The sequence below is a fragment of the Pleuronectes platessa genome, chromosome 1, assembly GCF_947347685.1.
Source record: "Pleuronectes platessa chromosome 1, fPlePla1.1, whole genome shotgun sequence".
In the NCBI taxonomy this organism is placed as follows: domain Eukaryota; kingdom Metazoa; phylum Chordata; class Actinopteri; order Pleuronectiformes; family Pleuronectidae; genus Pleuronectes; species Pleuronectes platessa.
The window spans coordinates 18,535,384-18,606,022 of record NC_070626.1 but is presented as its reverse complement, the minus strand read 5'-3'; the positions used below and the strand labels follow the sequence as shown (position 1 = coordinate 18,606,022).

The following is a 70,639-nucleotide window of genomic DNA, read 5'->3' as shown; positions in this document are numbered from 1 at the left end:
TTTAGGCACATATTACATTGATAAAAGTCACTCTAATCCTGTTTATTTTATCTTAATATGATGATACTGGTCTTACTGGTAGGTGCATAAAGATTCAGTGAGAAGTTTGTTTGGCTTAAAAGGAAAGGGACGTGTTCCGTGCTCATTAAGTTAATCCAAAGTATATATGAGATTTCATCAGTTTGAGTTTACCCAATAAATCGATCAATTCCTCCTTCAATGCACTGCTAGCTTGTGAGTATTGTATTTAAAAGACAAAATACACAGAAGAATATGAACCTGAGCTTTAGGTTAGTATCGAGGCACTTGGATTGTGTTTCTGTGTCATATCACATTGTGGGTGTTTTCACAAAATCTATATAGTGACCTTTAAATACACAGTAAGTAGGTGTTGGGTAATCTACACCTCAGTTAGAACATGTGGAAGCTGGCCTGTATGCTTCCTGTGGGACTATCTCTTTATTAATTGTAATTATCGAGACAGTTTCAGTCTTCCAGGGCTGTCATGGAATGCAGTATCGTTATCTGACTAATTGATATTAATAAAGGTGCCACGTGAATGTTACTTGTGGCCTCTACAGTGCAGTATCCCCCATGAATATAATTAACCTGACCGGAACATTGTAGGACAGAATATCATGTGTAGCCTCTTTACGTTTTATTTATAATGGCTACTTTACAATGTTTCCAAAAGAAGGTCGAAAAGCCAATGCAAACACCACATGCTACTGTATTCTATTCACAACCGCCCACTCCATTGAACAAGTTTACAGGCTATACCCCACCTTGGCAGGAGTCACCGCCAGCAATAACAACGAGTCAGTCAACAATTCATCACTACCAAGAGGGTCCCACTGAAGAAGTACGCCCTGTCAGTCCAACATACTGCAGCCAATCACGCTCCAATTTCCACAATCTCACACCATCAGTGTCAGGCTTTTCCTGCGCCTCCTGTTTTGGTGACAAGCTTAAGTGTTTCTGTCTGCACGACTGAGCGATAGCTGCCACCCCCCCCCCCCCCCCCCCAACCCACACACACTCCCATTCTCTGAAAAGTACATGGCACAAGTTGAAAGAAAATGGCAGGGAAGATTGTCACTGACCTTTTCTAGTCAGGTAAGCATCTGTTTCAGAGGTATTCTTCTGTGTGACAGTCAGCCCATTAAAGAGCACAAACAAACACACTCCTCCCGGGGACAGTCACCCACCTAATGCATCCACAGGGACACTAATACCACCTATGATTCGTTGTATTCCGAGCAGAGAATCAGAGTGTCCTACACATTGCATTTATTACATGAGAAGGAAAATTTGACCCCTGGATGTTACTGTAAAGTCAACCTACGACCTTGAGAAATTGTTTTTGTTCAAGATTCAAGAGTTTGTTGTCAATTGCACTAAGCATATGTTGTGGAGATGAATCAGACATAATTATGTATGTAAATCACCAGAATGAAAACACATGGATTTTAAATTGTGCGGAAATGGGTCATTGAATTTTACAAACACAAAATGTGGGTAATGCAAGACATCTGCAACTCAATTATTACCTTTCCCAACACTTTGGCCTCAAAGTTAGCAATCTTATTTCTATCTTAGGAATCCACTGCTTATAATATTATTAACGTTTTAATAGCAGTGCAGCAGCTGTCACTATTTTTAATGGGAGAAACTTTTCCTATAGATAGGTGAGCAACATGAAGATAGGAGAAACTGTAAATATACACGTATATACAGTATGGCCCGAAGATACGCAGGTTGTCTGTTCTGCTACCACAGCCGGATCCCCCAGAGGAGAACTGACAGCTATCTGTGTTTGATATATGTGTTTCTCGCTGTCCTAATGAGCAGATTTCTCTCGGTGATGTCTAACACGATGCCTGGAGGAAGGGATGGACTCAGACTCTTGGGTTAATATTCTCAGTCCCCCTCCCCCAGTTGCACTCCTTCATGTTCATTGCACAGTCAATTGCATGCTCCTTATCCGATTCTTTTTCATATTGAAAGGATCGGGAGGCACCAGACAGTCACGCACAAATGGTATATGGTAGCTTACTTCGTCTCCTAACAAGAGGCAAATACCCAGTGGCGGTACACATCCTCGGTCTCATATCTTACACCCTTCCTGTGTTTCATTTGAAGTTTTGATATCCATAAGAAGATAGATTTGGGGTTTTAAGTACCAAAAACCAGCTCAGTGTAGTTTTACATCTGCTTTCTCACACCTCTCTCTGAAGGTCGAACAAGAATAGCTCTATAAGCAAATCAGAACTGAAGCAGACTGTTTTCTGAGTGATGCATGGCCAACCACAGGTAAACAATTGTAGCCTCTAGCTTGATAAAACTCACCAGTACATGCTAATGGTGATTGGTCAGTGATAAAACGAGTCAACCAGACTTCAGCTGTATCTGGTGTGGAAAATCAAGGATTTTGCCAAATCAGGGGCCATAAAGTGGCCAACATTTACACAGACAATTACACGTCCAACATCTATGCACAATTCCTGATTCAGGAAGATGCAGATTAAAGTCATTTTGTGTTTACTCTTAGCACTATAGACTTGAGCAAAGATGCACATCATTGAAAATATTTAGAAAATTTTCATATTTTTGTATTGTTAGTAAATTAATTTTTTTTACCCCTGACGGGACAGGAGTAATTCAGGGGCCAGTCAGATTTCAACTGTGCCCCCCTTGCCCAGCCCCTGGTTGGGCAGGCACAAGGTCTGGTGAAAACCATTCCACCATCTTTACAGTGTATAGACCTGTGATGTTGCACCAACCAGGTCCATTACAGGAGCGGTGGAGCTCGCTCCCCCTTCTTTCAGCTAACTGTCCTGTACAGTGCCAGTTTGTGTCGAGGTCAGACAGGGGAGCTTGCTTAGCCACTAAATCCGAGACCATTGGGGGACATCAGGGAGGTGGGTGATCGGACAGATGGGACAGCAAGAGAGCGGAATATGGCGAGTGTGGGAAGTTTGGAGTAGCGTTGACTTGGACTGCAGAAAAGAGACAATCACTGACGTCAGGGCAGGAGCATGAAGAGAATGTCCATCAGCAGAAGCTTGCTTTTAAAAATAAAAGTAGTCATAATGTGAAATGGACCATTTCAAATAAATATATTATTGGATTATAATTGATGATGAATGAATATGTACATCACTTTCATTTTTAAGCTTGTAAAGACGAATGTGTACACTAATGTATATATTAATACATTATCATTTCTTTGATTATTTAGTTCTAATAATCTAATCCTGCAAAGTAACTTGCAACTACAGCCATCATATAAATGTAGAAGAGTAAAAAATACAATATTTGCCTCTGAAATTATGTGGAATTGAATTATTAAGTAATATAAAATGGTACAATGTTTCGCTGCTTGTCCTGTACACTACAAAGCTAACTCGCAACCAATAGCACGGTTTGTCCGCAGATTTGAATCAAACTTAGCTCACAGGTTTGATGTATTGTATTCATAAAGAGTAACTGATTGATATTTTGAGAAATGGGGAACAAATTGCACTGATTTTCGTATTTTTTTAGTTCATTCATAAATCCAGCTGGTTTTGTAGAATTTCTTTGTGTCTCAAACCAATCGATGTTTCTATGTGACAGAGAGGGTGTTTTTGTGTGTCTGTTTGGTATTCATGTGTGGGTGTGCACGAACAAGCTGTGCTTGAAGGTGTGTGTGTGTGTGTGTAAATGTAGTGGATGAGTGAGATACAGAGAGGATGAATTTGAACATGCTTGCAACTGAATATCCTGTGAGTGGGTGGACTCCTCCATTGGCCACCTACTGTACAACAATTTCCTGATGTGGGGGAAGGCAAACCATTGATTTGATCTGTCTGTGCATGTGTGCTTGTGTGTGTGTGGGTGCGTGTCTGAGTGTGTGTGTCAGTATTTGTGTAGGAAGCAACACTATCTAATTCTACCAGTGAGGGCTGATCCATGATGTTTAGGAGAGATAGTATAGCAGGGAGGTTTAATGGGCGATTGTGTGAAAGCTTGATGTCTGTCTTGACAGTCTGTCAAACAGATAACACGGCTCTGCCTGCACAGACAAAACCAACCTGCCAGGTTGGATGTTATTAAAGTGGAGTCTGAGACGTATGCTCTTTGTGCCTACACACCAATGTGTACTCCTTGTGGACTTAAATAAGAGAAGGCATCGCATGCTGTGTGTGGCGATAAGTGCAGGAATAGAGAAATACATTATATATTGACGTACAAACATGCATATCAAAGACAAAATAAATATTGATGAATCATATTCACATTTACCTGAACAGTTCCATGCATAACATTCGACTCTGCTGCTGCATAATCCTCCCATTGTTGGAATAGATATAAATTTAAAAAGTGAAAAGGGGATAACATGTGTGAGGAATATACTGTGTGGCCTAAATGATAGCAATCTGGTGTTCCATAATTCCTCAAAAAATCCATGGGTAATTTAAGCACCACATACTGACCCTGTTACACAACGTTTATATGTCATAGTGCCTGTGTTTCTCTCCCTAGTACAAAAATACGACTGAGGCGAAAATTTCAGCATTGCATAAGAGCTATTCCCTTTTCATTTGAAAGGCCTGTGTATTGGATTTCATCTAAGATCTTTGCACTTTTAGTCCTGCTCCGCGAATCGAAATTGAATTTAGCTAATGTCTGTAGTCAATGTTATTGTAACATGCCAAATTCTCCAACATGTCTCTAAAATGATGGTTGTTATAAATTGGATAAGTGAAAAGCTGTTTTGTCAGTGCAGTGCATCCAGCATTACAGTATTATACTATATTCAATTAATAAAAGTGTGTGAGTCAGTCTGATTTATCCCTGTTAAATACTCCATCTATAAATGGTGTTCAAAGAATTTCACTGTGATTTTGTGCTCGACAATGTGTTTACATTCATTAAACCTTCTACAATGCAACAACTTTAAACTGTGTAACTGCCAGAAAAGCTGGACCCATCGGCTTGACCTTTAATTTCTTGCCAGTGTTTGAAAGGTACACACAACCACAGAATCCACTGGTAACCTGGTTGGTCGAGAGCACATGCAGGTTTATTTTGAAGCCAGATTCTGCTCACTAAACTGAAATGAATGCAATCTGTCATGTCCAGATTTCAAGGTATTTCAAGTTTATTTCCATTCTGCAGTTTTTAATGGCATTGCTTCACACTGTAACTTTCCATTAGAGTCTCCTTGACAATTTCAGCAGTTTAATACTGGGTAGGAGACTCATTGCAAAACATTTGTCATTTCAACATTTTAATCGTATATGACAAATTAACTAATACTAAAACATCTCCCAAACCAAACTTGGCCTGTTTCACTCCACGTCAGAGAATATTATACATGAAATGTACTGTGTAGCTGCAATAACAACCCCCTGTGTCTAAATGAAAGCTCAAGTTGCTGAAAGTTGGCCAAATCTTAAGTAAAAAGAATATGCTTCAAATTTGATTTGGTAAAGATTGTCATACAGATGATACATTTCCTTGTGAGAGGCTGAAGAGGCCAAAACATTATAAGTTATGCAAGTGGAGGTTGTAGTAGTCTTGTTGAAACTCAGGAGGAATTTTTAACTTTGTTTAAAATTGTTTTATTTTCCAAAATAATAAAAGCACAAGTCAACAACCAGACCAGTGACATGTCAGGGTGCAGTTGAGAGGTCAGAGAGGAGAGGATTTTTTTTTTCCACATTTCTCCAGTAATGATAGGTGAGGAACACTCCACAATTCCCTGATATATTATGACCTGTAAAAGTCTCTTTTGTGACATCCCCCTCTCTCTGCATACCCGGCTTCTCGCTTTTCTCTTTTCATCAGTTAGTTCCTGTTGATTGTGCAGAGCAATGTGAAATTATGTGACGTCATTCATGTGTGCGTCAAACCTTGATGCTGAGAAGACATGCAGTGAATGTCAATGACCCACTGAGTGAAATTTGTACCTGAAAGGGTTGTTTTATAGCAATATTTCCCTCCAGTGCAGCTCTGCTAACTTCAGAGTTTTTTTTTATTAGCGGCTCAATGAGCTGTTCTTCCCTGAAACTACAACAGTAACAACCCTTCTTTAAGAAAACTGTTATAATTATAATGTATGTGGAACATCATTTTGATGTGGTTAGTTGTTAGTCTTAGGCTGAAAATGGGATCATAAACTCAGGCGGGTTTTCAAGTGCAGTCAATTTAATTTGTACATTCATTTTTATTCAGGATCCAAATGTACACCCTAAATGTTTTGATGGTTGACCCATGCATCCCTAGATTGGATACTGTTTGGAGAAGGGACCATTATAAAATCCAGCTCACTTTAAAAGCCAGCCACAGTCTGGGTTATCAACATTCTCCATCCCTCATTTGAAACATTTGCTGCTTCCTCTGTTCTCTTCCTCATCATTATCGTCTTCCCCTGGTCTCTCCCTTGACCTCTTCCTCAATGGTCCTGGTTGTGGTATTTCCTTCTCCATCTGCTGGTCGACTGCTTTACTTGTGTCATCCACAGTACCTGCATTTTGAGCCCGATTAGCACTACCAGTACTATAGTGAGGCCAGTTCTGACAGTATCAATGACAGAGTTGCAAAGTCATACCACAGCCCAATTATTTATCTGTGTCAAGTTCTCTTCGTTAGATCTTTGACGTTGTTATTGTCATGGTTGCCATTGTTGTTATCATTTTCATTGTCAACTCCCTCATTATTCTCCTCATTCTCCTCCTCATCGTTGACCTCATTGATGCCCTCATTGTCACCCTCAACATTGAGCTCATTGTTGGCCTCATTGTTGGCCTCATTGTCATCATCATCATTGACCTCATTGTTGGCCTCAATATTGACCTCATTGTTGACCCCAATGTTGAACTCATTGTTGACCCCAATGTTGAACTCATTTTCGTCTTCATTGTCTAGAATCCAAATGATCGCATTTAACTCATTGTCTTCTAGATTATGTTCATCTAGCATCTGCAACAACTCAGCCTGAGCATGTTCTGGACCATCTGTTAATTCCACTATAAATTGTGGACCTGCAGGATGAGAAAGAGAATCATGTTACCATTTCTTTATGGCCCTCATTGTTGGCCTCATTGTTGGCCTCATTGTCAGCCTCACCGTTGACCTCATTGTTTTCCTCATCGTCATCATCATGATTGACCTTATTGTTGGCCTCATCATTGACCACATTGTCATTCTGATCATTGACCACATTGTGTTCCCTATCGTTGACCTCATCATTGAAATCATTGTTGACCCCAATGTTGAACTCATTTTCGTCGTCACTGTCCAGGATCCAAATGATCGCATTTAACTCATTTTCTTCTAGATTATGTTTGTGTAGCATCTGCAACAACTCATCATGAGCATGTTCTGGACCATCTGTTAATTCCACTATGAATTGTGGACCTGCAGGATGAGAAAGAGAATCATGTTACCATTACATCATGGACGTCATTGTTGGCCTTATTGTCAGCCTCACCGTTGACCTCATTGTTGCCCTCATTGTCATCATCATGATTGACCTCAACGTTGTCCTCATCATTGACCACATTGTCATCCTCATCATTGTCATTCTCATCGTTGTCCTCATCATTGACAACATTGTCATCCTCATCATTGTCATCCTCATCATTGACCTCATCATTGACCTCATTGTTGATCTCAACATTGACCTCAATGTTGAACTCATCATCGCCTTCGTTGCCCCAGATCCACATGATCTCATTTAACTCATTTCCTTCTAGATCATTTTCGTGTAGCAACTGCATCAACTCAGCCTGGGCAACGCGTTCTGGACCCTCTGGTAATTCCACTATAAATTGTGGACCTGCAGGATGAGAAAGAGAATCATGTTACCATTATGATTCATTGAGCTGAGCTGTGAATCAGTTATCCTTTAATAGTTATTGAAATACTGTTCATGAGAGGTCTGTGAAAAATATTGAACCAAGTACATACGATTTCCATCATTGTGAAGTCCGTCTCCTTGCCACGCCATTTGAATAATATGAATAAAATAATCAAATGACAGGAGTTGTTTTTTTAAGCTTTCAATGGCAAGCTGATTTTCACAATTTATATGGTTTGTTGGTTTGGTTACACTGCATATCCCTCCTTCCTTGCAACCAAATCAAAGATCTTGCCAATGACAAGATCAAGATCAAGTGAGGTGATCTCACAGGCAAGATCGAAGTATGTCATGATGTCCTATGGACCAGATCAAAGGCATTGAAGATATCAGATGACTACAATGGTTTACCACTTTAAAGGCTTCCTAAAGCCAATTATTAAAAAAAAGAAATTGAGAAGAGAAAAAGTAGGTTGTGAGAGAAAATGAGAGAACCCATGTCAGCTAGCAGAAAGTTTTGATGGTTGAATATGAGCATTTGAAGTATGCAGGAGTTCTTGGCGACCGATAGCAAAAGGTTTCAGGAAAAGTAGGAAAGCTATAGTGTGACAGCATTAACAATAATTTGTAAAAATTTGAAGAAAAAACCTGTTCAAGAACAAATATAGAAGCAACCTCAAATTCTTAATTCACACACACACACACACACACACACACACACACACACATCCAAAATAAAGATACAAAAAAACAAATCAATGCAATCAACTTATTATCTCTTGCTCCAGAACTGCTGTCAAACTTAATAATGAACACTTGTTTAGTACCTCTGTAACAGAAAATAATGTGATTGTATTTGCCACAGACGAAGTCTTGCTGGAAAAATTGTCTACAGCACCAGACTGTGGTATGTGAAATCTTCAGGCTTCATCTGCAGGCTCAGATGGAGAAATGTTGTTTACTGTAATACTTGATGTTATGGTTCATTGTAAAGTCTCTGTCTTGTCACTCAATATAGATTTTATTGAACATAAAAAAGTGTCTCAAAGATTTCCCACCTTTTTTTATCAGAGATGTTGACGGGAAGACTGGCGAAAGGGGTCATCTCTTGCCAGATGACACCTAGAGAATAGTAAACGTTTTTTATATATTTAAATCAAATATTGAAATGTATTTCATTTAAGTTCAATGGTAAAAGATGGTAAACATAAAAAAAAACGGAATTCATGGATCTTGATGAAAAGAAAGAATGCAATTTCGTGCAGATCCAAATAAATGTTTTGGTTCCACTGAGTTTACATGTGGTTTCGTAAGGGGACTGTTGGGCCTTGGCAGAGCTCTTAATTTGTAGCCAATACAGATGTTTTTATGATAAACGTGCATGTATATATAAAAATATTGATTTGCTTTTCACACCTGATCCTTTTTATTGCCTCATTGATACATTGCAAATATTGGACAGAGGTGTCACCGTGTTGATTAAACGCTCCAAACATAAATTGAAGTACTGGACAATTGAAATTTGGACTTGATTAATTGCACTGGATGAATTGTATTTAAAATGACCCGGGATGCCATGGTTACCAAATTCCATTGCAGTCCTTCAAAAGATTGGAAGATTAAGAAATGTTTGCCACATTTAGACATATGCTGCTGTTTCCTTTCAGTGGTTAGCAGCCCTGGTGAAGTTCCCTGCTGTGCTTGTTGATTGTTCATTGGCTCCACAATGCAACTAATCAGGTCACATTAAAGATATTAATATTCTATTTTACTTTAGACATTTTAAAAACTCTCATTGCTGAATGATATGAGCCCTACCCATCTGTCATCTCCTCCTCCTCAGTCAACATCCCCTCCTGTTCTGGATTCACTATGTTTTATCTGAGTGCATGCAGGTGCTTGGTGGGATTTCATCTTCACATGCAGCTTGTTTACCATTCACATATTGACGTCCTGTATCAGCATGTAGCTGCTGTCTAGGTGTGTGAAGAAGAAAAATAATATATGAATCACAGCATACTCTATCACTGAAAACTGAATAGGAGACTTAACCAGGCTCATTATCATGTGGTTGACAGTTGCATTTATATTATGGAGTCGTCAGTCCATGATTGAGCGGTTGTTTGTCAGTGTAATAAATTGTGTGCTTAAGCTACTTTTCTGCTTGATAAATTACCTGATTTACTGTTTTTTTTTTACAAACACTATCTTCTACTTTCAGGCTGTCTGACCTGTGGAGAGAACTGTCCTGTGTTTGTTTGGTGAGTCACAAAACATGGGAGGTCTTTTTGTTCCCTCCAGAGGATACACCGGTAAAGAAATGAATTTCACTGTTTAGAGAGATTGAATACATTTGTGTTTCTCAGTCTCTGACTATATAGGATGTTGAACATTTGGATTTATGGAATATTTTTATCCACGGCTGTTTGAAATTTTCTTGTATGCACAACTCTCTTCTGAGGTTAGAAGAGAGACAAAATAGTGGTGCAGCCTCAAGAGAGCCGTTCAGAATAAATATGACTTTATTTTGGAAAATTAAGCAGTATGGGAATGTTTGGGCCTCAAACCCATTAAGCACAGTCAGATACAGGGAAGTGTGATTGTAGACGTTTAAAATTATTATTTTCATTTTCTCAAAGACATTCAGGCATAAAGCAATAAAACTCAAGGATTGGCAGACTCTTTATCTGCCGTCACTTGAATGTCTGCAATGCTGTGCCTATACAGCTCTGCTGCATGGACAGCTTCTTATGATTAATCTTTTATTCTACTGTAAAATCACCTTTCCACACATATTTTGCTGCGACACACAGCGTACATTGCTACACCTTTTGTTCTAATGTGGTTCTGCTGTCTGTCATATTGAGACACTGCATGTATCTCTGCAACGTACATATCTCATATAAAAATCTAATAGGGTCCATTAATGAATCATAAGCAATACTGTGGCAGCCATGGTGTTATTGAATATGGCTGTTGGCAGCGTCATATCTGTCAAATGGAGGCATCAGTATGGGCACACTGGCACTGGGCGAGATTGTTTTTTTAATTTTTGGCGGATGCTGCGTCCCATGTGTCACAGACTTGACAACTCTCTTTCATCCCATCCATTTAATGTCATTTCCACTTCCTCGCCACCTGTGATTCATCAGAGCTTCGGTATGGCCAAAAAGAATATAAGATTAAATAGAAAAAAATGAATACGATAATTGGCATTCATGGCCAGATTAGTTTGAGAGGTGTGAAGAGGATTGGAGCTACGACAAAAAAACATACAGAAAGTAGAGTTGAAAACATTTTATTTATTTCCTGCATGGTATTTTGAACACAGCACATTTCTTTCAAAACATTATTGCGCAGTAATTGCATGGATTGATGTTGTAGGTGTCTTCATAGATTTCTTTAGCTCCTGTACCAGACTGACTGTAGTTGGCTGGCAGGTTGGCTGCTGCGTCAGTGAGCTTCATGCTCTGTCCGCAGCCAGGTACTGTTTACGTTGGAACTCTAATGGATCTGGGAATACCCTGAGGCCCAACCCTTCATTTCTTCCTAAAAGCCTTTTCAGTGTTTCATACAATCAATCTATGAGTTGGGATATCTTCCCCTCGAAGCCAGGGGCAGAGCAACTGGATCCTAATGTACTCTGTTCCGTTTATGCTGGGACAGTACAGACGTGTCAACTGGCCTCCTTAAGTCGCCTGTACTGTAAAATAGTGCTTATAGTGTGTTTAGAAACAGAATGGGCTGTTTCCTTGGCTTGCTATTTGAAGGTTCTGTGAAAAGTTTAATGTCACTTCTTTCTTTCACAGTATGAATGCAAATATGCTTCTGTCAATTACCATGCAACAACTTCACAACCGCAAAAGAATGTTATACCAACTTACCACAGTAATCATTGCATTTACTTTACTCACACTGCAAATTGTTGATGTGTTTTAAGGATTATCTGACAAGCACAAATAGAGATATTCTGAAGGAGACATATTATACTGTTTCCGCGTTTGCCGATCTTCTGGTATATTGTAAAGGTTTTATTCTGTATGTAAAAGTTCTAATGAGGACAAAGTGAAGAGCGAAGTCCTGAAAAGCCTCATCAATAGTCTGGCCGATACTTCTGCATCATGGGGACGTCATGTGACATCAAAACGCCACACATTTACATAATGGACAGCTAGAGCTAGAGTGTGAACAAAGCGGTCAGTGGGCAGCCTCAGGTAGCGCTGGAAATGACACAGCTCCTGATGGAGCCGGTGAAAGTCCCCGAGCTGTGAGCTCTTCAGGGTCTTCACACCACCCGAGTGTGAACACAGAGGCTGAAAAGTGGCAGCGATGGACAGAATAAGGAAAGTGATGGGTTTTCTGAACATTTATCTTAACCTTTTTAAACAAAAGCCCAAATACAATTCATGAATCTGAATATGAGCATAATATTCCTCCATTCAGCATAATGACATGAAACATTTTCAAATATAGATATATAAATATAATATAATATATACAAATATAATAATTTTAAGAAAGTATTGAGCAGCAAGAATTTGTCACCTTTCTAAATTAGTAAATCATATATTGGAAAACAGGTTCTAGTCAAATATATCAACACATAAAATGCAGAAAATAATCCATTGAAACAATGGCCGAAATAAATTAAAGAGAGGAAAAAAATTCAAATAATGAATTACTTTGACAGGACACGTGGAATGAGAGAGGAATCAAACAGGAATGTGAGAAATTGAGCTGTCTGCCACTGACCAATGAGTGCCTGATGATGCAGTAACCCTAATTATCAGATAACTCATTTATCCTGACAGAATGATTCACAGCCACTGGAAATACATCCGCCGTATCCAAGGTGAAACACACACACACACACACACACACACAGAGCACTTTGTCAGAAACTGCCACTTTAGTGATCGATATGTTTGGTTGTGTGTATAAGAGCAGAACTACCAAGAAGTTGAGCTCACAAATTTCCTTCTACTTTATTCGTTCTTTCCTACACTGGAGCCTGGTGGAGACCGGTTAGCTTTGTTTTATGTGCAACTAATTAACTAAACAAAATACAATAATAATCCAAATATGTTTCCCCGCTGAAACATTTTATGGTACGTTCTCACTGTAGAAATCATTCAGTCCAAGTACAAAACTAGAAAGCTCAAAAGTTTACATTAACCCTATAGATAATAAACTTTAATATTAAAAACCAAGTATAAGATCTTTAAAAAAAAACTAGTCGGCACTTACTGCTTGATGAGTGGCACTGGGTTTATTAATTTATGGTTGAATTTTATATTTGCATGTGGGTAGATCTCAGTTTGTTGAGGGAAACAGAAACAATGGGATCCAGGAAGTAACTTTCTTAAGCTGGAGAGGGATATAAAGTATTTCAAGGCCTTTGGGATATGTGTCAACTGTAAAGATCCTCATCCAGAAATGTAAAAGGACGTTCTAGAACTCAAGGAGTGAGAGACTGATAAATAACCCAAAGAGCTGCTGAGAAATTTGCATGCGCGCCACGGATGAATCCAAAACAAACAGCAGGGGGCCTGAAAAAGTCCTTGGAGAAAAATATAATTAACGTCCACATCTCTGTAGTCAAGCATAGTCTGCACACATATGGAAATGGGAATAAAGAAGAGAGGCAGCTGCTTCTTACTTCTACACACAAGGCAGCACATATGTATAGTATGCTGAAGAGCATGTGAACAAACCATGGTCTGATGACAGCCAAGTTAGAATAATTATCTGGTCATGGTTGCACAGGTCTGCCTTCAAGTAAGGGGACAACATTTCCACAGTAAAAACAGGGAGGATGCTCACTAATGTTTTGAGGGTGTATGTCTGGATCAGGTGTTTTGCATAAAGTGTTCTATGTCTGGGTTCACCTTAACAAGGCAACACATACAAAGACACAAGCTGCTATGTTTCCTGCCAACATGGTGGCGTTTTGATTTGAACTATTGAGTGACTGTTGAAAACAACAACTCCCGGAGCTCAATATTAACAGACTTTAAATCAAAGCCTCTTATCATTAGTCAAAAAGCAAAAAAATTAAGAGTAGACCCCTGCAGTCGTAATGGACCAAAGCACAAAGCAAAGGTAATTCATGAATGGTTTTAAAGAAGAATAAGGTGAACGTTTTGCCAAGGCCAACCCATTCTCCAGACTTGACAACAACAGAAAACCGTTGGATAGATTTGAAGAAGGCTGTACATGGCAGACATCCAAGCCGTGTGGTAGACTTGGAACAGATATGCCACAAGAGTGAGCTAAAATTAGGATACGGAAGCTGCTCAGAGGGCACTCAAGAAGGTTGGAGGTGGTTCTGAAGGCAAACGGGGAGGTACGAAGGATGTGAGAAAGAATGGATGACGTCTGATAGAACATTTTATGTAACTGTTTTGTTGTGGAAAATATGTAAAGGGAACTGTCTGGAAATGTTCAGTTGGTTCACTATTATCAAAACACAAACAAATGATATTTTTTTAAGTAGGAAAGAAAAATATTCAGCTCACTGCTGCTCCATTATACTAATTTCCGAAGCATAGTTGTAGCACCAGCAGTGCTGAATGCAAATACCTTTAATCTATCAAAGACTTTAGGTCTTTACAAGATTTGACTTTGGCTCTGTTGTTATGACCTATGGCATTCATCAAATGTGTCTGCTACTGTCTAAATTACAATACATTCTAAAACACCATTACTTTTTATATACCTGAGGGACCTACTGCGGCTACTAAATCAAATAGTCTTTAGAACTACAAAAAAAAAAAAATTATAGCTCAGGATAGAAGGCCAAAAAATGGCTTGTCCTGAAGGCTTAGTTAGGTTACAACTGATGAGTTCACAAGTTGGGCAAAAGTTTTAAATTCTTGTTGCTCATACAACATTACATTATTAAAAGCTTTTATTCTACAAATCACTATTTAATTAGTGTGTGTATGAAAGAAAGACTGAGGTGTTTCTGAGCAAACATTTTGAAAAATATTAACATCTGTAAATAAAATAGTTTAAAACAGTTGTAACCTTGTCTTTCTCTAGTAAATAAACAATACTTTCTAGGGTCCAAATACAACATATTCTCAGTGTCCTGACGCAAGATGGGGAATTGGCATAATCTTGACTTGAAATCTGTAGCAGTGATAATACATCAGGTAAAGATTTCAGAATGTCAGGCACATCAATATGAGGCAAGTCTGCTTTTGCCAGAGAGCGAGAGAGTAGAGAGAATTTCAGGGATGGATTTTTCAACTGCCGGAGACACATCCCACCTTGGCCTGAATATCTGAAGAATACAAAAGCAGAAGAAAGAAAAGGTTTATAACGTAATTTAAAGATTAGAGTTATTTCCATTCCTCACCTTTTCTATGGTCATTGCTTCAACTTTCCTTTATGTTTTTTAATTAATAAATGACAGTTGAGACACGTTTCAGTACAGAATTAAACAGTTTATCTTTCATTGTTGGCAGAAAACTAGGTCTATTGTGTGACTGTCAAATTATTGCTTGTGAAAATAAAAGCTTTTGTCTTGTTTTGACACACACTTGAACACATAATCGCAACTACAATAAGTCAATCAGTGTCAATACAGCAAGGACTGCAGGTTCTCGGTCCTCTGGGGCTTCTGTCCTGTTCCTCTGATTTCTAAAGGATGTCTTGTATTTTTTACTACCTTCTAAAACAAATTAATATTAAAAGTCACGGTGGTGAAGAACACATTTGATCAAAATATTTAAAGACAGAGGAGGAGGTAGAAAACATTGTTAGCATCCACTATTTTAGGCAAATGATTGATGCTGTCATTTTTAATGATGAGTCACAACTCTTTTTAGTACATTTACCTTCCTCCCTCACCTGTCACCCAAAGCACAGCCTCTATTTAACCGTCATGTTGATAAAATCATCAGATCATAGTCCAAGCTATAGCTAGCAAACTACCAAGGTAGCTAGTGCAAATACGTACGATCAGGAATAGAGAGGCCTTCTAATGATGATCTCCAGCTTTAGCCCTCTTCTTTAAAGCAATGCAGCGTATGTGTTTTAACGTGTCTTCATCTGTCTCTTTCTAATGAATTGGGGATTTCAGAAAATGAATATATTCAGGAGCTATTGTGATTTCAAACTTACCACACAGAACAGAGCTCTGAATACTGGAACTCATAAATGCTTCATAATAAGCAATGCACCCCACCTCAGAATACAAATTGGTCTTAGGGAAACTTTCCACTGAAGTTTTATTATTCACGGCTGGTTGCAGAGTGTTTACGATGGGGATCTTTCTGACCAGGGGTCAGCCTTGTCCCAGCTGCATTCTGCTTTATTGGTGTGACTCCTCCCTGACTAAAAATAACCTGCCTGTCAAACAATAAGAAAAGATATTATGCAGCATAATATCCTCTTCTGCACCGAGTCAAAGAGAAAGATATGATCCTTTACCGATCATATACCAAGGCTTTAATTCAGATGTAGTCTTTTTTACTGCTGACCAAATTCTGAGTATACACCACCACATATTACCAAGTTTTTAGGCTATCATTGATTTCATATTTTCCACAGAGCTATTATCCATTTCAGAACACCATTGTGCTAAACCAATTTGCCGAGACATGAACCTTGCCGGAGATTCAGTATGTAATCCATCTCACCAATTTTTCGCTTTTAGTCTTTTGTTACACTACCATTGTGCAGTAATGCAGTTGTGAGCTTTGAAAGCAATGTTTTCAATTGCATTGCCCACATGCCTTGCAGAAAGACATCGTTAAAGTTTAAAGAGCATTATTTTAAACTCAAATCCTGAATATTATACTATATTTGTACAATAAAGCCTAAGGGAGAACAGTGCAAAAATGATGCTCAGAACATCTTTCTTTTGATTTTGTATTGGTTTTAATATGTATCTCAGTGTGAGCATTTTATTACATAAACTAGATCAGCAGACATTTGACACATATATATGCCGAAGTGAAAAATGGATGATCATTCTTTTTCACTTATTAATCTCTACATTTAGAGGGGAATCAATATTAAATGGGTTAAGAATGAGGATACAACAGTGTGTGTTACAATAAAACACTGAACAAATGTTCAAGAAATATTTTAATATGAATCACTTCTGCAGTTTTGGGCAAACAACACAAGAGTTTTGCTGTCAAGGTGTATGGTGTGTAAACATCTTTGAACTTTGTAACTTCTGCAGCTCAGAAAATGGAACAATAAAAAACCAAATCTTTCTAGGCAATTAAAAATGTCTCACATTGTTGACTAATTATTCTATACCTGGTAGCTACTTGATTAGAGGATTCTTTTTGAGGGAGTGAACTGTGGAGGTCATTGATACTCCTGGTGGACGACAGAGCCTGAGGCCAACCACAGCACTCCAGCACTTGTCACCTGCTTACAGACATCATGAAGCTGATCGAACAGGAGGCTGACACTGCGATGCACTTCTACTGTGTTTAATACTTCCTCAGTGTGGCTGTTGTACATGCAAGAGCATTTTCAGTCCATTCTCATCCCAGTTTTTGGATTGGACCTCTTGTGTCCTGGCAAACAGCTCCATAGTAACCACTCAAACAAATATGAGTAGGTTTATCAGATATAACAGTTGGATGATACAGTAAGAATGTGGCTTTTACACCTTCCCACTTTCAGAGAATTATCTTTCTGTCCACTACACCTGACACCAAATATGCCAAACAGAATGTAAAGCTGGGGAATAGTGATAAAAGAGACTGACAGGACAAGGCCTATTGAGCCCACTCCACATCTTTTCTTCGGTCAATGGCATCGATCACTGCATTGTTGTGAAGTATGGGGACAAATCAACAACGAGACAAATACAGTGCTTCACTGCCAAGAAACACAGTTTTAGCTCTAAAATTATGCTTTTAAAAAGACATAGTGCCTGGGTGTGAAGTGGGGATCAGCACCTCGTTGCTGTAAATCAACAGCTCTATAAAGAAGTGAAGCACTCGTAATTCTATTGTTCTGTTTCATCATGGGAAGAGACCAATCATGGTTTGTTCCAATTTTACTTTCCCCTCTAAATATTTTTAGTAGCTGGCCTTACCGTAAAGGTTACACATATGTTGTTCTCGACCGCTATCACCAGCACCTGTATCCGTGGCAACTACTTTGTAGTAAATAATTAATCAATCCTTCAATTATTAATATGATAATAAATGATGTGTCGGAGGGTATGCAAATGCATGATCCCACTAAACAGCTATACTTCAATTAGCATATAATCATTAAGCAATCAATTATTCAGTAAGCAACCATTGGTCAACTATTTGGAAGTTGTAAACAAAAGGTTTGGGAGGGAGAACGGCCTTGAGGCATTTTAAAAGATAATCTGTTGAATGATTGCTTTGCAGCACAACGCTGTTAATGACAATAATACACCATCTCGTGGCATTATTGTTCTTTGGGTCTCTCTTTGTGCGGGATCGTCTATATTCATGCATCGATTTTCATTTGTATGACGTCATGACGTAGACGTCTCACAGAAAGTAAAGTAGTAAAGTAAAACAAATTTTGATACAAATTATGAATAGATTTTCATCAAACCTATCAGATACAAATTTAAAAATACTATTTCGTAGTTATCATGGATAGTACTATAAGCGCCTAGCCTGGATGCCAGACGAACTTAGCCCCGCCCACAACATTTTTGGTCGGGCAGTTCGGTCTGGAGTCGCTCCGTTGAGGAAAAATTATGCCCGACCGGGCCAATCAGATTGTCAGGGCGGGCTTTATACAATGATTGACAGATGATCAACGGTAACGTAATCAACCACGTCATCACAGTGCCCTTGGGTTGAATTCGTTTTCAACAAACATGCCTGCCGCTGACCTGCTGAGATGTGTAGATGCTGCCATTGAGTCTGTTTTAGAAGACATCGACAGCGCATTCATTTTGAAAGAGGAACACAGAAAGTGGAGGCGACGCCAAAGCACCGCGCTAATCCCTATCGCCCCGGCGCTTGGCTGTTCACAACGGATACTGAAGCGACGCTGAACCGCCGGGCAGCGCTAATAATATCACCCGTTGATCCAGTAGATCGCTGCACGGCTTTGTGCGAGTCACACCGGAGGCTGAAGCACCGCGCTGCGCCAAGGCTGCCTCGCGGTGCTTCAGCCTCCGGTGTGACCGGCACAAAGTTTTAACATGGGAGTGGATGGGAGCCAGCTGTTATTTAAGGCTTGGCGCTGCGCTGAAGCGTCCGGTGTGAACCCGGCGTTAGTAAATAACTCACATAAGTTGCTTAGCATACGTCACATACTACGTTGCTCTGATTGGTTGTAGGTCTATCCAATTGAGCGAAGAAGAATTTTACTTCCTGGTCAGTTGAAACACGCCCCATAATCACAGCCAAATGGAGCGGTCTCAGACTCACATTCTGACTAGAATTGTGAGTCTGACAACGTAGCTGGTCAGGGCTGGCCCTGACCAGCTACCAAAATAAAGGTAGCAGTGAAGCTCAAATCCCAACACAGTCATTATCTTCCCAATACATAACTCTGCTCTATCTTTGCAGGGAATAGTAGTTGGTTGATAAATGTCTCAACTCTCAGATATATAACATTGCACATAACTTTTCTTTGGGATGGTGCTTTAATAATTAAATAAAAGTGGGAATACGGTGGGAAGTCAAAGGCTTGTAAAGCTAGTTGTCATCCATGCAGCCGATCAGGGAGAAAAAGCACACACACTTAATAAAGGACATAGACCTGCAGGAATCACAAACCTACTGCATCAGCAGTTCAGTGCTCTGACTGGTTTGTGTGTTTCTTCTTCAGGCTCAATGAGATAAGAAGGAATCCCTCACATCTGATTCTGATTGATAGTCCAGAGCAAGCGGATCATTTGATCTGTTGTCCCAAGTGAAACACAGTCAAGTAGCAGTGACAGGAGGCATGAGAGTGCTAGTTGAACTGTTTCAGGCAGCTGAAAAAGACACACACAAAGCAAACCTCATTCAATGTACAGCTGGATCCTTGTTACTGCGGGACCTGGAGGTTTCAGGGCTTGTTAACTTTCTTGTTGCCCTCTCGCTGGACTTGTTATCCTGAGTCATACATTTCTTAAGAATACTGTGTTAAAAACTTGGTGCTGCCTGCTGCCAATAGCAACACAAGTCTAGAGCTATGCTAGCAGCTAATTGAGGGTCTATTTGGGCCTTTCACAAAAATGCTAGCATCGGCATGCTATACTGTGCTGACAATAACATGCTAATATGTTGATGTTTAGTATGTTCTCCATCCTAGTTTGGCATGGTAACACTTACTAGTCAACTCCAATCAGTAAAACTGATTGGAATGTCATTGGAGGTATGCATATTTTTAACACAAACAGAAATTTAAACTTGAGTAAACTGGTGGATCTAGAAAAAGCCAGTAAAAGTTTTATAATTCATCAACCATGGATATTTTTACAAACTTTAAAAGCATCAAAGTTACATTACAGATTCTTCAGCCTTGACTAATCTGTTGGAACAACCACTGTTCAGCCTTCAGCTGTGGCGATGGCTAAAAAGTTCATTTAAAAAAAGTTTAGTCTTATCACGTTCTCTGGCACCACCCTAGACGAAGAAGGTCAGCTGAGAATACAATGTGCTGATGATCTCTGAGTTGTAATCTATCGTTGGTGCTGACTGACACACACCGCAGAGCAAGGGCCAATATCTGCCACTGCCAGCTGTTCAAAAACAGATTTTCAGGGGTTTAACTCACCTGCCAACACCTCTACTCAGCCAACTACACTTAACCATTTATCTCTGTTCCTCAACTCTGTGTATTTCTTGGCCATTGCAATATTGTGCATTATCGTACCGCTGTGTTTGTACAGTCAAAGTTATATCTGCACATTGGCATTTACAGCATACAAACCAGCGTGGGTTGAGTGAAATGAGTTGTATTTGTTGACACAAAGGATGCTCTCTTTTCCATCTGTTCTCCAGATTAATCTATAATTAAAAGGTGACTCAGACCCCTTCATTCAAATCAGGACATTTTGATTTCGTAAAACAATGATGTCGTATCAATAAGTGCCGATGCGGGATATGGGACAAGGAACAATGGAATTAAATCACAAAAGACAGTCCCAGATGGATCTTTCTCTCTTTTTCAGCACAGACACATGGGTAAACATTTAATGTGCCAACTGAGCCATTATCAAACTCTTAATGGACTGTGAACTGTTTATGTGCATCACCCACTCGTCCCCTGACAGTTTATGGCTGTTAGCGTTATAAATCCATACGAGTGTTCGTGATGAAAACATAGGGATAACCTTAAGTTGAAGAGGTGGCCCACTTTAATGAAAGACATGCTGTAGGAATTAATTAAACAAACACCTTAATAGCTGGAATCTCATCTCTATACAGCGGTGGAGTTTTACAAAACAGTTTACATTTTCACAGTGAGATTAACAGAGAGACATAAAAGTAAAACATAGTTCCATTATCTAACCCCCTTTTATTTCTTATATAAAACAGCATGGGTTTATATTGGGTTTATGTATTATAGGGTCACATGAGTAAACTATAGGGGGAAATTTATTGAGCTATTTCCTGCCCTTCTAAAAAAAATCGAAAGGACACGAGCCCCACAGCACATGCTGCACGACGGAAGATATTGCCTCTGTAGTTTCAGTCAATCACACCACATGATACCGTCGGCAGATGTACATATCAGATCCCTCCACCCCTGAAACACAAACCCTATTCACACATATATGCAAATGTGGCATGGGTCTGAGCCAAAGACATTAAATATTTAGATGATAAAATGCATAATTAGAACCATAAAATGCATAGATGTTACAGTTGTCATTAATTTATTCAAGATTAGTCGTGATACTATATTAATACTCAGTTTAAGTTAATCGTCACCAACACAAATACACATTGAGGACTGAAGAGTAGGAGAGTTGAGAAATTAGATGTAAAAAGTCCACACATCCAGCGTTAATATTTTGCAGATGAAAAAATAACTCAGGTTGACTAAAGAAGAAACATTTAAAATTCCATTCAAAAAGATTAAACAAAAATTCCACCTCATTTGCTAAAAGTGAATTCACTTGTGTCCCTAAGTTTGTTCTGGACCTTAGAAACAGCCACTGACCAAACAATCGGTTGCGATAGATCAGTTGTCATTAATCCAAAGATCCACAACAGCAATTAAATGAACCTAAGATGATGACATTGAGTCTTTCATAAATGCTCAGGAAACACAAAACATGTTCCACAAATGTTTTGATGTTTTGATTATAATCCATCCGCTGATGAAGATTATGTGATTTGATAGATGGCTCCAGCAACTGAATAAACGTGAAGATGAGATTTAAAAAATAAATACAGAATTGACCTTTTATCCAATGATGAGTCTAAGTATGTTAAATTACGGCTAATCATTGACATATTTTATCCAAGGAATGTTAATAAAGTTGATAAAATTGCTACCTCAATGCTCTGGAGGTTGATTTTAGACTGCAGGAAAAAAATAACTGATTTTGACTAACTTTTCTTTCTCAATAATGTTTTAATGCTGCAATAACTGCCAGTAGTGAGGAAATGTGAGACACTATCGTGTGGTGTATTCCAAAGAAAAATGGTGACAGCTGTATTTAACCACTTTGTCAGTTCTGATCGATGGCACCGCTGCCATGGGTGTGCAGTTAGAGGCAGATACCGTCAGTGGCCATTAAAAGCAAATGTGTTGTTTTGAAATTCCCCGCAGACGTCGCTCGGGGACATTAAGGGAAAAATGTTAGCGATGCATTACTCCCACAATGGATGTGCTTGGTCAGGACTCAGTGCTCTGTCTTGTGGAAAGCACATAATAAATATAACTGGCACGTCTGGTGGGGAGCATTTGTCTCACAGACGTTTTGCGGGTGTTGTGATTGTTAGTTTTAGACACAGCGCAGCCTCTGACAACACCTGCCCATTGTTCTGCAGACAAACCAATAAACACAAACAAGAAATGTACCTCATAAATTCTTACATGTCTTTGCTTTGTAGCCTCCAGCCTTTCTACTCTAAGACCTAAAAGTCTGATGCCATGTAATGATTATCGACTTTGTTGAGGGCCAGCTGTAACGCAGCCTGGGACAAATCTCTTTTACAGTCTGACACAGAGCTTCCCTGTGCAGCCCTGGTCAGTATGAACTATTGCATTAGGTATGCACCATGCTGCAGTAGGCCATTACCACTATAGGAGCAGTTTGGAAGAAGGTCTTTAAATCCTGTCTTGACGTGTGTAATGTGGCAATCTAACTAGCACCTTTTATTGCTTTGCTTCAATTAAGGCCCAAGGAGGCAGCGTGGCCAACTGAAAAGTGTAATGTTGTTGACTTTAATGATCTGTTTGAAATCTCATCCTCCTCAACACTAGGAGATTGGTACGACCATCTTATAAGAGATGGCTTAGAGATATTATGTTTTTCCTCCGTGAAAGAAAAAAAAATCGAATTTACTTTGAAGGGGAATGCCAATGAATTGGAAAGAATCTCAGTGCCCTTTTCTCACCTGCGCTGAAAACCAAACCCAAGTAACAGACCACGAGAAAACCTGACAGCTGCTTGGACACTTTAGCAGAGCAACTAAGAGTTATTTTCAAACAAAGATTAGTGAAAACTTAAAATATATATATTTAAAGTTATGAATATATGTTTTTTTATTTTTTTTTCTATCTTTGTCAAAATAAGATCATTGAATGTCTATAATATTTATTTGTACATAATAATTGAAGCTTGAGTGTTGATCTTGAATCTTGTCTATACTGTGAATATTTCATAGATTCATTTTGTGAGCCTATACTTTACGTGACATTATGTTTTATTACTCAGTGTATATTCATATTTTACTGCTATACTTCAATGTTATATTTCTATTAATATGCTACATGCTATATATTTTCCTCTTATTCTCGACCTGTTGCCCATAATTTCAGACTTCTCCATCCCACTGTATATGCATTGTCATATTACACATAAGTCTATTAACTTTAAATGTACATATGATGCAGGATTTGTTGGTGTCTGTTCGTAAAGAAGTCATTCAAAGTTGGCCCCTCCTCCCTGCGTCCATGAGCAAGCGAGACAGAGCAGATGTGGTCACGTGAGCTAAAGAGTGTATGAAGAGAAGGAGCTGCATTAGTGAGATAAGGCAGCAAGTCGCCAGTATATTTTCTACTATAGATTCCACATTGCTAGGTACAAGTGTATAATACAATGTAATCCAATAGAACTTTTGTTCTTGTGTTATATTGTGTCTATTTCTTCCAATCCAACCTTCAGAGTTGTGTTCCAGGACTTTTTTCACACAATAACTTGCGCAAGTCTCCTATGTAATATCATCTATATATTTTCCTCATTAAAATAGTTCTTTATCCGTTGTCTGTCTCTGTGCTGCTTTCACATGCATTTCTCAGTGCGGATCAGATTCTTGAATACCTACAAAGTATTAAGACATGGTTGGACAGAATGTCCTGTGCATTTGTTTTTGTTAACTGAGTCCATGGATAAAACTTGCCTCATACAATAAATGATAATCGGACAAATGATTGATTACTGCTACACAAAAGCTGCCGGTACGAGAGGATGCGGTCGTGATTTTAATCAGAAAGGTCAGTGGAACAATAGAGAACCTCTGCCTGGGCTCATAACTATGTTCAATTACACTCTCATTGTCATGACCAAGCTCGAGTCCCGTCTGCTCCGACTGGATAAAGTTAATTTCCCCACTTTATTACATTACAATACCTGCGTTTTAAGCTCCTCTGTTTGACTGAGTGAAAAAGCCAATTTTTTTTTCCGTTGGCACCAAATAAGTGGTCAAATTAAGAAAATTACTGTTTACTTCATAGCCTGTGATCATCTAACCAGAAGCATTTATGAATGTACCTATCAGGTCACAGAGTCGAGGTCACATACTGTAGCAGACTCCAGGCGTGTTTGCTTGTTTACTAGCTGTCTCTCAAACTCGCTATGAAACCCGAGGTGACTGTGCTTTTCAACCATATTTATGGAACGCTCTTCCCCCGTCGCTGCAATCCCTAGACTGCCGTGACATCTTTACGAAGCGGCTGAAAGCGTTTTATTCAGACAGGCTTTTGGTTGGTTGTGTGAATAGCTGCTGCGTTTTATTTATTGCTTTCTATCGGCTTATTTTCTCGTCTGTGTTTGGAACTTCTGTTTCCTGATTATGTGTCTCTGTCCCGATATATTTGCTGTTGCTGTGACTTCAACTCATTTAACCCATCAGCTCTGGGCTGTTTGTTTTGATTGCCATTTAAAAATGTCAATTTTAAAAGTGCATTTTTCATGAATGTAAAGTATTTTGTGATTGAGAGAACTGTTGTTGTTTATTACAATTAAACAATCTTGCAAAGACTGGACATGAATGGATTGATGAATATAAGTTATACTGAATCAAAGTGACTATACTACATAATACAGTTTGGAGGTCACTCTATAAATGTCTTTACATCTTCCGTTGCCTTGGAGCAAGAAAGGATTTACAATCAATGTGCAATACACATTTGACTTTAGCAGGAGTTAATTATAAAATAAGATTCTGTGCAGGGATTCTGAATCTACGTTATATTGTGAATAAGACTGTTTCAAGTTGTACAGAGCGAGCCCTGGATCTCCATTTGTACATTTTAAGCAGAAGTACAGATATCAGTGTCTCTTTCGTGGTATTTGCTCCATGCTTCTGTTCTGTTGTTGGGCGATGACGCAGGCTCAGCACAGGACAAAATTAAGTCCATTTATCTCAGAGAGAGACAGTGAGCCACTGGAGGCTGTAGATTGTTCACTTATTCCAAAACAGAGGGAATGGGTTACAACACATTAGGTTTTTTTGTCTGTTAATTTATCTCACTGGTAAAAAGTAGGAAACAGCAAACAGAGGAACCCACACATTAGCTTTTCTGTGTCTGTGACCATGTTAACGTGGAAACAAATATTCTGTTATTTATCTGATTAAGGAAATGGTCTGAATGTAAATTGCACTTTCTGATGAGCTTAAAATACTCCAGGTGCAGCATACACATGAATGCACTATAACCAGTGACAAGGTCCGAAATGGGTGAGAGGTTAAATCCTCTTTAGACGGATCACTTCATTAAGAGTATTGAAGTGTCTCTTTAAGTGAGGGTTCACGTATTGATTAGGCTGATTGAGTGATTGATTCTCGAGCCGTCCATAATTCTCCCAAAGCTGGACACATTAATGTGTAAGTGACAGGTGTTAGTTAACAAGCTGCAAAAATCCATTCATCTAGTCAATGTTATAATCCAGATATTTCCTCCTCTTTGGTTAAATCTGATCACATATAAAAGGTGAAAATGATCATTATGATTTATTACAACTTGAATTGAATCACAGACCCAATAACGACTCTTACTGGTTACTGAAAACAATGCATCCTGCATCCATTAAATACATGTTGGCTCATAAATACACATGAAATTACATTTAACAAAACATTTCAGATTATTAGAGTTATTAATAATCTAAGTCTGTTTGAGTTACAGTTAGCTTTCATCCAGTTTCCTGTGTAAGTTAAGTTTCTCCTTTGGGGTTTCAGATTTTTTTGTTTCCCACCTGAACTCCATCATCAACCTGTCAGACATCGTTTTGCTTATTAAAGTATCCTCAATGTGTCTAACTGCATTATCATTTCGGTCCTTGAATCAATCACTAATAACACTCATCAGTTCAACGCAAACTTGAGATTACAGACAAGAGATTACAATTAAGATTGCAATGACAGCCCAGCAGAGAAGGAGGTAGGGATAAGTCCCTTTAAAGACCTGACTGGTCAATACATAGCTAAAAGCAGCAGTTTAGCAAGCCACCGTGTGCTGACTCAATTTAGGGAGTTGGGATCTAAAAATATATTTCTGATCAATAGAAACCACCTCATGAGTCCAGTGAGATAAACAACATTTCAACTCAACATCAGGAAAAACACAATCACACAATCTGATTAAAAAGCCAATCAGAGAGAGGCGAGAAGATTTTTTTTCCTCCAATGACAACACCGATCCATTTAAAATCTTCTTTAATCCGCATCGTAGTGTTGTCTTGTTACTCTTCACATGATTACAACTGGATTTTTCTCCTGTAAATACAACTTCAGATCCATAAATGTGGAGGATCTTCCGATGCAATGTGACCTTGTTGGTCAATAAAGCTCAACAGGACAAGAAAGAGCTAAAACATCAAACCCCAGCAGAAGACCTCAAAATATTTGCATGGACTGAGAAAATAAAGGAAGCTGTCTAAATGTATTATTCCCATTTAATTTCTTGATAAATTATTATTATTATTATATTATTAGTTATCCATGAGAATTTAATTTTTTTTCTCATTGACTGTGGCTGGTTTGGGCCGAATCACAGATTCAACACTGCAACACTGTAGCAAAGATGTCATTTTCTGATAGCAGAGCACAGTTCAGTCAGACAACTCACGTTCGATCATATAATAAATATATTACATGATCGAACGTGAGTTGAACGTGAGTTAGTGTTTGGCGTCTAGGCTCCAACTTAATCACTCCCCCATATGATTACACAGGAAAGATGGGAGTGATGAGCAAATACTTGTAACCCCCCGTTGGAGCCTACAGGTGGATGCTGGGGTGGTGGAGGGTTTGAAGCAACAGGTAGCAATACTACAGCAGCAGTGCGAGCAAGTGGGGTTGATGGGAAATGTCTCTCTGGTTAAATAGACCACCTGATAAGGTGGGTGTGTATTATAGATGGTTGTGGAGATTGAGGTATGTCACATGATGTATGTCACATGATGTATGTAATATGATTGGCGCAGCGCAGCTCGAGTTGTCTGCCAGAACTAGCTCGCAGGCGTCGCCATATTTATGACCACTATGAGGGGGATACTGGGAATTGACTCACAACATTACTTTTGTACTTGTGCAATCGTGTCTCTTCCTTTAAAAAAAAAACCATCACCACGATCTCTGGGGGCAACCCTATCCCCTGGAATTATTTCCGAAAATACTAGATTGGTTTCACAGCAAGGATGTGCAGATAAATCTCTATCTGTACGGCTTTACAATGTTTTGGGGAGTCCAGAGATCACATCGTGAGCAAAAGCAGTTTTATTAAAATGTTGCGGAGAAATCGTAGTTTAATTTTGATTATACATGTCTAACGTCACGGATATCTTTCTGTGTCAAACCGAGATTACAACCTTTTCTCTCACGTTAAACTTAAGTTATTTTCACTGGCAAGGAGCACACCACAACAGGTTAAAGGTTTTAATGGAAAGTGATGTATCGGATGAGATGAATGCATGTTGAGGGAAGTGACGATGTGTTCGATACAGAGGTGTCGCAACAGGGCAGGCGAACAAAGCAATTACCTGGGGAACCTGAGCTGAAACAGGTGATTATGTTCAAGGACAATTTTCAGAGAACCACAGTAAATTCAAAGGATTGCAAAAACACTCAGAGGTGAGCTTAAAAATTCAAAAATTTGTAAGTAACTCACAGGGAAGACACACAAAGTAATGCTGCTGCGCTGCCATGGAAACAAACAAAATAAACAATATAAGCACAGGGGAAAGGTCAACACACAAACTAAGTACGCAAATCTAACAACACACAGGGGAAACTAATGAAAGCGGGGCATGCAATCATCAAGGAGCAGAAAAACAGACAAAGACAGTGAAGCGCTCAATGGTGAGTATGAAATAAAAAAGGAAATGGCTAAACATTTTCAGAACAGAGACACCAAAATCCAAATGTGCAAAAAGTAAACAAAGTCCAAATACAAAGTGATCACTAGTCCATAAAATAAACACAAGACCGAACAAGGAATCACACATTCACAAAACAGTCTGTTTAATATCATCAACTTATTATGTTTAACATTGTTTTGCTTTTTGTATGTGTGTGTCAATTAACACAAGACCTATTTTGTGACTTACTTAATTTCGTAAATCTGTTTTATCTTAACATGCATAGTGTGCTAGCTACAAGTTGTCACCATAGCAAGTCAGTGGAGAAACTGCAGCATTTCTTTTCTGTAGAAGATATGTCCCATTGTGACTTTTAAATGTGTGTCGGGAAAAGCTATTTCTCCTTTATTCAAAGGACGTGTCTCTGGTGACATTTTCCAGAGCGTCGCGAAAATGTCTGAACATGGGGTCACGCTGTCGGCTGCTTATCTGTGAAAATGAGACAATTTAATACCCGACTAAGGTCTCGACGATAGCAGATATAACCAGTGGCATTAAATAGTTTGCATAATATCAGCCACATCTAAACCAAAATGTACTTAAATATCAGGTCACATAAAAATTACACTTCATTCAGTGCATTCAACTCATGAAGCATTTGAAACTGCAACATCGACTCAGTTTGATTTAATGGATCATGATCATGGCGGAAATGTGCACGCTGTGTGTTCAGTCCTGCTGCTGACTCCTTTAATTAGCATGAGTGTGTGCACACACACTCATTTAACCTGGTTAACACATAATTGCAAATCATAATGATGGACCTGAAAATCAGCAACAGCGTCTCTAAAGAGTCATTATGGCTACATCCTCTAACCAGCCCAGAGCAGCCATCACACTGCATACAGGTTTTACACACCAATATCACAACAAGCTGTTCTGTCAAACCCCATATCAATCTTGGAGCCCATCAGCTATCATCTGATGACGAATTAGCCTGTGGGGGCACAGGCTAATTCGTACAAACTACAAAAAAGGAAACCAGAAGGCTTCTGAAATGTTGTCCTTCGCCCAGGGATTCAGCACATTCACATATAAAATCTGTACATAATGATTAATAACATACACACACTGCTGACACAGCTGACAAGAGTGACCTGGGGTTCAGTTTAATTGCCGAGTGGAGACTGGAGAAGCCAGCGCCTGAACTCTCTTCCTTCTGGTTAGTGGATGACCTGCTCTACATCCCGAGCCACAGCCAGTATAATCTATTTTTGTCTGAATAAGGAGCAGAATCTGAAAAAATATTTTAGGCCTCCTTCCCTTTCTGTACTCTAATGTCTGCCTTTAATTATATATATATATATATATATTGTAACATCCCTAAACTAAACTAAACCAAATAGTTTAGTTGGTCCCACGTCATCATGGCTCCTATGTTGCTGCCTACACATTTTGGGCGACATCATTATCTATAGCAGTTCTCAACATGTTTGAGTCATGACAGGAGGATACCAGTACCTCATCACGACCCTGTCTGAGGCATCACGTGAGTGATTTGATTTTCTCTAAAACTGCAAAAATCAATCGTATTTATAGTGACAAAGTATCAAGTGAGAGTCGGAGAGGGCTCACATTGAATTTTTTTTTGTACACTGCTGTCTTGGCCAGGCTTCCCTTGGAAAAGAGGTCATTGTATCTCAATGGAACCGACCTGGTTAAATAAAGGCAAATAAAAAAACATTGATAATCATTCAAACCTGCAGGTCCCCTCAGCTTTCCAGAGTTCTAGAGTTACTCCTGGCTCATTGTTTGGCTGTCAGACCGATAACATTCGCTCTCACCGCTCTCCTGTGTTGTTTTGTCTGTACACACTATTGCTCGGCACCAAACAATAGATAAACACTGTTACAGACTGGCTGCTGAATATTGTGGAGCATTCAGTTATTAAAGAGCCGGATATTTCCCCCTGGTGTTGGTAGAGACCAAAACCAGAGTTGAAAAAGAGTGAATATTGAATTTTTCAACATGACTGTGTGTGACTTTGTTTTGAACCGATTTCCTTGGTAATGTCGGCCAGAGATTTAACAAGCTGTGGCCCAAAGCACTGAGACTGAATAGTAGGCAACACATGTACAAGTCAGTAAAGTGTAACAAAACTCAGATTATATACGAAATAGGTAAATAAAATTAAGCATATGGTTGTGAATTTCATCTTCAAAAGACATCTGCACAGCATCAATACTTCTTGCTGCCTTATGTTCTCAAGAATAATGACCAGAAGGCAACTTTAAGGGGGATGCCATCCCCTTCCAAAACAAATCTGCCAATTCTGTCACCACCTCTCAGCAACCCCCATCTCCTATGAGAGAGAGGGCTGCATGTGCACATAGAGAATTTGTGTTTGGAGGTGAAAATCCTATAATTAATGCTGCTATCCGGGATCCACAGTTAATTTTTTACAAGTTAGAATGTCTCTCTTCCACACAATCACACTGAACAACAATCCATAATCATTTTACTGTCTTCGGCAGGCAGTCAGAATGCTGCACAAGCTTGATAGAAAACTGCAAAAGCTGAAGAGAAGCTTCCACTGTGTGTGTTTACACAGGAAGCATGCAGTTCTCTCCTGCAGGGGGTCCCCCACACCACCACCCCCATTCGATCAGCTCCAAAAGTCCTCATCTGGAGATACACCTCCAAGTAATAGTCGCACCAAGTTGGATGGTGAGCATCTCCCCTCGTACAAAAAAAGCAATTCAGTTATGACAAATAATGACCATTTCTTTGGCTGGTTTGTTATATCAGAGTTGGGAGAAAAGCCCTGGTTACATTAATGCCACACAGAAAATCTTGTCGAAAGGTTTGGTGTCCGAGTCCCAGACCCGCCTTGAGTCCCTTGACTCACACAATGTTAAGATTGAAGAGTGGGAAGTTATGAAAGGAGATCTCACAGAGATGTGAAGTCTCCAAGGACTCGGATCTGAGGAGTGCTGTTCCTGCTGTAGCGAGCTGAGGGCAGTCCGGCAGGTCAACGAGGCACCCTAGAGTCCAATTAAATTACCAGATCTGCAGGTGTCAGAGGCAGAGACAGAGGAGCCTGGGTCTGTGTCACATCTGAATGTCTTGCAGTCTTCTATTATTCTGCAGACAACACTAGGTGCACTCACCTCCAGAGGAAAGTGCAAGTTTTTTCTTTTTGAATGGACTGGACTGAACAGAGAGCACAGCCTCACAAAGCCACTAGCGGTTTTCATTTACTCCAACATTATGATGAGGAAATGTACTTAAATTAACCTTTTGGGAAAACTCATATTGAATGCTTGTAGCGTGGGCTGCCCCCCCCCCCTCACAAGCAGCAACAATAGCCACAAGTTGAATCACAAAATGAATGTTGAAATTGCAATGTGGGGTCAATTAAAGTAAACAAAAAAAACACAATATCGTTCTCTGTCGAGCTGTGAGTCTTGATTCCAGATGACTCATCCATTGACATATCTCAATAGACTCACTTCAGTCAAGCTTTCTGCACGACCAACCAAGGACGCTGAGAACGCTGCTGGTGACTCAGAGCACTTGATCATTTGAAAACAGATTTTTCACAACGACAGTAATGTGCAGTTGAAGAACACGTTTGCTTCTTCCAAAAGTGCTGCACATGTAAAAATAGGAGTATCGAGAATGCATTCTCAACTTAGTTCTTCAAAGTGCGTCTGTGTGTGTGTGTGTGTGGGCGTGTGTGTGTATATATACACACATGTATGTTCTGGGTGTCTGGGGTATAGAAAGCATGTGAGCGACGACATCAGAGGATCTAGCTCGAGGCATTTCAAAGGTGTGTTCTGTTCCCTCGTGGGAAGGAGGCGACAGCTAATTACTGCTGAGATTTCCCATTCTCCATCTCTTATTAGTTATTTCCTCATTACAGCCGTGCGTTAGGCAACCAGCCACTGGGAATAAAAACCAATGAGTCCTCTGCTGTTCCTGTTCGTACAGCACCTCCAGCAAGAGCCCCCCCCCCCCCCCCCCCCAGCACCACCAGTGTAGGGGAAGCCCAGCTGAGTTTAAAGGCCCTAAAGTTAATCTGATTACACGGAGGTAATGAGCTGATTCCACAAAACAATAGCACCTTGTCCGAGGATGCGCGCCTGATGCTGTTGATTTTATTACCGGTGAATGTTAAGTGGTGGTGAGTGTTTTTTAATTGTGCCTATAAATCAGTCTGCCAGGCACAGGACGGGAGAAAGGGAAAGAGAGTTCGATAAACAGGGGGGGGGCTGGGGGGGCTGGGGGGGCTGTATTATACAAAGAGCTCACCTGCGGCTCACGGCCCTGCTGGACGTTCAGTGGCCTCGCGAAGGACGGCGGCCGCCACAATCAAAGCCCCTTCTTTTTTCATAACATGTGCAGATGGTTTCCTCTGTCCATGAATCTGACCAAAAAAAAAAATGAAGGTCTGTGTCTCCCCACAAGTAGGTGTCACCATGGAAACAACGGTTATTCAATGCCCTCAACAATAGCTGCTAAATGAAAGGAGCTGTCTGATGGAATTAAAGAGTAGACTCGGTCCCTCTCTCTATGCATCAGGTGCTCACACAGCACCAGCAGCCAAACCACACGGGCCAAAATGCGTGTCCAGGCTCATAACATACAGCTCATCCAGCACATCAAGGCCATTGTCTCATTTCTATTCTTTCCATCGAGTACAATGTGCAGCTAAGCACTTAAAACAGTGAACAGTGATCAGAGGAAACTGAAGATGAAGAAGCAGTTATGAATTCAATATTGTGAATCCTAATTTGACAAAATAAGGCTGAATTCAGTACAAATGACAAATGACAGAGACAGCTTCAGTTAAATGAAGAGATTTATTTACCTAACCGCAAGACAGAGAGGGTAAACTACAAGAACAGAGGTTTGTGCAAATGCAGGTTTGCATATTAGCATATCATACAATCCAAAGGAATGACTGCACAGCACAGCTTAACAGTAAAAGTAAGCATGCAATAAATCCCTTTATTCCCTTTGACAAAATCAAATATTTACTCATGATGCACGGTGCTGCTTAATACTCGCCCGCATGGCCCTCAGGTGCACCAGTTGCATGCCGGGGCCAAGGGCTGTAAACCTTGTTCTGATTAACAGTGGATAGGTGAGGGATAGGTGAGAGAGAGAGAGAGAGAGAGAGAGAGAGAGAGAGAGAGAGAGAGATGGGGGAAATAGCATCACTGTGAAACCCTTAACTTGTTAATTTGGTCATACAATGGTGCAGGTATAGATAAGGGAAAATAAGCAGCTTCGTGGTTTGGTCAGTTTTTTTAAACCCACAGTGGAAGAAGACCACACAGGTCGTGGTCTTCCTGTCTCCAGTGTTTCCACTTATTGTTGTTCGCACCACAGCGGCACAAAATGATGAGTTTCCATTAAGACACAGAATATAGTTGATCTTTTTTAAGTGATGACACCACATGGCTGAGCACTTGGGTTCAGCTGTTTCTTGCACACAGGCACACAATGATATTCGTTGAACACCGTTAGCATTTTGTACATGGCTGATTGCTATGAAAAAGACAATAATCAAAAATAAGTTTCAGCTTGATGGAGATTCGTTCGGAGCACTTCTGGCGAGGCGTTAGAGAACCATGCATCACTTTTTAACATTTATTAGCACTAGAAATTGAACATGTTTTGTAATTCAGGTAACCCTAGAAAGGCATGACAGATCGGTGCGCCCCATATTACAACAGTGTTTGAACCAAGAAAAAATCTATTTGGCAGATCAGTGTTTTTTTTTTTTAGATAATAAAACAATTCTCAAAACTTACTTCTAGATAAAGGAATAGAACTACGTAGGTTCTGAGGTCAGTCATCTGTCTGTTGTAGAATTAAATGTCATAGAGTAAGAGGGTAATGAACCATCGAGCTGGTGCAGCTCATAACCAGAGGCAAAGTAGCAATAAGGTGACGGGGGACAAATCGTGAATTACCAAGGCATGAATCACTGAAGAAGTGCCAGTCACTTTTTCGATTTCAATATGTGCCGGTTTGCCCTCAAGGAAGATATTTCCTGGTTGATATCCACACATTATTTAGTGAGAATGAGTGGCCACTAAAGCTTTATTGAGAAGCACGAAGCTGGTTTTAATGGCTTTCAGAAAAACTTTTTTGTGACAATTATCTGAGAAAGTTTTAGGTCACACTTCTTGTGTTGTAAATCTTATGAGAATGAGGAACCCTTAGAATGACATAATATGATATGTGTTTTACAAGTGAATTTAACAAAACAAAAGGTTTTACTAAATGTGTAAATACAAAAAACAAATGCGTCTCTGCACAGAAAAGACCAGTTTTCTCACTAAATAGCTGATAATTTCAGATGTTCTCTATCCCCACAGTGTTTCCCTCTTTTTGCAACCAGTCACATGCACTTTAGAAGGTCAATGTCCAAAGTTAGAAAGGCGGCACCTCTTCCTTATACTTCCTGTGATTAATTTCTTCAATATACTGTACAGAACATCTTTAAAATTGTCTGAAGATAAGAAAACAGTAACATAATGTTTATAGTTGAGGTGCAGAACTACATGAGCATAAGATATAATAAGCCCGCGTCCAACGCATGGATCGCCGCTGAAGGAAATAAAAGATTGTATTAAAATGATTGTATTAAAATGTTTAAATACAAAAACAATTATGTCTTTGCACAGAAAAGACCTGTTTTCACATTAAATAACCTGTAATGTCAAATGCTATATATCCTAACAGAGCTAAGGGGGTAGACCTGTTGTCCTCTAACCAGAAGGTCAGCAGTTTGATCACAGTCTTCCCCATCTGCATGCCAAAGTGTCCTTGGGCAAATATTGAACCCCGAATGACCCCTCATAGAAAAAAGTGCTGCCCATAGATGCACAATATGAATGTCTGAGAATGTCTGAATGGCAATAAACTGTGCAGTAAAGCGCTTTAAGTGGTCATCAAGACGAGTAAAGCTCTATATAAATACAGACCATTTACTAACAGTATTGCCTTGTTTTTTCCTCCTTGTAAACCAATCACATGGAGCCGAGCTTCAGCCCTGAGACCAAACTCCTTCCATTGCTTGCAAGTAAGGATGGAGTGTGACTCCGATTCAAGGCCTGCACAATCAATAGACCTCATTCTGTGGTCCACAGAGACAGAGAAAACCTCAATAGCTGTGATGTTTTAAAAGAGCTGTGTTTCGGTGCATTCATGAGTGTAGTCAATAGTGAGTATCTGGGGAGGGCTGCTGAAGCTCCAGAGGACAAATCAAGGTCAGATTAATATATGTAGCTAGGAGGTGGCTGGAAGTATGGAGAGTAGATGCAAAGACTAACTCTCCCGATGCATTCAATGGCAGAGACAGCTTGGTCTCGGGCTGAGTGGATTAGTCATCGTTCAGCGTCACTCAGGATGACTCACACCATTTAAGATAAATGCAAACACACTAAGCAAATATTTAAAGTGTAGATTCGTTACTAGAACACACTGCACATAAAGAACTACTAAATAATGAAACAAAATACATTGTGTTTATGTCGTATGTGGTGAAAGCAGTAGAGCAATTATGGTTGGTATGGGACCCCATTACCTTTTGGAGTGGATACGATAAAGGGGGCGGATCAAGGACAGATCTTAATAAAAAAAAACAAAAAAAAAACAGACATGTGTATAATGCTAACATATATGAAGAGATTTCGAGCAGATCCAGGTAATGGTCTGGATGTATCTGATCTCATTACACATATATGCAATATGGCGATAAAGTGGCCAATTAGCCTTGGCAGAGGTATATACTCAACAAGTGCTCTTCTAGTTTGTACGCGCAGTGAATAGTGTGTTCTGGGGGGGGGGGGGGGGGATCCTTGCGTAAGTGATAAAATGGCTTAAATGCCAGAAGGGTGGCTTTTACAAACAGAAAACACATTTCATCCATCCAACTCTTTTGTCTCTCAGGAAAATGTGATTACATGTGACTTGGACACATCACATCTTCTTTCATAATCATAATAATTAGTTGCTAGTTTTTTATGCAGGTATTTAGAATGAAAACAGCATCTTAGACTGCAAATGGGTTTTCTGGTTTCAGTGAGAGCTTCTGTTTCTCACTAACAGAGGCCAAATTCTGACTCGTTACAGACTACACTCTGAACACTGTGGAGAGAATCTGACGAGATAAGTAGGAGTGAAGGTTATAGAATTTAAATATGAGGAGCATTGTAAAGCATAATAGAACAGCAGAAAAAAACCTCATGCAGACTTTCCAGTAAACAACGATCCTTCAGGCTCGCAGTAAAATAATAGATTCACAGAACAGCTTGTTCTGAAGATGCCCATTTGCAACGAAGAGCAAATATTTTATACTTTCTTATGGAAATTAATCTTTTAAAATAACCACTATAAATAATGTGTTAAAGCTCTTACTCTGGTGGGTTTTGTCTGTTCATATGATTGAATTTGTATGCTCGCGAGTCAAAATTCTTACAAAATACTAAGTATGAGTTATATTACATGTACGAAGTTTTGTACAAAGCAGTAGAAATGGCAGAAAATAATAAAATTTACTGCAGAATGCTAAGTGCAAGATGACTGGCTTAGGGATGACGACAATAATGAACAAAGGGTTCTTGATTTTCACGACTTTCATCATGGCCACTAGACAAAAGACCAGAATAGTGTTTGATCACTCATCTTCTTTTCTCAGCTAACCTCAGTGAAAAGAGCTGCTTGCAACCTTTTGTCACTGCACCGCGACCCAAAGACATCTTCCACTTCATCCTGAACGCTGATGCCCTGACTGTGTCCTCTGTCTGCCTGTCACTTGTTAAACGTACCTAAAAAGCGTATGAAGAACGCGAGCTGAAGCAAATTTCACACATTGTTAACGTAATTATGTCGCGCACGGTGTCACAGACGCACAAGATGAACAGGTCTGAGGTGGAGGGACACATCAGAACTGAGTCTTATTACCATATTTTCATAGTTCCATAGCTGCTGTTTTCTCACCTGAATACATTAAGGGTAATCAATTCATTTTTGAATTTGCATTCACTCTGCTCCAGTGTCGAATGGTGACATTCTGAAATTTGAAATTGTGATCTTTGCATGTCTGGAAACAGTGTCTGTATTTCAAAATAACACCAATTCTACAGCCAGAGACACTTTAGAAGGTGGATGTCCGAAGTTAGAAAGGCAACACTTCTTCTTTATACTTCCTGTGATTCACTTCTGCAATATTCTGTACAGTACATCTTTAAAAGATAATAAAAAAGTAACATAATACACATAGTTGAGGTGCAGAATTTCGTGAGCAGTAAGGAGTAATAAGCCTGCGTCCAACGTATGGACCGGCACTGAGGGATTGGCTTGCATGCATAAAAACAAGGGGAAAAGCAAATCCTAATTAAGGATTCATGATCGTGAAACAGCTTTGATGGTCAGTATGTACAGCAAGGGAGAAGTGCGGGATCCACACCGAGCAGAGAAACATAACCCACAGTCGCTGACGCACTGTTCTTGTATAAACACTTTGTTAGGAGTGAAAAGTGAAATAAATGAGCAACAACACATGTAGAAAGATATTTCTCTTCACTTCTCGTCCAAAGCGGCGAGGCACGTGCCCTCTCTCCCTCTCCGTTTGCCAGACTGGAGCTATGGTCAAAGCTGGGTCCCATGGAACAGGGGGTGTGGTTATTCTGTCGGGGTGGTGGCGACCGGGCTGAGGATTGGCGTAAGTGTTTCCCTTATCGGGCACATGGGGGAGATGGCCTTATGGCTGTAGTACTCCACGACTTGCTTGGGAACCTCTGCCAGAACACATTTGGCCAGGGCTGCGGGAGAAGCCTGCAACGGAGACAGAACTGTTAAATGTTGTTTTTAATCTGCGAGTTTATACACAACAGTCTCCAGTGAAGGGGACTAGAGTGTTAGGACAAATGAAAACAGGTATGTCCTGTTCTGTTTATGACTCTTGAAAAATCTACTGAATCGATCCTAAGAGTTTGGTCAAAATGTATAATTTGTCTTGCAGTATTAGAATTTCAGCATTTTCTGTTTTTTTTTGTTGTTAAACTGATGAGCACTATGTAGAAAACAACATATAATAGCCATACAGAGACAAACAACCCTTCACATGAACATCAACAGTCAATTAAACGTTAGAGTCTCCAGTTATCTTAATCCCATGTCTTTGGACTGTGGGAGGAAGCTGGTGCACGCACAGAAAGCCCATGTAAAAACAGAGAACATACAGGGAGAACATGCCAACGCCACACAGAAAGACACTGGCTAAAACAGCTATTGAACTCGAAAAAATGTCTGAGGCATAAACTGTGTAACGAAGGACATTTTAAACAGTAGATGTGGACCTTCATTTTGTGGAAAAGAAGAGGACAATAATACATTTATTCAATCATTATTTAAATTGTATTTACATTTTTAATTATTTTAAATGATATTTTCCACAAACTGGACGGAGCAGATTCTGTCATTATCTGCAGCTTGACTGGAGGAGTGACCATCATTGTTTTCCCTCGTCTGGTGTTTTGTTATGCATGTGCAGAGAATTGGCTCAAAATCTTCCATTGATGTTCAGCTGGTTTGAAATTGGCTAACTGTGAAGTCCACAGCATATATTTCACAAATTCAAATTCATCCTCATCATCCCATCTCTTCATGTCCTGAATTACAGCAGCTGCCTTTGTTGGCTTTACCCAGTATCATTGTTTGTTATGGTAAATATATGCAGCAACATAAACATTTAGTCAAAAGTTTTTGTGTGGACCGTGAGACATCTCGCCCAGAACAGACAAATTGTGAAGCTGAAATGTCACTGGTTACATGAAGCTACATGAGGAATTCACAACTTCTTTAAATAACAACAGTGGGGGACGTTCTCAAAAATCTGACCGTTTTGAAGTCTCTGAAGGGCACAAACTGCACAATGTCCCGGAGGACTGGCTCTCCCTTTGGTGAGCGGAGGACCCCATCGTCGCCGTCCAAAATCTGCATGTCTGTGAAGTCTGCGTTGCCCACACCGACAATGATTATGGAGAGAGGCTGGTAGGAGGCTCGCACAATGGCTTCACGAGTGTCGGCCATGTCTGTCACCACACCGTCCGTGAGGATGAGCAGGATGTGGTATCGCTGGAAGAAGATAAGAGCTTTCAGTGTGAATTAATCCACGGTTACGATAACCCATGTTAACACCAGCGTGCAGTTATACGCAAGGTCCTCTCTGTGTGTGTGTGTGTGTGTGTGTGTGTGTGTGTGTGTGTGTGTTCTGGGGACGGAGGCTGGCCTTTCATCATCCATTGTGTGGTAAAGATTAGGAACATATTAAAAAAGAGAGCTTCATTAACAAAGGACAGAGCAACTACACTTCAGACAGTACGTGTGCATGCATGTGTGTATGTGCAAAATGAATTATGATGTGAATAGGTTACAAAGATATTAACGTGGCATTTTTGATTGGTCCCATGTGTAGTGATTAGTTTGCCGGAATACTGATTGTTTCACTAAATGTCTTATAAGTGTGTTTTTAATGTCTAATGTGGCTCCTCATAGCCTTATTGTTTTCTGCAGCTCATTAACCAAATGGCCATGTGCCCGGTGGGTCATTTAAGATTGAAAAAAGATAAATGCTTTTCTCTCCCAAAGGAATGTTCAGGAAACAAAGTAAAACACTGACGATTAGATGTGTCTTTAAATAAAAGAAATTGCTGCAGTTCATGGGATGATTTTCAAGGTTCTCTGCACACTAGACAAATTTTCTGTCTGATTTCACTTCCAATTCAGTCCTAATGATCAAGGGGCCGGTACCGATTTGCCGTCTGGGCAAATTACCATGTAGTGAGATTTCATTAGCGAGGGTGAAAAAAGGCAGATTTCAATGTTGACCTGTAATGAAGTGTTGATAGACTGCTGACCCTTCACTTTTGGTGTCTTATAAACCCATGAAGCACGTCAGAGTGCACAACATGAAAATAAAGAAAGAGTGACAACAGAACAAATGTCTAAGAAGATTGATACTGCTGACTCATGTAGGTAAGCCGATAGCGTGAGTTAGCAGAAACAAGCAAGCCAGAGCCAATGAGAGCGAGCTGAGATGGAAGCATCCCCAACTAGTTGATGCGAACTTGTGTACAGCATAAATAAGACTCTATATTTTTGGTAAAAACAAGAAAACATTAAGGCTTGTTTAAAGTGTCCTCGATTGTGAACACAGGCAAGCGCGACCAGCTGACGCCTCCATGTTTGTTTTCTATTCTGAGGTCACGTTCGAGTATCTGTGAGTTCCCAAGTCTCTGTAATCACCACTCGGGAGTTAACTGTGTGGTCCTGAGTCTCAACTCATCTAATGTGTGTGGTCTCACGATCGCATGATGTCGCTATGTCTGTCGACTACATTTTTTAAATCAGGTACGATTTCAAAATGCTTTAGTTTGCAGCAGCCATGACTCAAAAATAGGTATATTTTATAAAAAATATGTCCTGAACATACACCACCAATGTGTAATATAAAGAATACTAATTGATTATATAATGGGAGCCTCCTTTCTCTTCAGTGCCGTAAGACATCATCACTAAAAACAGTGAGGTGAACCAGAGGCTACTCACTTGGGATTCTCAGCAGGAGGCACATCTACAAAGCCTGTGTTACATCCACAGATGTCTAATGGAGTATGAAGGGATACTCACAGAGGCATCTTTAATGTTGCCGTCCCCTGCTGCCAGCTTGGCTATCCTGTTAATGATGGGAGAGACATTGGTTGGGCCGTACAACTGGATCTTGGGGAGACAGTTCTGGTAGGCTTCAACCACCCCCTGGATCTCTGTTGAGGGGGGGGAAAGGAGACGTCAATATGAGTATATACACTTGTCCGCAATCAATGCTCTATAAAGACAGCTAACTATTCACAGCAGTCTAAAAAATGATCTGTAGTGGTGTGAATATGTTTTCTCCTCTGAAAGGTGGAACATTTTAACAAACACAGGAATTCTCCCAGAAACTGTGACGTGAGCTTTTTTTCTTCTGTACTGTTGGATCTGTTCTGTATTCATTTCTGTGATCTGCTGAGCAATATCAATATTTTAGCAGCTGTGTGGTCAGATTACAGATGTTAATTCTTGTATCCTCGGTGGTGCACTTCTCACTGAGCCCATCCTTACCTTCACATTCATCATCCTCGGGGTTGAAATTAATGGCAAAGTCATGCGAAACCTGTGGATGAAGAAGAAAATTGTGAATCACCTCTGAGAGGGCCGCGCTTATCCGCTATATCCATATTGTACCAGATGTTTATGCTGCTGCTCACATTTCTAACCAATACCAATCTGTAGGGCCCATGATTCTCCAATTTGCGCCTCCCTCCGCTGCCAATTCAATTTAGAATTCGCTTAATAAATGGTCACCTCAAAACTGAGTCTTGTCCCCAGTTATATTATGGCGATAATAACTCCCTATGCTCCAATCTCAGATCTTCCAAACAACACTTACCAGTAGTTCAAAAATCAAAAACGGGTAACTAAACGGCGACCTTCACGACCCAGAGGCTCTGGAACTTCTTCCCTTAGGAGATTCAATTTGCCAGCTCGGTATCTGTTTTTAAAATATTATTTGAAACATATTTTAAAGGAAAGTCTTTTAATGACTGACTTTTAACTGCTTTTAACGGATGTAGTTTGTTTTTAATATTTTATTTAATATTATCTTTCTTTTTGTGTGGTTTGGTTTGTTCTGTGTTGTTTCATTCCCCTTTATTAGGTAACACTCTTTGTAATTTTGGTTCTATTCTTATCATCATCTTCATAATTATTGATGTTTTTTTTATTATTCTATACATTCCTCCTGGATGTTGTGCAGGTCTGATCTGGAGTCACTTGAAAAGATTGTTTAGGATATTGAGGCCAAACGAGCTTCAACCAATTATAAAATCCGAGGCTTCAAGTCTACTTCTCCCAGCAGCACAGTGAATATTTAATGGGCGTGTTCAATAAAGACAAACGATAATGGTTTGTGTGTGTGTTAGGCACATCGTGTTTGTCTGTACATGTGACCCAGATGCAGATCAGATCACATTTCATGACCAATAAATGCAGAAAACTGGGTCGTTCCAAAAGGTGGCTGATATATTAGTCATGCATGTTAATTAATAAATGCAGGAAAATGATATGCGAATAATATGTTCATAGGGAAACAATTATTCAGGAGCCAGCAAAGTTGTGTTAGCTGTAGGTTAATATAGCTAAATTGGATATAAATCCAAATCTAATAGATTTCAACCACATAATAACTGTAAATGACTTTACTACAGTGAGACTCGGTTAACTACTAATAAGAGTTTATTACATTCCAAATGGTCGGCTTATATCCTGAATCATCTCCCTGCACACTAATGAGCATATACCATGGACTATATGATTAATATCTGGTTTCTGAAAAGAGATTTCAACCCAGCTCCATTCATCTGCTGTATTATTTCTGTCCAAATGTCAGATTTACTTTGTTTATCTCAAAGCTGGCAAAAAACGAAATCCCCCTCTCAATGCCTCCTCTCACATGCAACTGTTTTTTGTTTTTTTTCACAAACACCAACTGTCAGCCAGATCAGTGACAACTGACTCCGCTCCAGCTGGCTACTTTCTTAAAGTCAGTTATGTCTTTAATGTGATTAACAGCCTGAATCCACTCAGTGCACAAATAGATATGAGGAGCTCAAGAGAATTCCATCAGCAGACCACTGCTTTGTCTTTTTGCACGGAGCCTCTGCAGCGGAGGGGATCGTGTTTTGTGCACATGAAATAGCAGAACACACACACCGGTGTTATAACAGGAATAATGGATGTGTTCCAGGGGCAGGCTTGTTCATGCGTTTACAGAGACTCTTACCTGGAGCACAGTATTGTTAAACATCAGTAGCATCATTAGCCACACGAGTACCTTTTATATCATGACATTTTTTGCCAAAATAAAACTCTAAAAACATACTGTAAACCAATTGGCTCAGGGTGTTTTCTCACCTGAAAGTCTGAACCGAGGTTCATGTTATTGTTACTGGTTTACATTTGATCTGGTTAGTTTTGGTTTCCCATTGTAATCCATGGATCAAACTAAAGACTTTTCTATGACACATGTACGTCTTCATCAACTTCTGAGCTGCGTCGACGAGCATGTCTTTGTCTTCTCAATTCAACGGATGGTAGTGTTTCCATATGAATTAATAAGATCAATGAGCTGGTTCATTCAATTAATTTTGTCACCAGTGCATCAGACACAGTAGTCCACACTAGAATGCACCACATGAACATCCTTGTGGTAAAACATTATATCAACTGATGTGAAGACTTTAAACAATCCTGCGAGCCGTTTCCACGTTTTCTCAACTTCCTGCAGCTGATCCAAAAGTCCAAAATATCCAAAAGAGTGTTTTCACACCGCAAATGAGCTGACCCATAATTCAGTTTGATCCTGACTAAAACCAACTCTTTTGATCTGACTTAATCTGTCAGTTGGTTCGGATCATGGATGACAAACCTGAAAAGATCCGGATCAAAACAAGGTGTACAAGCATCGTCAGTCATCATCTGTCTGTGAGCAAATGGTCCGACATGGACAAAAAAGATTCTGCCAGAGTTTGATTGACAGCAACAAACAAACTAAACGTGGGCAAACACATCAGTATTGCACCGAACAAGTTCTGTGTGAGAGCTTACTCCAACTACCCGAGAATATAAAACTAATTTCTGGGAGCTTTAAACTTCACTGAACCCAATAAGCAAACATTCACTTGAATAAACTATGAGGCTTCCCATGAATTCACTTCTTAATTCAATCTCACTCACTATGTGATGCATCCTTGGCTTGCAAACTCACATACTGGAGCTTATCCTTATTCTTGTTTTCTATTCACAGTTTATATAAGTTATATACAGTACAGGACTAGAGTCCACGACAACACCCAGGTCCATCAAAGTTCCACACAGGTGTAACCGGAGTTTATAGATGCAAATCATTGTCTAATGACTTAACAGTTATTAAGATTCATCCACACCACCAACAACAATGTGGCAACAGCATGCAGTAAAATAATTCCGACTCCTGCAGGCAGTCACTGTCATGGTAAATTAAAAAATTAATAGTTTGTATTTACTGAGCTGCAAATCTTTGCATGATTAAAATTATAATTATTAGTGTTTCAGACTGGCACATAGCTCATTGCAGTCTCACATTAAACATAGATTCATCTGGTTTGATAGATTATCAAACAGCATTGGGTGTGCGTGTGTGTGTGTGTATACGTGTGTGTGAGTGTGTTTGTGTGTCACGCATGGACACGCACACTTTTTACATGTCAGATGTCTCCCCAGGGCTCTATAAAGAATCATTGTAAGGCTTTTGGTTCTCAGTGTCCAATTTGCTTAAACAAACGCGCTCACACTTATGAATTCTTATGTAAATTAAGCGACAACACTACAGGGCTATTATTTCATTGGAATGTGTTATTTTCTCAAGACAAGTTGATATTTTAAGACAAGCGGCTTATGAATAAGAAAGAGCCCTCTAATTAGTTTTAAATGTGAAAATTTGACAGAATGACAAAAGTGCGTCATGAAATAGGTCAAAAATCCGCTCGCTTAACATAAATTCCCAGAGAAGCGGGAAATACCAGGATACGATAAGAGCACATGAATATATAGTATGTTTAATTCTTCTCATTTGACTGAAGACAGAACAGAGCAAGAAAAAAGAGAGAATAAATGAAATGCAGGAAAGATATGAACAGAAATACTCACCTCATAATTTGGAGGGATTCTGGCACCAAACCCCAAAGCTGAAAATCTTTTGTCACTGAAACGACAAGCGAATGAATAAGTTATACATTACAGTAGCTGCAGTTTCATCTGGGATGGGTTGACAGCAATCAGAAAAACATTGATGTATTCTATCCATCTGTTTCCACCAGCTATTTCCTGTGTGTCCGAATTATAAACAGGGAACTTTTTCACAATAAAGCGCATTCAACAGTTTCCATGCAGAATGACAAAAGAAAAACAGTGTTCATGGCATGTTTATGATTGTATGCATGTACTAGTGTTTAATGAAACCACATTGCTCTTGTTAAGGTGAATGACATCCAGTTAAACACAGAGAGGCAGATTCTCAGTGTTAGTATCACTGGATCTCAATGCTGTCTTAGACACAGTCAGCCACAACCTATTAGTGACTGGAAAACTAGATGGTTCTTTCTAGCACAGCACTGAAGTGGCTTAAATCCTAATTACAGGACTGGAACTACTTTGTCCTTAACGCTAATTTCCCTTCTGAGATGTGGAGTTCCCCAAGGCTGCCCTTTAGGGCCTCTTCTGTTCAACATCTAGATGCTCCCACTTGCTCAGATTATGGAAAACATAAATATGTCTTATGACTACTAGGCTACGCACATGATAAAATGTACAAAACCATATAATCAGGGGACTATAATCTCATGCAAGCTTTCTGTAAGTGGATTGAACAAATCAAACATTGCATGTGTCAGTATTTAATTTGGTTAAACACAGGTAAAACTGAAGTAACACTTTTTTGAGGTGGCATTTTGAAGATTAAGGAGCTTTTGTCTCAGCAGGATTTGTAAAAACATGTGGCAGCTTTCAAATGCATTTAATACAAACTCCTAGAGAACTCCACATCTGCTGCACCTGTCAGCTCTTTTAAATGAAGGCAGAAGACTTTGAAGATTGCAAAGGCCTTTTATTGAATTTAATAATAACTAATTTCTCACAAGAGTAGGTTACAGTAAAGTGTATCTAATGTAAAGCCCTTCACCTTCAAGAGCCACAGAAAATCAACTTGCTTTGCCTTTACTGAAGTGAAAATTACCACTGTGCCACTAAAACCCACCGGTTTTGTTTCCACACCTGCTGCCTCACAAGAAATCTTGATTTAAATGCTACTCCAGAGTAAACTGTTGAGTGTCCAACACAGAAAATGAGGGATTGGTCTCAAACAGAGCTGAAGACTGGTGAATAACTGTGAATGTAGTCAACCAACAGCAATTCAATTTAAGTGGATCGAACAATTAATTATTAATTGTAGCCTTAAAAGACTCGTGCAATAATTTTACTCTTAAACAAAGGTGCAGAATTTTTATAGAAATACAAGCTATGGTCAGACGAGTACTAGACACAGTCAACCTGAGAGAGAGAGAGAGAGAGAGAGAGAGAGAGAGAGAGAGAGAGAGAGAGAGAGAGAGAGAGAGAGAGAGAGAGGGGAAGAGTCTCTGGGGTTAACATTTGCATTTACACCATGTTTTTAGCCTCTGATATCCTCTGAGGCACATTCACGTCCCCTCGGGCATCTCGGACACTGCACACACTCTCGCCCCAAGGGTTTGTGTGGCTACGTCCACTAGCACTGCCACTTCTGGTAGTTTTTTGTTTTTTTACTGCATATTTTTAATCCCTGTCTTGCTCTGATGGTTCTTTTCACCATTTTTGTTGTACTTATTTTATCTTTGGTGCACTTTTCAGATAGGAAATGTCTAACTAAAGAGACTATTGAGTAAACTTTTGAAAAATGTGGTTTACTGTTTTAACCCCAAAAAAATGTCAAGACCCCTAACAAAACATTCTCAGAGTTCCGCTGTAATTTAATAAATGGTGTTTATATACACACTAAGTTGACAATATATTTTGAAACAAAAAAGCAGGAAGTAAATCAAGACGCTCTTGGTGTGCAAAAATTAAAAGTGTGGGGTTAATTCATGTCGTAGACAACATCTTATCGATTTGTTTTGATCTTTTCCATGCATTAGTCACATCAATAAAGGCTTTTAAATGTTTCCACATCAACAGCGCTTTGGTTTTTTTCTTTTTTTGCATCGAATATTACCATCCTTGCGCCACAGAGCACCTTCTGTGACATTTTAAATCATATTTTTCCAAACATACACACAGGTTTTTAAATCTTCTTGATAACAGTATTGGCTACTCTATATTTAGTGTGCCATCAAACTTGTAGCATTTAGGATAAGCAGCCGAGCTGTTGCAGCAGATTTTCAGTCAGATCAGTGATTGATGTTTGTCTCCCTCCCTTATCAGAGAGTTCACTGTATTTCATTCATGCCTGATAAAACAACCCAAACTCTCCAGCTCAGTGCAATCACATCACATATTCCCAGATCATCACCAGCTGAGTTTGGGGTAAATATTTAAACTGATGTGTTTGACATATTTACTGTAAACGAGTGGTTCTCAAATGGGGGGTATGTGAACAGGTGATATTTGGGTATTCAGTTTTAACCTGGCGAAAATAGTTTCATATCTTTTTAAGGCATTTCTCTTATATTGTTCTTTCACATAACTATGAAGATGTGTAATTACAAGTGGTAGAGGGTCCTGGACTGAGAAAGGCATTGAGAGCCTCTGCTCTAAATATTGTATGGGTGGATTTGTTTGTCCTCTGGTTGAGCTAACATGGCTTTGAGCAGCTTTTCAGTGCAATCAGAGGTGTTTCATTAACTGACTGAAGCGGACTTACACAGACTGACAGAGTGATGATTTTAACACTGTCAGCAATAAACTTAATCGTGAACTCTTGACGGAGGCAAATTGATTCTGTGAGTAACTGCTGTTACAGTGTTACAGTGTTACAGTAACACCAGAGCACAGTGGCTCAGGCTGTATTATCATTATTACTACTCTTAACTTAATTTTGCTCCTGAAGGAGCCTGGAGGATAAAAAGGAAAAAGTGTCTTTTCACTCAACCTTGCACTCCTATATTTACTGCGGCTGCCAAAGGCAACAACAACAACAGCCTGCAGGGCTTTAGAGAATCGGAGCTCTGTTTGAAAGACGTCACTGCAAACAGTTCATGGGCGATTTAAAGCGCACATTAGGAAACTATCATTTTAAAAACAGAAAAAGAAAAAGAAGATAAACGTGAATGAACTTCAGCTCTGTGGAATACAATAGCTCTTATGCTAATGTGCTGCAGTTTATTCAGGTATAGGCACACTCCTTTCCTCCCACTATTGTGACCTTTCAAACACACTGTGGGATGTTGTATGGATTCAAAATAATAGGAAAAGACTTATTGCTACTGTATTGGTTTTCCCAGCTTCACCAGCATTGGAAAATATTTTTAATGAAATGGGGAAGGAGTAATTCATGCTCAGCCAATTTTATTCAGACATGTTTTCTTGTTATTGTTAACAGTGCTGGTACACAGCATGTATGCTCCCACCTTTTCCCTCCTTACTTTTATAAATTGCCCTCGGAGCCGCGATGAATTGATTTTTTATGTGCACATTTAAAAATGCCTTGTGAAAGCAGAGGTATGACATAGCACTTTCGGTCCAGAGAAGACTACTGACGGGTCGCTCTCACCAAGTCATGTTGTCCGTGAATGTCGGCAAATGTGAGGAGCCTCGGGGAGATGTGCCTGGCATCACACTGTTCTCAGCAAGGTAATCGAGCCTCTGCCCACACAGACAAGCTCGTCACTCCAGCTCCATAATGCACTCCTCTGCAAGGACTCTACAATCCCACATCACCTATATCCACTAAAGGCTAAAAGGTTTGCCTGCCCACGTTTTACACCTCAATAACAATTCCAACTTGAGAGGGAAGGGCTGCCTACACTTGCGGTCACCGTACCCGAGAGGCATGCTACCATGCATGATGCTCCTGTTTATCTGGGTAAACATGGAAGAGATGAAGCTCCATGGATGAACTGTTCACTTTCAGGCAGGTTTTCAGTGTCTCCAGTGCTATCTCTCGGATGCTATAATTAGCCAGACAGTGCTCCCCAGATATTCATTGGGAGGATCTGCATAAATCACAAGTCAGTGTTAATCCTCATCTGGCTTAGTTTCTACAGATGAGAGGGTCTTTCTCTGAAACGGACCATACTATTATGAATTATTTCCCATTGATTAGCGAGCACCTGCAAGCCTCCCTGCAAAAACTAAAAAGGAAATTGTGCATATTTTAGAAACAAAAATGTGTGTTACTGTAAAAGTGTGCAAAACTGCAACAACCAGCACAACTGCATTTACAGTAGTGCAGGTTCTCATGGGAAAATATCGTTTCCTTGTTTTTAATAACTTTTCCAACTGGCTTCATGGTGCACTTTATCTGTTAAGTCTCCAGCCATGAAGCCTCCCACTTCTTTTTGAAGTGCCTGCTATCCTGCTGTCCTAGTCCCTGGCTCTGCGTGTGTTCGTTCAGGGCAGTGTGCCTATCCAAGCTCAGGAGGAGGACCAGTGCAACAGATGCTGGGAGGAAACCCATCAAGCTATCTGCAGGAGAAAGCACACACAGCCACCGCTGGGAGAGACCAGACTGTGGAGTGCATGTAAAACAGTCAGAGCTGTCCTTACAAACACCACTGCATACTGTTGATTCAATAATGTGTGTGTGTGGAACTAAACTGAACCAGTACAGAGGATTATATATATATAAAGTATATATATGTTTGCCAGAGCAGTGACATTAAAGAAAACATGAAGAGATGTCAAACCAGGGATGCAACAGTCAACCTCTAGACACCCATGATGTCCACCTTCAACTAAACTTTCAAAAAATATGCAATTCCAATCACTTTTTATTTCCATCCACTCAAATAGCTTACTTTGGATTTTCTATAACACACATCACCCATGGATGAAGGCATTTGTTTCTCTTAAAAATAATTTCTTCTCCCCTCAAAGACCTGTGAGCATTTGTATTCATTTTTTGAAACATAAGCAGACATGCAAACAGAAAAACAGCACCAATTTGCAAATTTGTGTCTGAGTGGAGAGTGGGTGTGCGGTGGTAGACTCTGCAGGGAAGTCACGCAACATGGAAAATTAGTTCATGATGATGTGAGAAGAAATTGAGGTCACATAAAACTAAGATAATCATGACTTGATCAAAGGTACTAATCCCTTATTAAAACAAGTAATTGAATTGACTTCAATAGAAAGTGATTTTTATATTATATATAATGTACATGTTTACTTACAGAAGCATTTGTCAATATGTTATAATATAAGATTAATTTCCTTAACTCGTCACATTGATTTGCTTGATTATATTATCTATTTAATTAAAAAATGAAATGAGAGAAATGTTGTGTCTGTCATCCCCCCCCCCCCCCCCCCCCCCGAAACTGTTACTCCTTAATGGTTTAGAAACAAACTGACAACTAGCTCAGAAATATTTAACAAAAAGCTGTCAGCTGTAAATGCCTGAGGCGTAGATCAAGGTCAAAATGTCATCTCTCTGACAGATCGTTAACAGATTGAAATTCATGGGTACTTGGTGAAAATAACGGTGAATCATTAAGGAACGACCACAGAGTGTGTCCAGTCAGTGTCCTTGACTGCTGATGGCACCATCCTCAGCCCCTGATAAGCCTCATGCATAAGTAATATCTGTAGAGGCCTAAATTTGATTGCTCTAATTTAGCCTCACAAACAGTTTATTGTGAATTACTTATGGAAACAGGTTTGGCACAGATTCAATTTGATTTAGCAGTGTGAACATGATGCGGACACTAAACACGATCGGACGTGAGCTGCAAGTGATCCCTTCTTGTTTGACAATGTGAGGCTTGTAACTCGGCTGATGGAGAGAATTCTGAATGCACAGTCCATTTCTGTGAGGAATTGAATTGGAGATGGAGGGGAGCTAGCAGGTCGGCAGCAAAAATATCTATATATAATAACCTGCAGGATTCTACGCCCTCTTTTTCTTTTTTTTTTACTGCTCCACGTTTTACATTACAGCCCCTGTGTGTCATTCACACAGAGTGGCTCGTTTCAGAGTGAGACATCCCAACCAAATTACATGCAAGGAGCGTTCAGCAGCTCCGTTTCACAACAGGAGACGCAGACAATCTTTAGTGCAAAGACAAAAATAAATGACAAACCTGTCGTAGTCTTGACAGATCTCGCCCACTGCTATCAGAGCCTTCAGGTACTCGTTGGGCTGGTACGGGTTGATGTAGTGCAATGAGCAGCTGTTCCTGGGGTCTCCATTGGAGGCTGTGAAGTCAATGGCAACCTGGTAGAAAGAAGTGCAAAGTGAACAATAGGACACACTCAGTTAAGTTTACTTCTGGTGCTTGAAACTTTTTTTTCTTTTCGCCAAGACTATTACTTGGCTGCTCATGATAGAGGAAGTTATTGTAAGCGAGCGAGCCTGAGATATGCCTGATGGCAGTATAAATTATCTGATCAGAGGTAGGAACTTGAACTTTCTACACCCACATACACTGAAGCAGCAGCAGCTTCCACACACTTAAGATCCAAGCAGCCGGCTATTTCATCCAGGAAGGAACGGTATGTATCACAGCATTCCCCTGATTAATATTCATAGCGTTGTGAGGTATAGTTCTACAGAGGCCAGACCAAAGGGCAGGAGTGGAAGAAGGTTAGAAATGATTATTCGAGGCTGCCTACAATAAGAGAACTTAAAACACCATCAGGGAGACCAACGTTTGTTCATCCATAACAATAATAAAAATGATGTTTTTCACTGCGCCTTCCTAGATGATCTTACAATATGTATTAGAAATAAACGCGTGAAAAAGTTAAGTATGAGTGTAGAATTCAGATTAGGAGACACAAACACCTATCAATACCACATATGTGACTCAAGAATAGTTAAAAAGCAAACGCAAGAGTAAAAACAGGCTAAGAGGCACAGACACCTAACACTACATCATATGTGAACTAAATCAAAGATAGAAATATGATTGCTGAGGGATGGATGAGATGTCATGTGTCATAGATTGTTCTAAGCAGAGGTGTTTTGAGATGTGATTGGAACAGTTCAAGCTGGCAGATGTGAGGGGGCAGAGGGTTCCAGAGTCGTGGTGCAGAGCAGCTGAAGGCTCTGGTAGCGCTGAGTTTGAATGTGGGGACAGAGAGAAGAGAGAGCAGCTGAGGAGGAGCGCAGGGCACGGGAAGGGGAGAAGGGATGGAGAAGATGCAACAGGTAAGCAGGAGCCATGGTGTGGAGGGCTATGATTTAAAAAATAATATCTAAAAAAAGAATAGTGCATTTCATACAGCTACAGTTGAAAGCACAATGACAGCTACACCAACTCACCGTAAAATGAATCTGGCATCCTCCCATGATGTAATCTAAGAAGGAATACACTCTGTGGAGCTGCAAGGAAAAACAAACAAATTTCTTCAGAAGATGTGTTTGAGTGGAAGAGATAAAATGGTCAGTGTTCTTTGTATCTGACTATTGAAACAGAATTAACTTAATTAATCTGTCGAGTGTTTTACGTTGTGAAAGCAACTGTAAACAGTAATTACAGTTTCACATTGAGATGAACAATAAAACCACACAAAAAGCTCATGGGTTGATGTTTTTATTATATACGTTTCTTCTATTTTGTTCCTATGTCATAAAATAAAATAAAACAGCAAAATACTGTTCAACTCCCTCCTGTTAGTTATGATTAATCCGAACAGCAGATTCCTACCTTAACGTCACTGAGGATGACAACTCCTGAATTTTTATAGTTTCTCTTCTTCTGTTTGTACTTGGGATTCATACAATCCCACGTCACCTTAAACAAAGAGAGTTTAAGTTGAAAAACGGGAGCAAAATCTCTTTCGAACACACAGACGAGCACATGACAAGTGTTTCATCAGTGATGGGTTTCAGCCTTTTTGTATCCAGTCTATGATTTCAGCAGAGTAAAATGAGAAGCATATTGGAAATGGATGAAACAATTACACGGCTGTCTCTGCTCCGTCTCTCTGCTCACTGACCTTATTTCCACTGGAGATTTTCTGCATTTCCCTGAAGGTGGCGTAGAACTCGCCAATGAAATCGTGCTTCCCCCTGGAGTCATAATCCCACACTAGGCACTGTTATACACACACACACACACACACACACACACACACACAACGGTGTTTACAATGTGACTTCTGTCGGCACAGCTCTGCTCTCAGATTTCAGCTGAATGCCAGTCGTCACGCGCAGATTCCCACAGTGACACCTATGGTTTTTAATGGTGTGTATCTCACCTTGAGCTTACGGTCCTCATCACAACTGCACAGTGAGATGAGCGACACTTTGAAGGGCTCCCACACAGGGTTCAGGTTGTTTTTAATCACCTGTTAGAGCAGGAACATGTCACATGTGAAGAGAATGCATAAACGGCTCTGGATGAAACTGAGGGAATGTGACGTCTGTACCTCAGTTCTGTGCACGAGCTGTTCGGTCTCGTCGTCGTTGATTCTGTATATTTCCAAAAATGGGTCTGACTTACTGAAGAGATCCTGTAGGAATAGAGAAAACAGAATATGGAAGCAATTGTCTCTTAATGTTATTAACAGGCCCTAAAGCAACTGGTTCACAGGAAAGATTAGAAAGTTAATCTGAAGTATTTCCTTCAGATTGACATAGCATTTTCATATACAGGTTTATCATTTTAAATTGGGTTATTACTTAAAAAGTTCAACGTGCTTTAATATTCAGAAAACACATCACTTTCCTGATCCTGTCTATGGCTGCAGCATCTCTTTTCAGCCTCTGTCATTTAGTTTAAGCTCCTGTCTCTTGTACTGTGGTGTGGTTCATATCCTATAGATGCCATGGAGAAGGTGGGATTCATGATCTATACTGCAGCCAGCAACCAGGGGGCGATCAAGAGGCTTTGGCTTAACTTTTGGAGAGTTTGGGGGGGGTGTAACAAAAAGGAAGATCCTAGTTTTCTTCTTCTTTCTTCAGTTGTAATTGGGAAATCTCATTGGGACCAAAATTAACAAGAGACAAATGAAAATGAATGACTCCTACACCATCACTGAGGGCTTGATTCACAGTATTTGTCTTGAGCCAGAAAATACTTGCTTAAGACGATTCAGGCAAATTAACAGAACAGCATCACCAATGACAGTCCTGTGTTTGGGGTTCTCATTATGCATATAAAGGTTTTGGGATGATGCGTGTGAGAAGAAACTAAAATGGCTGCTGATGCCAATTCCTCTTTGCTTCTTTGCAGAGGCAGAGGTTTTTTTTTTAATGGGGTGTGGGTCAGAGCAGGATTTGAAAATACTTTCCAAGGGTCCAAATCATGACACTTATCCCAACTTATTACATTTTCTTCTCCATTCAATCTTTAAAGCTGTTTGTTGAGCCAATAATCGCAGCGACCTGTTATCCCCTCCCTTACAACCGGCCTTGCAGTTCTAAAACATTTGAATGGGTTTCCCCAGCCAACATTTCAAGCTCACAGCAGAGACTACACTTTATTTTGCACTCCACGACATCCCATGTGCTTAATGCACCTAAAAAGCCTCAGCTTCAGGTTGCAATCCCCAATTCAATGAAAGCTGCGTCCATTTACCTCATCGTTATTAGTGAATATCCCACTAAATTGAAAATGTGCATAAGATTATGTATCCTCTGCAGTTATTTGCAATAGCCTCAAATCATATTTTCAGGACAACACTGATTATTTAGGTCAATTGAATCTTGATATAGGAAAACAAATGATAACTGTGTGTGTCGGTGTGTATAGGTGTTCAAGTGTGTGTGTGTGTGACCTGGATATTACCCTTCACATTAAGGTGAAGACATGTTTTAAGGCTGGGGTAAGAGTTGGGGTTAGGATTACCTTAGGGTAATTATGGTTGGTTTCCGGGAAATTGATGTAAGTCAATGTACCGTGTGTGTGTGTGTGTGTGTGTGTGTGTGTGTGTGTGTGTGTGTGTGTGTGTGTGTGTGTGTCACAGCCTTTGTGAGCACTGAATGAAACTGTTACTGCTGCATTTCCTGGCAAATTATCCACATACATCTCCTGAGGGACGGAGGCAAAAAAAAAGAGAGCATCCTTTCTTTGTTGTCATAGCAACTGCTAGCCAGTGGCATCGGCAGCACGGACTGAGTGGATCAGATCCACATGTCAAACTGTAATCCCACGCTAACAATAACTGATAATGTTAATCATGGCCCCCGTTAACACAGTCGATGGTATCCCATCATTAATCCTCCGAGAACATATTTTCCGCAGGTCGAGGTTATGCAGCCGTCAGGCATGTTATCAGAAACTGTTCCCCCGCTTCAGTCGCTCGCCGTTGTCTCTGTGAGATAAATTGCTTCATGCAAAATGCAGTTAATATGCATTTTGAACAACTTGAACAACCAAATGCCTGATCACTGATAAAATCTTTTAAATTCATAATCTCATACTCTAGTGTGACAGGGGGATCATTTGCCTCACCTGTTGACATCCACCATTTAAACAACGTCTTGGTCCCCATCAATTAACTTGAGGAGCACTCAAAAGAGCACATACCTCTGCCAAGGTTGAACAGACCCCAGGCCACAGCAAATTTTACACACTTATAGAAATATGGCCCCCCTTAATATGCCTCATTTATCTCAACACTGATGAATACCTCCTTCGCAGAGGTTCATCAGTTAAAGCTGCACTGTTAAGCATTTAGATGTGAACAGTGGATAAATTAATCATGAACCGATGGAGTGTTTTAGCATTTGTTTGCTTGTGGTATTTGGTTTTAAAGAGGCACTTCTTGAAGAATGATACTTGCAGTAATTACTCTGAGTAAAAGTACTTGGTAACATTACTAATTACTTCATTTTCACTACGCTTTCCAGCTCTATCGACACCTTTTAGCACCTTGAATCTACCTCTGTGTGTGAATGGTGCTTCATATATAAAAGACAACAGATTTTAAAGCCTCCACATGCTACATCTTGTGCGTTTCACACGTTTTTAACATGTTCACAGTTCCGACTATCCAAAGCTAGCTTGGTGTTTGCCACAGTGACTGCATGTAACCTAACAGTGACGATAGCAAGACAGTTACCAAGACAAAAAAATGAATGTAATACAACTTGTTCCTCTTTTGGCGGTGGCTTCATGCCTCCACACAGACCAAGCCCCTGCATCAAGCCAGTGCTGACTGACAACATGAGTCAGCCCACTGAACATAGAGAGAACAACCTGAATATCCCTCCTCCATCAGACGACCAGTGTGACAGAGCATCACTCGATGTACGATTGGAACACGCTAAACTACATTTCACTGAAAATACAAATCACTTAATGGTACAAACTAACTAATTATGTTAACACATTGGCCGCAACAACTCATATTGCAAAATAATTAAGCAAATTATTGTCAGGGTGACCTCTATGGCTCCTTTCGGTGTCCAGAAGCAGCTGCTGAAGCGAAGGAAATTCCTGATTACTCAAATCCCATCGCTATCTGAAACTGCATCAACTTTGCTTTGAAGCAAATGTGATCAAAGTCACATCCTTCTTTGTTGTCGACATCTAAATGTTCCCACCTCTCACAGCCAGACCCTCAAATATCCAGCAGCTATTCAGGAGAAGAACATTTATAATCAACACTTCTAAAAGGTGGCAACATTTTCTAACAAGAATGAAACTACCCGAGCAAAGTCAGTGTATGTAATTTTCAATTGCAACCAGAAGCAAAACAGTTTTCACATTCACATCGTTGTTCATGGACATTTTCAACATTCATTGGCTCATCATTTCACACCATTGTGCCTCTATGATGCTGCTGCTGCTGCTCTGACATCCTAAAATGCCACAGTGATATATTTGATTGTGCAGATATCCGTTGTTTCAGTTCAAACAAAACAAGTGTGTGCATCCTTCAGCATTTCATCAGAAATATAAGACTTCCAGGAGGAGACTGGATACACAAAGCAAATATCACATGCACAGGAGGGATGATTATTTTTTTAGGTTCAGTTTCAACAATAAATATGTTGTAGAAAATGTGAATTTTCCTCCCGATACAACAGAGATTAAAGGGCTGTCTCAGAGTCTCTTGTCGTGATTCCTGCTCCTGAGAACGCGGTGCGACTTCTGATGGTCAGAGTTTTAGTTGGATGTGAACTCCTGCTGTCTTTTTGATTGAAACACGCCTTCAGCAAAGTTGGACAGAGTGACAGCATGTGGAGCTAAGGTCAACAGTAACCCGCCTTAAAATGGAACCATGTGAATTCAGTGACAACCCAGATTTCATGTGATATAATAATCTGTCATGTAATTAACGTGTCAGACTAGTATGTTGACAATAATAAATTAACTTTATATTTTAGAACTATAATAATGCAATAATTTGTGTTATATAATGATTTATAAAGTTGTTTTTTTTCCATGTGTACAATAATAAGTCTTTCTCTACAGTATGATGGCTATTCTATTATTATTACTCCAGTCCCTGTCTGCTGCTACTAAGCCGCATCTAATAAAACATGCACTGTGTTGGTATATTCAACAGAAACATGCGCTGCTTCTCACCTTATCATCGAGCTTCTTGGCACAGAAGGAGAGCTCCACATATCCGTTGTTGCCAGAAATTTCCTCAGCGTGAACCTGAAAGGATATAAAATATGTCTTGAATATTTTCTTCTAGTACTCTTTATTATTAATTGGCAAGAAATAATGCCTTGACCATACAATGCATGTTAAGGAAAACTACAGTTATGACTGAAGAACACTGGTCAATATCAATCGTCTAAACTATTTGATTCAGATGAAGCCTTAACAAATCTTTTCTTACCTTTTTAATTGTATTTAATCTACCCGCTCATTCCACAAACGTCTGTATATGAAATGCATATCTCGTGAACCATTCATCTTATCAGCTTCACATTGGCCCTGTGTATCCTTAGTGGTCCTGGGAATCACTTACTGTTAAAACTAAAAGCACAATGTTTGTTTTGTAGCTTCAAAGGTTTAGTAAAGCTGAATTACAGCGCTTTTAATTTGAAAACATGTGAGCCCGAGGCCGGATGTTTTTGTTGATGGCTTAATAGACCTTTGAACAAACATGTGAACAATAACAAAGCAAATCCACTTTCATTTTATGAAAACATTGACTATAAATTCTTCACCGCAGATAAACCAGGTAGGATAAACACAAAGTCTTCTAACATCACTCTGGAACATAGACTGTTTATAAAAAGCTTTGCACACAACAGAAAGCACACAAGCAATAAGAAGAGACAGTATATGGTTCGAGGAGGACTCACGGAGTAGCTCCGGAGGATTACCACAGACCATGTAAACAGCCCATTCCACCCCAGGCAGGCTTACAACCGGCACTGTACTAGTGTATTTTAAATTAAGTTTTGATAGTTTTAGTATATGCCCCCATGTCTTTAAACTTGTGTAGTATTCGGACAGCATTTCTCCCTTCTATTTCCAAAGTTGCTCTTGCCCTGTGGTAAACAGTGATTCTTCTGACGTGGCTTTTACTTGACACAGGACATGGACATTAACAGAGAGCACCATCAGCTGCAGACACAGCCGTCTCAGTTTATTGTCTCAGCTTGTACATTAAACTCTTTATGGATATGAAACTTATCGTGTAGAGCAAAATGCAGCAGTAAAGTTTGTAGGCAGCTCCGACTGCTGCTCCCTCTAGACTGACAGGCTCGCCAACAGGAGAGAGGAGGTGGCTTTTGTTGTCTCCTCCACCTCGATCGGAGCATGACAGAAACTTTTTATCAAGGTGACAGAACTGTGGCTGTTCACGGTCACAGATTGACAAAGCTCGACCGTGATGACACATGGCAAAGGAGGCGAGTGGTGCTTTTTGTACGACAGCTGCTCCTGACAGGTAGCAATTGCAGGGGAAACAATTTATAAAGGGTGTGGGCAATGATGTGTGTGTGTGTGTGTTTCTGTGAGTACTCTTGTATTTATATTCTCGTCAAGACCTTAAACCTTTAGATTGAGCACATTTTTATCAATTCTTATTTAAAAGTACGTTTTGGGGTTGAGTTAAGTATTAGATATTTGTGTTTAGGACATTGGTTGGGATAAGGCATGTAGCTGTTATAGTTATTGTTATGGTGTTAATCAAAGAACGCATTGTAACAGTAAGATTCTTATCAATACTGCATAGAAATACCAACATGTGTTTGCGTGTCAATGTTTTCTAAATCTTCCAATTTCACATATGTATTATTGTTAATGTTTGTATTTATGTATATGTTGAAAATAAACACACTTCCTGTAAATGTGTAGAAATCAATACTGAAAGAAACTGAACAATATTACGAATGTAACTGAAAACATTTTAGCGCCGTCAAGAGAGCAATGAAATATGTTAAATATTTAACATGATGTTCCCTGAATTCTCCTAATTTGCATATATGAGTTGGTCCCTTGTGTGCCATCCCTACAGCTAAAGAGGACCTTGAGAAGGTCTTTGCTGCAGGCTCTGGTTTAAGTCATGTTCAGCTCTGGCGAGAGGGGAAAGGACAAAGAGAGGAACTGGACCCAGGGTGAGAGGCGGGGAGATGTGCTGCAGCTCTCCTCGGAGAATAAGATGGTGTTTTTTGTTGTTGTACTTCTGTGCTTGTGGATTACTAATTAAAATTTTCAATTTGTCACTTATTTATTCACTGAATTCTATCAAAATTGAATATTTTTTTCATTATTTTAAGTCCTATATTCTAAACTCATATGTTTAGTCGTATAATAGTTTTGCCGTGTCTCTATCTGCCTTTACCTTTACCTTGAAGCACAGTAGGTCGATGCTTGTCATTTATGTGCTACATAAATAATCATTGACTTGGCTTGATACCAGAACAACCTCGACCTGAGATCAATGACGGCAGGTCCCCCTGGAGGAGCTGGAAAACATAGCTGGAGGGACATCAGGACAGCTTTGCTTGACCTGCTGTCACTGTGACTGGACCCAGGATGGGTGGCAGACCATGGATGGATGGATAGATTAACAGATTGATGGATGGATAGATTAATGGATGGATGGATGCTGAGTTCAAGGAGCTCAAATTTACAACAAATTTACAGGGGATGGACACAAAAACAAGCTTAGCCGAAACAGAGTATTCAATAATAGTGCTACATCATCTTCTTCTTGTACATATATAAGATTAACTGAACAAGACCTTAAAGCATCTAGTCTGCAATAAAAGTTAATTAGAAGAGACTCTCATGTGTTTTCACAAGGCAGAGCGAACCAGAGTTTGTCTTGTTGATTATATTCTTCCACCTCTGGGTTGTTAACTGTAAGATGGTGGTTAATGACCTGCTTTTTCACATCAGACACATGTGATGTCTTAAACCTGCAGAATGTCTTATACGGACGTGCTGTGTTCCCTGTGTGAGCTCTAATGCTGAGCAGGAACGGAGCTAAAGTGCTCAGTGAGGACAATGTGTCCAGCAATCCAGACAATTTCATTGGTCAGAGCAGTAAGGTAATTTGCACAATGTGAGAAACCTACCGTGATGGTGGATTTGCCGGCGTATTTCCCGTACTTCAGCAGCAAAGGCTTCACCATCCTCTTTTGGGCCACGATCTGCAGAGAGCGAGATAAGCACAACGTTTTCAGTCCTAAGCTGTAAAGAGCCGTGTAGAGCGACACTATGCATATATACAGCATCATGTTTATTTACTGGCGACAACACAGACAGAGGCAGAGGACACATTTAGAGTTATTAATGGAGCAGAATTTGAAGTGAGTCTAAAGGAAAACACAACTGCTACAAGTCAGTGGCACCTGCCTACCTGGCCGAGGGTGCACTCCACCCCACCGAGGAAGTCGTCGTCCCGGGTGCCGATGCTGTGGGTGCCATGGATGTCGTAGACTTCGAACCGCAGCTTCTGAACCTCCTCAAAGTAGTAGTCCAAAGAGAAAACCTTGGCAAAGACCGGGTGCAAGTTGCTCTTGATCACTTCTGTCCTGTCCAGCTGAAAGAGAACACACAGGAAGATTTCCAACCCGACACGTTTCGCTATCAAGTTGATTCAGACTCATAATTTGTTTGATCAAAATAATAGTCTGTTCTTCAGGAAATCAAGCCTTTCTTTGAATAAAATGATTTTACAGTAAGAGCTCAGAAAATAGTGTTGACTGGTCTTCCTGCTTACAGCATTTAAAGGAAGACCAGCCGATATACACACGGAGGGGCAAATGTTGTGGCGTTGTGTCGAGAGAATGATATGAGAGAAGATCACAGGGCTCTGACATTTAATCACAGCGTACACAACACAACCCGGCTCGTCTTTGACTTCCGGACAAGCAGAAGCTGAGCTCTCTGAGGTCCCTGCTCATGATGCAGGATTTAGCCATCACACAGTTATACGCTCTGCGATTTATCTTAAGGAAAATCATCAGTGGGCATCATCATTTTCACATATAGAGATTTATATCGTGACCATTTTAGGGATTTAAATCTAAATCTGACAAGGCTTTAAAAAAAACACAGAACAGGCCAAGAGGCACAATCTGGTGCAATCAGAAGATTATAGGAAAATAACTTCATTCTTAAGTTTGGTTTTTTTCTATATAGTCTGTGAAATAGATCCAGTCTTTGTGTCAGTGATCTCTGCAGAAATTAGCGACAATATTGGTTTTCTCTCCCGCAGTTGTGGGAAATATATTTACTTTGTCACTGTACTTAACAGAATTTTTCATGTAATCCGTACTTTTCAAATTACTACTACTTCCTTACATCTTTCAGCAAATATCTATACTTTCTCACAAGGCATTGCGTTAAACATTCTCTAAAAAAATATATATTTTCAAAAGTAATCAATGAGAAAAGGGGAAATATAATGATCCAATCAGAGTGGGCAGGTAAAATTAGACCCTGATTCCTTCAGTGAGAGCAACTTGCTCCTGCAGCAGCATCACTGGGAAAAACATCTCCAATGGATTCTTATGGAAAATGGTCTGTTTAATAAAAAAATCTTACAACACATATATTCCAAGTTTTACTTCACTACACCATATACTGTGTATGGTGTATATAAGTGTCTATTGCATGACACTACTCTGTATTTCAGTATTTAATTGCCATGTTTGAATGTTTATTTTATGTGTTGTTGTTTTTTCTGCGCTATCTTTATTCTTTCCCTTTTTTTTCACCTGTAGTTACTTTGTACTTGTGCTGCTGTAATAGTGACATTTTCCCCATGGGAATCAATTAGAGATTATCTTGTGTTATTTTCAGGGACATTTTAAATAAAACAATGATGCAAATCACAGCAAACACTGAAACCGCTTTACATATCTACAGATAAGACGGAATATAAAGTATCTCAGTTGATGATGTTTCACTGTTCTGTGTAATAACCTATCCAATCTCTAGAGCTCTTTACTGGAGAAATGAAAGCTTTTCTCTCATTTAGTTTTTTGTTTATGTGGAGAGCTGTAAAATCATTAAAAAAATCTTATGAGATTCTAGTTTGTGGAGTCTCTCTGGTTTTGGGTCTGTATGTGGGTTTTGTTCGTGGCTGCTGGCTGGGTGTAACCACCGGCTTCACTCTCCTCCTTTTCTCTCATCCATTTTACCACCAGCCTAACTCAGTATATGTAGAAAGACCTCCTGACTCAATGCCTCCTCACCAGAACGTCATGTTACCTCATAGTATTTACCCTTCCAGCCAATCTCGCCACCTGTCTGAATATGTTTGTCCCTTTTTGTCTCCTCATCTACACAACCCAGTTTCTGTCATGCTCAGCCAGCTCCTCCACCATGTTACTTCACTGGAACATGCCATTACCACTATAGGACTCACTAGGCGGTTTTCCCCTGGACTCTAGACTCTCAGCTCTGGTTTGATAGTTTATCTCATGTGATTGGTCAGCGTCGTTCCCTGCACGTTTCCTGCCCAGCACATCCTCACATTGTAAATAGATTATTGTTCAATTCATCCATTTGTGTTTAATCAACTCTGAGTCCAGCCTGTGCACATCCACACATCCGCTGCAGAGCTCCAGAGGTCTTCTACGTCAGTTAAGGCCGAACCAGGCAGAAGCGATAAACACACTCTGGAGTATGTGTTTGAGAGATGTGTCACCTCATGACAAATAAAAAAGATCAACACTCATTAATGTGATTCCCCCTGACGTGACATGATTCATACAAACTGTGATTTACAAGAATTGAGCTTGAAAGCTGAAAAGAATGAATTACAAAGTCTGTTTTTAAAGGAAATGTTTCAGTTTTGGGTTGATGTCCGTTTTCTCACTCATACAAAAAAAACTATCTGATGTTCATTTAATTAACTCACAAACACAGATGGTTCAAGGCAGATGGTTTGAAATTAAAATGGCGTCTTTATCCTTCAACACATTCATCTATGTGTAGTTGTATTAGTTCCGTTTTCTTTATGTTTGAGTTACCGTGTGTCCCCTGCATCACACTTCCTACCTGGTTTGGCTAAAAGGTGTGAATCAGGGTGGAGCCTGGTTATATACAGAGAGGTAAACTGAACCAGACCAAGTGCTGCATCATCACAGTTTCCAAAGGGATCTGGTCAGACGGTTTATATGTCTCTGTTCTTTGTCTCATTTGTGAGGTTAGTCAGTTGTCTGAGGTAATGTCCTGTTTTGTTAATTTGTGAGTTTTTGAGTTGAATTGTGTTTGGTTTTAATGGTCCCACTTATTTACTTCAGGTGTTTTATTCCTTTGTATTTTTATATTGTTGGGTGGGATAACTACCATCTTTTGAAAAAGTAATCCTGTGCGCGTTCTGGTCCCTCACAATTTATATTATTATATCATACTACATTCATTGTTTAACATATAGAGTTTTGTTTTGCTAGAGCATAGAAATAAACATCATTGATTGGAAAATAATTCAAGTCTCTTGAGCAAACTATTTCTCTGGTAAACAACAATAACAAAAAATATGGCTTCAAATGCAGTGGATGGCAGATGATTGCTCTGTTGATTCCATCTTACCCTGACACACATCCAGAAGGAAAACAAACTACCAGGTAGGACTTGGCTCCCTCTTGCTCGTCACGCCCCTGTCTCTCCTTATTGTCTTTTCCTGTCTCGTCTCCTCCTCATCTCTTTGTGCCATCTGGATGGACAGATTCGGGATGAGTCCGATAAGTCTGTGTGCTGATGAAAGCTAATCAGTGCTGCGGATGATAGGTTGTGCACCGAAGTCTGTGACACCTGTTTGTTGCTGGTGTGGGGCCAGAAGCTATAGAGAGATCACTGACATGCAGAATTAAGGCTTTCTCTAATCAGTTCTGCCAGGAGCATTATCTGCAAAGCTCAATCATGACAAACCACTGCAGCTCCGGTTCGATATCACCGAGAGAATCAGGGTTTTGAATGAGCTCATTATCATGCAAACACACAGAGTCCAGGGAAAAGAAGTCATGGAAAATGTCAAGTCATCCCAACCCTGCTTCTATATTTCTTCGTGGAGGTAAAAAGGTGGTGAAATAAGGTAATAATGAAGCTGCTGCAGTTCAACAAAGAGCACTTGCGAGTCAGTGGACCGTGCAGCGGCAGCTCAGGAGAGAGAAAGAGGGCCGATATGGTGTTGATATGAGTGGGCTCAGTTTCTTACTCAGTCGTTGACGTAAGTAAACAATTTGCTCGAGCAATCACGCATCCCAGCACCGAGGGCTTTGACAGCAGAGGATTGGATAACTTGTGTGCACTGCGATGACTGGCAAGACTCACGGAGAGATAGATCTCAGTCATTTCATATCATCTGCATTTGCTTCAGTAAGAGGAGCTAAAAATAACCGCTCATGTATTGGCGCTACATTGAACCCAGGTCAATTTTCTCATGAAACGAGCACCTATCAAATTACAACCCAGAACAAATCCATACATGCGTGCTCAACACTGTCGGCCAAGTGCCTTTGTCATCGCTGCCTCAAAAATACTGCCCGCAAGCTCCATTCATACACAACCCAAACATCACGGAACAGTGAGCTCCTTCAACAAATGGTTCCCATGTGGCGGGAATCTGGCAGAGTTACAGTTAATTATCATCTCCATTTTCCATGAAAAGGCAGCGTTTTGTTAGATGAAGTGTTGCAGGGGGTGAAAAACAAGATCTATGTAATTAGTTACCCTGGACCAGATTTTAACACATCCCCTGCTTAATAGAGACCTGTGTTTTGGCTTTCCCTAACAAACCTAATGGCTTAATTAACAGGGAAATGGGCGACCTGCTGCCTACACTCCAAATCCGCTTGGGACCAATCCAAGAAAGTAAACATTTCCAACTACAGCACAACTCCATCGTCACAGTGAATAAAAACCAACGTGCTGTTTGTTGTGTGTAAACCAGTGAAACATGCAGCACGCATACTAAAACCCGATGTGAATCTTACAGGGCACACAACACAATCTGATGCAAATTTTCGAGGTGTGGACATTATGTTTATCTTTCCTCTGTAAATGTGCACCTCATTTCATGTTTGTAAAACTCAGGATGAGACTGGCGATGTGTAAAAACATGATCTTTTCCATAAATAGCGGGAAACAGCTGCAGGTTCAGCAAACCATTCACAGATGTATCTCCATGGTTGCTTTTGTATGACCACCCAGGTTTTGTGATCATCCAGACTTACAATATTTCACACATCACTGCAGTTTAATCTGAAAAGGTCATCCTTTTCAGTTTCGGGCTACTTGACAAAGGGGGAGGGCAGATCCCCAGAGTCTCTGTGAGCAACAGCTCTATGGAACCTCACGAAGAAACCCTGCTCAGATCACCTCATGATTCAGTAATGTAGTCCAGAGTCATTTAAAATCTTTTTCCAGCATGAATGAACATTAAATAATGTGGTTAATGGTATGAAGATGGGGAGATTAATAAAATATGTTGGATTAATTTTTAACAGCTGCTTACTGCTGCCTTTAGAACTGCTGATTGAGAGGAAATCAGACTCACACTTCAGGCCAACTGTGTTTTTCCTCAGACCAGAGAAATAAAAAGAGGGGCTCACCTCTGTCCACTGTCCGTTGGTCTGCACCATTACTATGACACATGGGTCTGATTTATTCAGCGTGTCTCGGTCCAGCAGAGCTTTGCAAGACACACGCAGCTCCACTTTGGAGACACAGGTAGCCGGTCCGCTGAGGCTGGTTGCAGGGGAGGTGGCCTCCTGGACGTCATTCATCCTGGCTCGGTGCAAGAGGAGCTGCTGCCAACCAGCGAAGCAGTGCGATGTGAGGCCGCTGACACAGCTCCGGGGGGTGGGGGGATGATGTGAAGATGTACTGGTCAGTGGAGAGATCTCAGCGAGGATGTGGCACCACGCTAGCAGGAGGAGACCGGCTCTTTTGACTTGGTGCGGAAGTCACAAAAAAGAACGAAGAGATTCCTGTTGAGTCCCTGGGGAACCAAATCAAAGCCAAGCTGTTATTAGTGGCTGTCAGATGTATCCCCCTGTGAGGGAGATCATCTCACCTCTGTAATGATGACAGACAGGGCATGAAAGGGGTGGGGAGGTGCTTTTTTCAGACTCTGGATCAGATCCCTGGAAAGATGAATTGGTCCAAATCTGATGCTTCCTCTTTTTAAATGTTATCAAATCCAGTGTGATAAAGGAGTGAATCACGACACCATGTACACAAACACATACACAAAATTAGAATATAATCAGTTTCTGTACAATACTTCCATGCTGTTTTATGATATAGCTAACATTTTTAATGGGAAATTATTTACCCCTGGAAATATGAATTAGAAAAAAATGTTGCCACGCAGAGTATGAAGGACGAAAGGGTTAAATTTCCAGACTTTGCAAGAAACATAAACAACAACTTCATATAATAATTTCTTTACATCACCTAAATGCTGTTTTGTGAGACTGGTATAGTAGGGAATTTAGTATTTCCTCTCCCTTATTCAACGATGGCTTAACAAGTGAAAGTGCTTGATCCCAAAGAGACGTGGCTGAGGGTCTTTACACTAAAGAAAAGGAGTCTAACAGGTATCCGCCCTGCTGAAGTGTCCTTGAGCCAGGAGGCTTCTGACCTGCCCGACTGTTTAAGAGAGGAGGGTCGGAAGAGTGGGGGGCGTTGGATTTCTCTACCGGCATCATTTAATGTAAAGGCGTCAAATCATTTTGGAGACAAATGATAGAGAGCGCGTTTGCGTGGTTCAGCACCACGGACAGCGCCCGCGTTTTCGCTCGCCAGATGTGCAGCTGTGGAAACCAGATGTTTACACGAGAAACCACCGATGCTAAACTTCACTTGGGGAGAGCTGAGAACGGACCGTGTCCATCATGATTCAAACACGAGCTTCGAGTGTGAAAATCAGATCGGCAAAGCAACACGTCCGTTCGAGAGCGAAACAACTTCATTCATAAACGCTCCTTGAACTAAAGAATCTCGAGCAATCAATAAAACTCCGCCGCAAATCTGCATCCTGGTCGTTGGCAACACAAAGCCAGCAGGAATAATAAAAACGTTCAGCTTCATTTATCGTTACTGGAAACAGAGGCAAAAAAACTACTTTGATTACATCCTCTCTCGTTCACCGCGCTCACTCACTTCCAGTCAGACCAATCCTCGGCTGATGGAAAATAAAAATTAAAACATACAACCGCTTTTAATTCGCCCTCACGAGACACGAGAAAGTCAAAAAGAGGAGAAACTCACTTCCTACCTGTCGTTGTTCTTTACTCTTAAACACACTTGTTAAATCCGCTCCCATAACACACTGCCAGATAAAAAAAAAAATCACCTCCCTTCCGCAGAAACTGATTGGTCCGGCTGCTGAGGAGGGAGTGGGCTCTGCTGGTACAGATGGGGAGTGGATGGAGTCCAGCTGCTGGTGTAAAGATGGGCTTTGGCTTTTGCTGAGACTCTATTACTGAGAGTTTAATTCTAAACTGAGCCAATAAAACCAACAGGATGATACTGTCTGTTACAGCTCTACAGACACTCACTAGATACAGAGTCTGGAGAACATGTGCATTGGGTGCTTCTTTTTTTTTTCTTGTTAGATTTGATGACAGAAGAATAATTCCGGCCCATGAAAACATTTAGGAAACAGAAAACCTGTCACTTCCTCCCTCTATGTGCTAATACATTCTGTGCCAGGCTCAACACAGGGAGGCTTTTCCAATAAGGATTCACACGGACACGTCCCTTCAGCCTCAGCATACTTTTATCAGCATCTCATACTAATGTGTGATCGTCCCACTGTACTGCGTGTGCGTCACAGCAGCCCTCCACCGACTGGTTTAAGCTGTTCAACCAAAGAAAGACTGACCTCAGTGACAGTGCACGATGTCGTTCATCTGCTGAAAATATGACTCACATACATCCAGTGTTGTTATAGTGATGTGCATGATAACAGATCTGCAGACAGTATCTGATGGGCAGGCGTCTGAGGAGAGGCTGCTACATGCAGGTGTTCTGGCTGTGAGATCAGCTCCCCCGACCTAACATCAGATGTTGCACATTTGATTGTAAAAGGTGAAATCTGATGATAATCCTCTCAGCAGGATCCATAGAGTGTCAATCTGTAACCTCTGGGGAAAATAGAGAAGGTATTTCATGCCCATATAAACAGGTCCTGGCTATAGCGTTGTTCCACTTCAATAGGAAAACATGCCACGGACACGTTAAAACATTTTTAACAGCAGAAGAACAGCTATTCAAATGGGCGGTTCTTTCAGCAGCAGCAGCCCCAGGTCCCAAACGAACCTCTAGGTCCAGACAGAGGAGGACCTCTGCTCTCTTCCCTTTATTACCACACACATACCTCCACATGTCCACTGTAAATGCACATACACAGCAGTCAATAGTGTCACACTGAAGTGAGGGTGGAATGATTCATAGTGTTGATTTTCAATCATTTGACAGCAACACTTTACGTAACGTATTGTTTCTACGCAGCCTGGACCTTTTCGCAGTCCACCCACAAATGTATTATTTTCATGAATGTATTTCCAGACATTGCATAACATTTATAGATTGCACTGACAAAACAGCCGCTCCAGAGTCTCTGCAAAACATGGCCGGAAAAAACCCCACTGACAATTGTCAATTTGGGTTCATCAAAATAAAGTGCAGAGCAGAAAATAAAGCTGAGGTTCGACTGATTTGAAGAACCTGTACGTGTCTGGCAATTAATAACAGTGCACTTCCTCCATCAGAGACATTTGTAGGCTTTAATGCTGTGACTTTTTATCCCTGAAGCTTTTGAATTCTCATAATTCTGAAGTGAAAACATGCTTCATTAAAGCTCTCATTCATTAAAGTGGCTGATTCTTTGAGAGCTGACTCCTTCAGAGGCTTTCACACTGTTAAAATGTTTGGTGTGTGCAGCAGACAGGAAGGTCAATTAAATTATTCCACAACAGCATGAAAGGGAAAACTTTCTCTGTGCTGAGCCAATTGCCATGTGACCAACACACCAGCCAACACACTGATTATTAGTATTGAAAGTTTTAATCCACAACTGCACAAACTCAACTCTCTACTTCCTGACGTGGCCATCAACCTTTAAAGGGATAGTTCACCCAAAAATAAAAATTCACTCATTATCTACTTACCACTATGCCGGTGGAGGGTGGGGGGAAATGTTTGAGTCCACAAAACGCTTCTGGGGTAAACAGCGTTGCAGCCAAATAAGATACGTTTGAAGTAAATAGAGACAGATTCCTCACATGTGACATAACAGAAAAAAAACATGAAATGCTCCCATACTGCTCCTGTGGTGGAATCCAAGAATCAACAAGCCCTGACATTTAAAGGTAATTTACCTAAAGTTTTTAGCCTTCATGTCCGCTGTGATCCACACGCAGATGCAGCTCCAGGAGGATATCAGAGGACATTAAGGCTAAAAACCTATGTGCAAACGTCGCCGTTTTGAGTCACATGTAAATGTCAGGGCTTATGAACACTTGGGTGCGACACCACAGGAGCAGAATGGGGGCATTAAATGTTTTTTTACCTAGAATAATCTGTCTCCATTTACCTCAATTGTACAGGATTTTAGCTTCATTTCTGGGTGAACTAACCCGTTAAGTCTTCTCCTCTCCTACAGTTCTTACCCCTACTGCCTCTTCCACTGGGGGCCTTCAGAGGAAGCGTCTGCTCCAGGGCACACACCTGAGCCCTATAACGTCACAGCTCCAAACAGCCATCTGCTGCCGCTGCTGAACAACCTCCCAGGACGTTCCCTTCGTTTACACATGGATTACCTATTCACATTCTCTCCACTGCTTCTCCATCCTCATGTTCCCAGTTCACTTATAGGTGCTGCTGGCC

The 70,639-nt window shown here is 40.2% G+C and overlaps 1 protein-coding gene across 1 annotated transcript; it reads right to left on the bottom strand.

Annotated features, from left to right (window-relative positions):
- Positions 1 to 38,276: 38,276 nt before the first annotated feature.
- Positions 38,277 to 66,528, bottom strand: cpne7 (copine VII). Its single transcript, XM_053423763.1, has 15 exons — positions 66,355 to 66,528; positions 61,149 to 61,331; positions 60,865 to 60,939; positions 57,905 to 57,979; positions 53,796 to 53,879; positions 53,625 to 53,714; positions 53,364 to 53,462; positions 53,072 to 53,158; positions 52,687 to 52,746; positions 51,503 to 51,636; positions 45,381 to 45,435; positions 41,757 to 41,808; positions 41,286 to 41,419; positions 39,495 to 39,731; positions 38,277 to 38,429 (listed from the first exon to the last, which is right to left on the bottom strand). Exons 1-15 carry the CDS (start codon positions 66,526 to 66,528, stop codon positions 38,277 to 38,279), a joined length of 1,692 nt encoding a protein of 563 aa, XP_053279738.1.
- Positions 66,529 to 70,639: the final 4,111 nt, after the last annotated feature.

Coding starts and splice junctions, on each gene's coding strand:
- cpne7 (XM_053423763.1), bottom strand. CDS start 66,528: ATGAATGACGTCCAGGAGGCCACCTCCCCTGCAACCAGCCTCAGCGGA. Junction 53,463..53,624: donor ATGAGGACCGTAAGCTCAAG/GTGAGATACACA, acceptor TGTGTATAACAG/TGCCTAGTGTGGGATTATGA. Junction 41,420..41,756: donor CGAGGATGATGAATGTGAAG/GTAAGGATGGGC, acceptor CCCCCTCAACAG/AGATCCAGGGGGTGGTTGAA.